The sequence below is a fragment of the Podarcis liolepis genome (genome assembly GCF_965112155.1).
Source record: "Podarcis liolepis genome assembly, chromosome: 5".
Taxonomy (NCBI): Eukaryota; Metazoa; Chordata; class Lepidosauria; order Squamata; family Lacertidae; genus Podarcis; species Podarcis liolepis.
Window position 1 is genome coordinate 46,817,531 of NC_139556.1, and position 72,089 is coordinate 46,889,619.

Here is a 72,089-nt window from a genome sequence, read left to right on the forward strand (position 1 = left end):
AGTGAATGTCCATTTTAAAGACCAGAAAATGGGTGTGTTAGATATCCCCAATAAGACAACTTGTATCTGGAACATCTTTTCAAACCACCCTGTTCCTTCTTGTGACAGCCTTGACCTTTCCTTTGTGTGGAATGTCAGACGGCAAATTTATTCAGCTGAAATGAGTCTTTAAATAGCTAAACAAGTATGAGGAATGCCAAGTGACTGAAGGGGAGGGAGAAAACTTATTAAGATGATTGGAAGCATTGTGCTTGGTAGCTCTCTGTTGAATAGCAAAGAAATGGAGCATAGCAAGGCAATTTATCTTTTTGCCAGAACTCTTTAGCCAAAATATCCATGCATTGGCAATGGAAACCTGTTTTTTTTATGTAAAAAAAACATGCTAAAGAGCTTCTGCTGTATGTGAAACACCTATGTGCCTTGAACTTTATTTTCAGTAGTCTTAAGAGTGCAAGTAACACATCTCATACTTTTCACTGTGTGTTTGTAGTGTGATGGTTAAAAAGTATTATTTAGGGGACTTTGTGCTTAAAATGACCTCATGAATTAAATATATTTTTATTTTATTTTTTCAAACAGGGGAGTCACCCAATTCATTGCCTCTGTTTTTTCCTTGCGGGGCTCTCAAAAGGGAAACACTTCCAACAATGCTCAGCGGGAAAGGTTTGATTTAAATCGTTTAAAGTATTTTTGAAGTTTGGTCCTTCAGTTTGAGAAACACAGAGTGCATGAGAGACAGTGCCGATTATCAGACCAATAACCGGCTTTGCATACTTGTGGACTCCATCAAACATTGCCATCTCAGTGGTGCTACTGGGTAGTTTATGTTGATGCTCTTTCTGTGACAACCTGGATCAGTCCAAGGGGCAAGTTCATCCTAATGCAGCCTGCAAAGTCTCAGTGTGTGCCCAATGTTTGCCTTTGTTGAAGTCAGAAGAGTGGTGCGTAAGTGAACCTATACATCATCCCCATATACAATAAGTCATCCTCACCCATTTCTCTGGGAAGCACAACAAGGCAGGTCACTGCCATTTAAATAATCAATTAAGATGGTTCCTGGGGTTGGTGGTGATGACTCAGCATGCTATTTTGGCATAGCATATTCAGTTACAGTGCCTGCATTTTTTAGCCCTTGAAAAATATTCAGGTAGAAGAGGAGGAGGAGCTTGGATTTGATATCCCGCTTTATCACTACCCTAAGGAGTCTCAAAGCGGCTAACAATCTCCTTTCCCTTCCTCCCCCACAACAAACACTCTGTGAGGTGAGTGGGGCTGAGAGACTTCAGAGAAGTGTGACTAGCCCAAGGTCACCCAGCAGCTGCATGTGGAGGAGCGGGGAAGCGAACCCGGTTCACCAGATTACGAGTCCACCGCTTCTAACCACTACACCACACTGGTACATAGTGTTGTGTGGGATTTTTGTTCAGTTTATCTCATATGCTTTGATTAGCAAGTCTTTGCATGTTTATTGTAAATGACAATAAACCCTTAAAATATTTTTCCCCTAAATAATTTTGTTTTCAAAACAAAGAGGTGGGTTTTTTTATAGATTTGGGGCAGCATCTGCTAGATACCCATCCATGTTAGTATTAATGCTTAGTGTGACATCAGTTTAAATGTTTGTGTTTTGATTTAACTGAAACCGATAAGCTTAATCACTAATATATTTCACTGTTTTTGTTGCAGGCATTGCACTAGAGGGTCTTACTGTTTACCAAACTACTCAACATCTTAATCTTCAAGACTCCTTGAGGAATTATTTCTCACAACAGGTATCTCACTTCCCAAGTGAGCATTTATCTACATTATGATAAATTTTATTACGTTCTCTTGGTTGTCTGTTAAGTTACTATTGCCGAGGACAACCAGCAAGCTGCTTAAGCAATTTCTCCAGCCCCCTCCTCTAGCTGTGGAGGCAGAATTCCTCTGGCTGTGCTTTTAGTCATCTTAGATATAATGCATTTGTTTGATAAAAATGGAAGTGGTCCCCAGACATTTTTGTGATATGAAACACAATAGCTCTTAAACCTATTGATGGTTCTATGTTATATAATCCTTGAACATTTCTTACCACACTAATGGTATAGACATATATCTTTTTTCCTCCTGCAATTGAGATGTTCAACCTATTTTAGATACACTCACAGAAAGAAATGAAATAATCTCACCTTCCAGCTAACTTGTGTGTTTTGTTCCCAGCTTCATGGGGGTTTTTTAGGGGTTATCGCAGCGATCTAGAATTAGAAGGGTCCTACTAAAGTAAAGTGGTCATGCTGGCCACATGACCCGGAAGCTGCACGCCGGCTCCCTCGGCCAGTAAAGCGAGATGAGCACCACAACCCCAAAGTCGGCCACGACTGGACCTAATGGTCAGGGGTCCCTTTACCTTTACTAAAGTAAATGGGGCTGCTGCCAATTAGGTGGACTTGAGGTTATATCTTACTGGCTTCTTCTTGTACTTCCTAAAACTTTTTATTTTTGTAGAAAAATCTTTTCCCCCCCTTTCTGCAGTAAAGCATTTATTGTTCTAAGGGAATTCACACTGTTGAATGTAAAGGATTAACACAGGTTGTTCATTTGCACCATCTCCGCCCGTGCCCCTCAGTGGGAAGTAGGAATTTTGAAGGGATGCTGTTTTTTCCATGCTGAATACTTTTAGGAGAGATCTTCCTCTAATGCCATTGTTGAGATTAGTTCTCTAGCTCACGTATATTTTTTATGCCACAGCAGTTGTCTTACACACAACTGAATGCTTAACTCTGCATGGTCATTTGTGGAGCATACATCAAGAGATTCAACCAGGAAGAAATATCAGCTCTCCTTGTCTTTTATTTTACCACAGGGTATTCCTGCTAGTATCACGTTTTTCAGTCCATCTGGTGTCAAATATTGTATGAAGCAGATTCAGGAGTTGGCTGGTGATCTCTTTCCCCAAATTAAGGTACAAATCTGTTGGAGAGGCAATATTGCATTTGGTTCAAACAGAATTCTAATTCAAGGGTCTTGGATTCCTGATTATCATTTTGTTCTAAGCTTTTCTGTCTCTTAACTTTGTGCTGTGGGTGGCAACTGTTCACTGTCAATTGCCTTAATATCCTTTGTAGAAAGACACTTTATGAATTGGGAGACATGTTTTTCCTATAGTGTCGAGGGATACAGAACTTATTTACTGACTCAGAATCACATTAATCTATGGATGTTTCATTGTGTTAGCAACCAAACAGTAATGAGAGTTTGATATACAACCATTATGGAATAACTGCAGGGAAAAGAAGAAGCAAAGGCATGCACGCCATTGGAAGCCAACACCATTTCACTTGATTTATTTCTTCACTTCACTATTTGCAGAATATGAATTATCAACCACTTGTGACATTGATTGCATATTCGCTTGTGTTTATATTTTACCACCCGGGTGGGGGTGGAGATTTGTATTGAAGCCACAACACAAAGAGGGAAGGAGATCATATTTTTCACCCAGGTTGCAGTTCTGATGAAAGTCACCATCCTGAAAACGTTATTGGCATCAATAACTGCTTTCACCCTGGGATAAATAGTGGGGGCAGGGTGCAAAGAGTTGTCCAGCTGCACCACAATCCCAATCTAGTAATGGTTTACACTTTGAGCAGGACAAACCATGATATCTGGTCTGGATGTAATGCTAAACCAAGTGGGTCCAACAAGGAGGAGCAAAACAGGAGAGACCAGCATGTTCACACTAAACCATTACAGATGGGTAATACGACATGTGAGCAAAGCCATTCTCTAGTTTGAGCATGAACACAGCAAATATTAAGATGGGGCTTAATTTCCTGCCCTACTTGAATTTTGAATTAGTAGCGCGAACTTGCTTGGTATGTAATTTCAATGCTGGCTATTGGTACCAGACATAAGTTAAAGAGGGTAGGTTGACATTTATTAGTCCAAACTTCATTGGTATGAAAAAATAAGTTCAATAGATCTTTATTACAACTTGAAGACCAATGAAAAGGGATGCATTTTAGCCCTTGATCCAAAGCCACATACATACATGAGTTTGGAATACATTTCTGAAAGGCTAGAATGTTGATCTACGGGGGGAAATGTTATCAGGCAGCTGGCTGACATAGCAAGAGCTGAAGTCAATACTGTATCGGTCTCTATTGTGTTAACTCAAGTGTCATTTCAGTTTGCTGCTATAGGTCCAACAACAGCTGAAGCTATAACTGCTCAAGGCGTCTCAGTGAGCTGCATTGCCAGTAGCCCAACTCCAGAGGATCTCACTGCTTGTATTAAAAGGAGTCTCCAGCTGTAGAACTGACGGATTTTAAGGCTATGTGTATTTGATATTATGCTATTTTGCAGAAATGACATCTCTAAAATGAAAACTTATTGTCAGTGGGTGTAACATTCATTGGGATTAGAAGTCACATTCAGCTCTGGCCTGTAAGACGCTTAATGTATGCCTTTATACTGTATTAACAGTGGTGCTAAATACAAATTAAAATGGACAGTAATAGTAGCTGTCTAGCACAGTTAATGCCTTGTCTAATCTTACCCTGATAAATGTGAGCTTCTATTTTTTGTTTAAGTTTTAGAAATAGTAATAATGAAGCATTAGGTGTTCTGTTGCCTTCTAATTAAGTCTCATATTTAATGTAAGCAATGTTGCTATAATCCAAATGCAATTTTCATTGCACCTAAGTTCCCTTCAGAAATCCAGGGTAGATTTCAATGTCGGGTTATGGTCAGTGCAAGCATTGCAACCTGCCAGACAGATTAATCCCCTATGTGCTGTTCTGGGAATTCTTCTGACTCCCCTGAGCCAATTTCAGGTGGGGGGGGGGCAGAGGGAAGAGAAAAGAGAAAGCTCAATTGCATGATTGAAAACCCTTGTGCTGATTGGACACTTTACATGAAATCTGCCCATTGACTAAAAGCAGATTTCCAGAGACACTCCACCATACACTTGGGGTAGGGTATTGGTTGCCTCCTATGTACTTTACACCTTATGCATATTTTCGTAATTGTACGTTCTCTGCTACTGTGAATAATATCATATAAATGGGACATTTGCTCGTAGGCTGTGAATATGTTCATTTCAAATTAGTCACTTCTGATATATCTCTGTTTATACAAGCACATTGTGTGCTCCTGTTTAAATCATGTTTTGCATCATCCATGGAAAGAGGGAAAGAATGATTTCCAAGTCACAATTCCAATAAACAAGTTACAAAATATTATTGATGTTCTGGTTATACCTTGAAAACATAGGCACCTAACCTTGTGAACTCAGACCGTTTGTATGTTTTATTGAAGAAGGCCAGGGTGGCAAACCCTTCCACAATTTAAAAACAAACAATTCAAAAGTCTAGAATTGTTAAAAACATTAATTTCCTAAAGTGATCTCAGGATTGCCAAGAACAGTAGTCTTCAGAGGTTCTGCTGCTGTAAAAGAAGTTAATAGAGGTTTTTCCTTTCCTCACTTGCAATGCTAGAACTGGTCATCCAGTTAAATTTATTTTGCAATAGGGGCCACAGCTTGAGTTTGGCCGGAATCTATCTGGTGAAATGAGACCTTGCCATAGTGACTCATGCACTGATTACATCCACACTGAATTAGAATGATGCTCTCCACGTGTGGTTACCTTTCAGTTAAGAAAATTTCATTGGTACAGAATGCAGCAGCAATAATGCTTGTGGGAGCCAATTCTGTACTTCCTGCCAGTTTCGTTTCCAGGTCCATTTAAAGTTTCAGTTTTGAACTTTTAAAGCCCTCAGAGTTCTGAGATCATGTTATCTGAAGGACCAACTACACCCCTATGAGACTGCCAGGCATTCAGATCAACCTACAAAGTCCTGCTGTGTGACCTGTCAAAATGTTAAGACAGGTAGCAGGGAAACCTTCCCTGTAAACTTTGCATTTCTCTCTCCATTTTATTTTCTGTTGTACTTAGACCAGTTCAGAATCATGGACAATATCTCTCGCTGGTTCTTGGTCATGATGGCGATACAGAATAGCAGTGGAATCTTGTTCACTGGGGCAAATGGCGCACTGCCATACCAACCTGTCTGCCTTCCTCCATAACAAGCAGTCCACTGGATGGCGGTGACTGTCCCCTCCTCTTGATTCTCATGTTGCTATTGTGGAATTCAGAACAGAAGATGGAGACAAGACTAGAATTAGTTGGCTTTGGCTTCACCTGCCTTCATTCTTCCCTAGCAATCCCAATGAGCATCAGCCACCACTGTGGAATAATATTTTGCACAAAATTGCCTCCAAATTTGCCACAGATGTAGGATAATATAGCAAGAGAGGATTATCAACTCTAAGCCATGTTTGTAAACTGTACTGTGCAAAGTACAGGTGGACCTCTGGTCTGATGCAACTAGGGTATTTTTGTTTTCATAAATCATAGGGAGAACTTGGGACAACTGCTGCACCACCACTGGGGAAGGGAGTTGTAACAAACTACTCCATTTACTGCCTTACTAACATATTCATGTAGATGGAAAAGAATGAAAGCATGGATGTCCCTTTCAAAGCCACTTCAGATGCCTGAAGAAAGGGAAAGGGACCTCCATCTACTTTGCAGCCATTTATTGTTCAGTTCTGTGTTGGAACTACAACATTTTGTCTGTGGTTCATGGTGAAATGTTATTAGTAGAAGGCTGCTACAGCATTCTAAAACCTTGTCCTGTCTAACATGATCAGCTCTCTACCAAAGGCAACAGTACTAGATAATCTGTGTACTTGAATATTGTGGATTTTATTATGCCTCTGGGATTGTTGCCTATATGCTGGATAGCAAAATGTAGAGCCATCATTACTAATTAAAAGAGATTTAACAGGGCTCATCTAACAGAAAGAAAAGTTAAAAGAAAATGCACTGATTCATTTAGGCTAGCTCACATAATGGCTCTTAATAAATAATGCTTAGAATATAAAGGAGAAACAAATGCTGTCTTACAACACAGAATGAGGCCATAGAAGAGCATCGAGCCTACACATCAGTATCACCTCCTAATTTGCTTAGACAGAAGGCATGATGCCTGACTACCCCAGTACAGAGCAAAAGAAAAGGTACATTACACCGGTTATTTAGTACTCTGGCTTGGGTAATGACAGTTCCTGCTGTGTAATTTCTCTCTGATGCCAAAGTGCATTAACTGAGACTAGAGGGGAGAGAATTGCTGCTTATAAAACATAAGGGACAGAGTTTATAGGCACTAAAGCAATTCAACTGTTTTGCAGTCAGTGGTCAGCATAACTCTATGATCCAGACTGCTAGAGTCAGGCTAGGTAGAATGAATTCAATCCCTGTTATCTGCCCAATTGTTAAAGTGTTTGATTTTTTATATATATATAAAAATATAATGTCAAAAAATCCTTAGCTCCTCTTCACATGGGAGCCCCAAAGCAATAAGCTGCAGCCTTAAATCTACAGTAGGGAGTAGGAAAGAAGAGATGCAGACCTGCCAATTTCCCCCTTAGCAAGAAACTCAGTTTTACAGCAAGCTGTTTGCCTAGCATTTGGAAAACCTATCTCTGTTCTGGACAGTTTTGCCTTCATTCAACTTTTCTAAACACTATTTTTAGGAAGCAATGCAAACTTTTAAAGTACTACATTCAGAGTGGGGGGGTAAAGTGTTTTGCAAGACAGATTCCCTGCAAATTGGTCAAATATAAGGCCTGGGGGAAAATGAGCTACAATATTTATCAGCATCTTTTGCAAGTTAAAATGGCTTATTGAACAAGTTACGTATATATGCCATTGTTACTCTAAACACCACCTGGATCCAGCTGACTGGAAATGGTTAATACGGTATGTAGGTTTACTTTGGTTCTCTTTAACCTTTAAATAGGTGAAGCACAAAATGATATAGGCGATGGTTGTTATGTAGATAGCACAAGTTAAACCAAACAGTTGGCTTCCTCATAAAAGGAAAATGTCAGCATGCAACAAAACATCCAGTAGCTATGTGGCAGTTGCTTAATTCACTCTAAAAACTCCAGCAGAATCTCTTTCTAGACAATAGCCAAAATAATAAAGTTATCTATAATAGTTGGAAGATATTTCATACATATAAACAATCACTATTACTCTGCTTGACATAAAATGCTGAATATCAAAAATATCACTCTCATTAAGATGATAATGTAGGCAAGACGCCACCAACAGAATTGTAAAGTACTTTTATTTGTTGGCGGCAAAAAATAAAATAGGCATATAGGAAAGAGAATTCCTGAATGCTAACATCCAGGTTTGGGGCAAAAACCCCAGCAGAGGTTTTAAAATCGCCACATATGCAGAATATTAAAGTGTGGAAATACAGGCTGCTAGACCTTTAAAATATATCCTTGCGAGTTTCAAAACTTCCCTCTTCCCTTAGCATAGAAAAGACACACATTTGGTTAAGTTAAAAATGGTTTACTTACAAACTCCCCACGGGTCAGGTTCGTGTGCTTTTCCATACAGCAGTCAGAAAAGGTTGCAGACAGTAAAACTTGGTTTAGTTACATTGGCGAAAGTTCCTAAATTATTGATATATGAACTCAAGAAAGTTAGAGCCATGAAATCTGAGCTTGGAACAACCAGCTTGGATCTCTTTACATCCTGAGCATCTTGGGTAGAGTGATGGAACAAAGGCTTGATAAGCTAGTCCCTCCCAAGTTTCAAGAAGCATGGCAGGAGAGCTTACTCTGGTTTTAACCCCTTCATGCATTAATTAGACTTAAGCATATTGGTTATACAAAGCTGGTTATCTCACATTATTTACATTGGTGGTAATACAATCTATTGGTACTACTTATGAAGTGGCCTTTCATTTAACATCTTTTTAAAAAAGGTAAATTCCAATTATTAGAGGAAAATCCACAAGTGTTCTCCAAGCTTACCTGTAGCAAAGTTCTTGTGCTCATGAGATGTATTGAACATTGCACAAGCACAAGTTAAGGTAGCTCATTTGATCTCCCTTTCCTTCTCCCCACCCCAACCCCCCACAAAAAGTCTCTCTAGATACTCAGCAGGACCTACCAAACATTGTGGGCTGTGTTATCCAGAACAGGATGGAGGTGAATCACCAGGTATTGGGCAGAAGAATCTTGTGCAAGATTTCCCTACCTGCTTTGGGACAATTATGCCCTCCCACTGCAGGCCCAGACAATTTAGCCCACAGCATATCCCATGGGTATATGGGGGACAAAAGAAAGGAAGAGAACTGTCCCATTGCACAAAATGTTCTCTGCAGCTGGAAACAACTCCGTATCAAACTGCCAAAGGAAGTGATGCTTAAAATGCACTCCAGGTGGTCCAGATAAGGACTATACATCTTTTTGGAGCTGCAAATTTAAAAAAATATAATTCACTGAAATATCTATATAGCTACTATGTAGAAAATGCTTACAGAATCAGGTTGCTAATAACCAACATAGTGTAGCCTTTATAGAAGAAACCATGTTCCCTTGGCTGCCTGCAGCTCTCCACACCGCTCAAGGGTTCCCCAAACCCCAAGAGCAAAATAAAAGTTTGGATCCAAGCCAATGAGTCAAAATGACTCAGAATAAGATGAGAGAACTATTGGTTGGTAGCTCAGTCATATCATGCAGTGAGTATCTGAGCCGAATTAGAACATGCAAAGACACCATAGGGTCACAATTTTGAACATTGCATATGACGCCTAATAAATAATACAAGATAATATAGCCTGTCGGTCATACACAAGAGAAGACACAGCAGGCAACAGAAAGTGATTCTGTGGAAAAGCAAGAATGAGCAATCTTTCAAGTTACTCGGAATATTTGGTTAGGCAAAATGGTAGCCATTTGCGGAATGAGATTATTGTGCAATGCAACAATATTCCTTTTTAAAAGAAACTTGTGTTCCCTGATGGTGTTACAAACCTCTACAAAAGAACAAACAAAAGAACCAACACAGCAACCTTTGTATGCACTGATACCTTTGAGGTTTTCTGGGAGGAAAATGAGACAACAGAAATGAAATGCTGACCACTGGGATAAATTTTTAATAAAATTTCTTCAATATACAACTGTTTATTCACATTTCTGAAAAAGTGACAGTGAGGTACAAACAAGCCCATTTCATTTCTCAGAGTAATGTCTATTTAAAGTGTTTGCATTGGAGTGCAAAAGGCACATTTTTGGAGGAATCTGTAATTGTAATGTTATGGTTTTAATTAATACTGCTGGCATGTGCCTTTCACGGACGTTTTGCTTAGCAGAGAATGCATAGTGGAAAGTAACAGCAAAGGGGACTTTTGCTGTAACACAAGGGTGGGGAATCTGTGGCCTTTGAGATGTGACAGGACTCCAGTTCCCATCAGGCCCAGCCAATGCAGCCAGTGGTCACAAATGCTGAGGGTTGGGAGTCCAACAACAGCTGTAGGGGCCCATGTTCCCCACCCCTGGTGAAACAGAGTAGAGTGTTAGCAAAACCATTCTGCTTTGCAACAATACAAAGCCCATTACAGTTCAGATTAAATAAACTAACTGTACATTTCTCTTTGAGCATTTCAAAACAAAACCAGAAGTGTAAAAACAAAAATATATGCTAATTCATAACAGCATTCAAAGGGTAACAATAGTTTTATTTTCCAACTGTACAAACTTATAAATATGGAACAATATAAATAAAGCAGGCAATCTATGGAAGAGAACCACAAATCCCTTTTTGAGCAAGGCACTGATTCAATGGTTGCAACATGTACAAGCATTAAGGTGGGTCACTGAATTCCCAGATTATTGCCTTCATTACCCTGAGTCAGCTTTTCCAATAAGCTTAAAACAACTTCCGTTCTTTCTAGCAGAGTCAGGTTTTTATTTGCTGCTGATCGCAAGAGAAGTGAATAAACATTCTTATTGGTCTTAAGAATTTCTTCTTCTTCACTGTTACCTCTGGAAGAAAGGGGGGAACTAGGTTAATCTAGTACTTGATGCATAAACAAAGTCTGCAGATAATGGCTTGGCTCCAACAGAGCAATAATGTGTGTGAGATGCACGTTTATTTGTGCAAAGAGAAGATCCCCTGATTTACACATATTCGCCCTGCCAAATGAAGCCTCTTGTGTCACATCCTTTACCCCAGGAGCAGCTTTCTTTGGGGTGGCAGAACTCTGCTTGCAGTATGTTGGATCAAAACCTATCCACTTAGACTTTTACCACTACCACATCCTCCTTAATCATGCGGACACAAGGGGCCTATTAGCATATTCTTTCCCTTACCTCTATCATAGGAAAATAGGTTTAAGTGCAAGGGAAGATCCTGTACTGTGAGCAAATAGAGGGGAATTTAGCTGAGCAGTAACCCTTGGGAGACAGCAGGACCACAATTCATCCTCCTTCCACCTGGAGCAAATACCATTTATCCTGTTTTTCATGTTCTCATCAGTGCAACTCAAAAGTGTGCAACACTTACACTTTCCGAGTGCTAATGGAATCTCACTTTTGTCACGGTTGAATCTTTCCATTTATTACATTCTCCTTTAATGGCAACTTATTTTTCAATTACTTGGGTTCACCACAATAGCTCATTGTATGCACCAGCCTCTGTGTACCTCTACATTAATACTTTTTAGAAAAACCTTTCTCTTTCATCATGCTTCATCACAATGCTAATTGTCAGAGGAACTCAGGTGTGTTGAATAAGCTTAGATCTTTTGCTTTTGTTAGTGCAAGTTCTCCATCTCTTTTTAGACACTAATAAAATGTGCTCAAAAATGAACAACTGCCACAGCTGGCATTATCCAGAACTATACAGAGAAAGCATTGCCACTGGAAATACTTTGATCCAAGAAAGCAAGAAGCAATTAAATTCCTAACATTTGGCAAATAGAATTGACAGCTTTATTTATTATGCAGACAAACCAGTTAGTAAATTTAAAATTCCAATGAATTCTATTAGAATATCCAGAACTAAGTATTTATTTTAATAAGTCTTTTAAAACTGTTTCATTGCCAAACAGCAAAGTTATTTTATAATTGAGAGAGCAGCTATTTTATCCATGCATTGCTCTATTATAGATGGTTTATGCATTGATATTCCACTGATGATGCATATGCATTCCAAATGATACATAAAGCTGGTTAGTAGTTCCCAATATCTAAGCCTCCTAGCTAAACACCCCATTCTGGAGATACCACTCTCCCCCCACCCCAATTTGTCTGCAGTTACATTCTCATAGTTAAAAGCTTCAGGTGTTCCAAACATTTAGCAGCAGGGGAGAAAACACAATCAAATGTCTGACGAGGCTTACCTCTTTACACCCCTGATCTTTCACTACAGAATTATTAACTCAAAGGGTCCATTAGAAGCCTCACAATGGAGTTGAAAGTGACCTTAGCTCTCTAAGCCAATTTAACTTTCTGAGCACACATTCAACATGGCACAGTGACTATATATACCAATGTGCTTTGTCCTTTATAGCAATTCTGTTCTACTTCCCTTTGTGTCCTCTTTTCTATTAGGGATGCCTCTCTTTTATCAACTGACTAAAAACAAGCTGTAATGATCACATCGTGACTTTTTGATTCAACTGTGGAGGAGCATACAATCACACACAGCACTTTAGAATTATGCTTTAAACAGTGTCTGTTCATACATTCAGCTGCAAATCAGTAACTCCTGAGTAACAGTGTGCATGTGTGAACTGGATCACCACATTCAATATTAAGCTGATTCCCCTACAAAATGCCTAACAACTCAAGCTTACGAGGCCACAGTATTACTAGCTGGTAATATCCCAGCACCGACACATAGGTAAAAGGTAAAGGACCCCTGGACGGTTAAGTCCTCTCAAAGGCGACTCTGGGGTTGCAGCGCTTCATCTTACTTTCAGGCTGAGGCAGCGTTTGTCTGCAGACAGTTGTTCCAGGTCATGTGGCCAGCATGACTAAGCTGCCTCTGGCGCAATGGAACACTGAAACCAGAGCAGCGCATGGAAACGCTGTTTACCTTCCCACCAGAGCGGTATTTATTTACGCACTGGCATGCTTTCGAACTGCTAGGTTGGCAGGAGCTGGGACTGCGCAACAGGAGCTCACCCCGTTGCATGGATTCGAACCACTGACCTTCCAATCGGCAAGCCCAAGAGGCTCGGTGGTTTAGACCACAATGCCACCCGCGTCCGACACATAACCACAAGTGGTGACCATACACTCAGATCCAACCATAGTCCCCGGGAGCAGCAGTCCCTGGCAGCCGTAATATTACTACAGTGGCCCTTGCTCTTGTTGATATATAGGGGTACTATACAACAGCATCATTTATCATTACTTATTGAACTTTAATTAGTTCTTTTTTTACAAGAAGTAAGCATAAACAAACATAAAACTAAAATAGAGTAAGATCTAAAAACTCATTTGTATTTATAAAAAGGCAGGAATATGACATCATACCCACTAAGGAGACTGAAGATGATAAAATGTCAGTTAATAAAGGATAATTATAACATGCAGGCAAAACCTATCCTTTGAGCAGTATTCTCTGTGGCTACTTTTGGATGAGACTTAATTGTCCGGCTCTATTTCAATCAGGGTTTAGACATGAGTTCTGCACTAAAACTGGCTTGGTTGCCCTGCATGACAAGCTTTGCCAGGAAAAAACGGGTGTGACCCTGTTGAAAATTGTGCTAGTGATCATGCTGTTGTTGTATATTTGTGTGTGTGTGAGAGAGAGAGAGAGGGAGGGAGGGAGGGAGGGAGGGAGGTTTAATACTGGATCACTGGGTTTTGTTTCTTTTGTTTTAATTATAATTATGTTGCTTTCTACTTGTTTTATACTCCTGCAATCACCATGAAACCATTTTTGTCTATAAATAAATACATGGTAATAATAAATGACAACATTATGAGGTTGAGAAAACTGAGCACGGATATGGCAGAAGTACAATTCTGATGCGGCTCCAGCTACAATGAAATGGCTACAGCACCCTTCTGCTGTCATTTTTGGGAAGCTTGAAAAATTAAGATTTAAAAATGATGTAGCTGGGATTGATGTGCCCATGCTTTAGAAAAAGCTAAAGAGAATTACTAGTAATTCAAAGAGTAGAATACACAAAAATCTAAATATTTTTCCATGACATTATTAGCCTTTCCAAATCTGCACAATATACTACACCATGAACAATTACAAGTGCTAACATATTATATAGTAAATGAGTTATTCTGGGGGGGAAAACCCCCTACGTTTTGGCCTTCTGTATTTATACTGCCACCTTGTGGAGACTCAGAATTCTAATACAAAAACTGAAAAAAGAGAAGCACAGCAAACACTCTGCTATTACTCTGTCCTATCGTGTATTGATCATCTTGCCCCATGAAGCTTCTTTACACTTGGAATACTGTAGTTGCTATACTATATTTAGCACACATGCCAACACAACTTCAGAGCTTTCTAAGTTAACAATTCCATGTGGATAGATTTGTAAGTGACTGGCACTCCAAGTTACTCTTGCAATTTCCTTGCACAAATAAAAATCAAAACCCAATTTTCTTTTTGCCTAGCTCTATGAACATAATATAATCTTAAAGCTGGGAAAAACAACAGATATTTTGTACTATCTACCAGGGCTTACATACAGAGTGAGCTTTACCTCACAGCAACAGCATGTGTTTTATTTACTCTCTTTTCCTCCCTCCTCCTCCTGAGCTGCAGGCTTATTGTAAGTGCAGGTAAACAGAGATTGCTTGATCCTTGTAGGCACCATAAGCAATGGTAATGCCTTTCCTACAGAAACATCAATGCCAATTCTTCTCTATTCCCAACTGAATACATGGTATCATCACGAAAGGCCGATACACAAAACATTTTCCCAAATACGCCAAACATAAAATTAATACAATACACCAGGCGTGTCCTACACGTCAATCACGATATACTAGATGATTGTGGAATGTCTGAGTTAGCTCCTGGTCTGCCTTTGGACCCTCACTAATGTAGCAAAGGGGGGCGGAGCTCAACAGCTTTGGCTCCCTAAAAAACAACTTTGGTCAATCCATTGGGTAGATCGCTGGCAGTTTTTTTATAGTGGGAATAGATTGCAGTCTCTTGGAAGTTGGACAGCCCTGCAATACACAATAGGCTTAAAAGGCAAAACAAAGTTCTTGGCTAGATGTCAATATGCTCTTCAAGGAACGAATCTTTTACACATCATTCTACAGGGTTGTGCAAGAAATGCACAAAAAACTAAATCCCCAAATGGCTCTGTTTATGTAGTACTACTACAAACCTCATCTGCTATAGCACTGAGTGAACTCTGCAGAACAATGCTATTGCTACTCTCTTTCTGTAAATGATATAGTTTGGATCCAAAGCGCAATAAAAAACAATTCATGCAAAGCAAAGGAGTTAAGATAAATAGTACCATATACTGACTTACCCAACTTTCCTTTTAGTTGATGTAAGCAGTTTGATGGACTGAAGAAGGAGGAAAGACAATCGAGACTCAAATATACCAAGGAGTTTTACAATTTCCTCCTTATTGAGGCTAGTGGATGAGTCTTCAGCAGGCACACTTTCCACATTGCTTTTGTTATCCTCAAGTCTCTAAACAGAAAGGACAAAAAAACCACTGTGAGCTGCTTTGGGGAGCATCTTTGGTTTTGAAAAGTAGTATACAGATTTACTCAAACAAACAAACAAACAAAGAGTTATGTATCAGCACACGTATGTAATTATGTAATTATAGGGAAATTTTAAAAAAGCTGCTGGGGGGTATTTAAAAATACAGACATTAAGTATAACACAACCATTCAAACACATATATTTTACTCAATTCTAAACCAGTGTAAATAATCATGTAACATGACAGAACCACAAACATCTAAATAATAATAATACAGTGGTGCCTCGCAAGACGAAATTAATTCGTTCCGCGAGTTTTTTCGTCTAGCGAATTTTTTGTCTTGCGAAGCACGGTGTCGGAAAAGTTTTGGAAAAGCTTCAAAAATCAACAAAAACCTCAAAAAAGGCTACCACACCGTGTTCTATGAGTTGCTCCTCGAAGTCAAGTCACAACTGTATTAACGGTGTTAAGAAAAAGGAAACAAACTTGCAAAACGTTTTCGTCTTGCGAAGCAAGCCCATAGGGAAATTTGTCTTGCGAAGCAGCTCAAAAACCACAAAACCCTTTCGTCTAGCGAGTTTTCCGTCTTGCGAGGCATTCGTCTTGCGGGGCACCACAAGTAGTTTACCTGTTCAAATTCAACAACAAGTTCCTTTCTGATGAGCTGAAACACAGACTGGGTCTTTATCATTATATCCAAAGCCCCAGACAAAGTCTTTAGTTTTCCAGCACTGCTATTTTGACCTAGAAGTAGATAAGAATGATATTAATATACTAAGTACTTGTCAATTACCAAATTCTTTGTCTAATAATATTTTGAGTTTAAGACAAGTCCAGTGAACCAATTAGCAAATTCTGTTTCATCCCAGGGAACTGCTGTTCATTAGTTATTTTTGAAAAAAAAGTTTGGATAATATTTATTCAGAATAGAGCAACTGTTCAACTTACTTGCCATCTGAAATTCTGCAAATGCTACTCTTTCCAGCTGTACGCGAAGAAGCTCACATGGCACATCCTTCAGGAGGTGAAAAAACTTCACAGCTTTACTGTAATGAAGATCTACTAGTACTCTATGCTGTTTCCGCTGATGTTCATCACCAACCTTTAACAAAAAAATATTGTTTAAAATTTGTTCAGGTGAATAAAAAGCATAGTTTTATGTATTATGGTAAAGCATATCCCCCCTTTAACAATGCTCACTACATAACTGCTTAAATATTTACAGAAAATACATATTTAGCAGGAAGCATATGAAATCAATTTCTCCTTTTGACTATTTTACAAGATTCTTTTTATAAAAATATACATGCTATTAGATATGCTTAGAAACCTACTGGATGTAGTAACATCTTCCTGCCAGAGTACCACACAATGAGGCTACTGCTGATGTATCAAGGCTAGCATAAATTCTGAGAATAAAAGAAGTTTACCAACTACTAGAAAAACCAATATTGTCATGCAGACATTGATGTGGCCATAAATCAATCATAAATCAACAAGTCAGAAATTCACACTTTAAAAAATGTAACAAACCTATGCTTAAAAAATAAAACACTATGCCCCTCTGTTTACATGAGAGATATCTACTAACCAATATATATTAAGTGTGCACCATCAGAGGCACATTATTATAGGTTCTCTTTGGACAAATACCTGGTTTCTCAAACAGCTGTGATACATGGAAGCCAGCCTGTGATGAACTGTAGCTGCCCGGTACTGGCAAAGGGGCTGCCGTGCAGACACTGTGTCAACATCACAATATTTCAAGGATTTCATCATTGACTCGCTAACTTCTTTTTCTATCTAACACACAAAGAAAAAGCTTTCAAAATTTGTAATTTGTAATACCTTGCAATACATGAATTTCTCAAAATAGAGTATTTGGCATTATTTATTTTCATGAATAAGAAAAATTAAGAAATACTGCTCCTACGCCCATAACATTTATACAGGGAAGACAGGTGAACTAATGTCAGTGTACTGGAAGAAGCAAAGATCACCAGTGTAGAAACAATGATTCTTCAACATTAACTTCACTGGACTGATCATGCTGTTCAGATGCCTGATTATCATTTTCCAAAGCAACTACTCCATTCCCAACTTAAGAATGGAAAACAAAATGCCGGTAGACAACAAAAGAAGTTTAAAGATGCTCTCAAGGCAAATCTTTAAAAATGCAGTATAAGCACAGATAATTGGGAAACACTGGCCTGCGAGTGCTCCAATTGGAGAATAGCCTTTACCAAAGGCATCATGGACTTTGAAGAAGCACAAACTCAGGACGAAAGGGAAAAACATGCTAAGAGGAAGGCAAATCTTCGCAGTGATCAACTCCTGTCTGGGAACCTATGTCTCCACTGTGGAAGGACGCGTGGATCCAGAATTGGCCTCTACAGTCACGGACACACTGTTAAGACCAAATTCATGGTAGACAATCTTACTCGGCTACGAGAGATCATCAAAGAATAATTAACATTTGTACAACACTATGCAGGATGCCACAATCTACCATTGATCTGTCATCATAGATACATATGGCTGCTACCAGAGTGTGGGCTTCAGAAAGGACAGGGATGCATGCAATAGTATTTGCTCAAGGTAAGTAAAAAGCCTATATAGCTAAGAAAGAAACCATTCTTGCAGCAATCATCATCATGAACACCTAATTTTTCTATTGATGGTTCAAATGCTATGCAGTGGTACCTTGGGTTACATACACTTCAGGTTACAGACTCCGCTAACTGAGAAATAGTACCTTGGGTTCAGAACTTTGCTTCAGGATGAGAACAGAAATCGTGCTCCGGGAGCAGGAGGCCCCATTAGCTAAAGTGGTGCTTCAGGTTAAGAACAGTTTCAGGTTAAGAACAGACCTCCAGAACGAATTAAGTATTTAACCCGAGGTACCACTGTATTCAACATGAATCTGAGTCATTCTTCCTTTTTTCTATTTTAACTGCTACAGGAATGGTTAGTTCTTAACACACACACACACACACACACACACACACACACACACACACACAGTTACCTGTTCTTGAGCCTTTCTGGATAAGGGAGCATAATCTTGCAGCAGAGTTGCCATAGTAAAGTAGGTGGTAGACAGCTCCCAGTTGACAGAATCCCAAACAGCAGGATGAACTTCCCTTTCACCCAGGGACCTCAAGGCCTTCAGATAGTAGTCAACAGCCTACAGAATTCAATCATTGCATAGTAAAATAAGTTGTTGGCAGGCTTGTATTCATTACTAATATTTACGTCAAGACGCATAGTAGGTACTGAATACTTATTGATTCTGAATACAGGGTGTCTGCAATAATTGAACAGCATATGACCTATTATTAAACATAATTATCACTTTAGTATTTTAGCCCCTCTGGCAGCATGTACACTGATAAGTGAACATTTTCACTGCTAATTTAAATATTCTCCATACATTATCCAATGAACTCAATTGCAATCTGAACCTCCTATACTCGTCCCCCCAATGCTGTACCTTTTATAAAAGTAGAAACAGGCTGAACAACTCTGTGAGAAGTACATGTCCACTAACCATGGTCTCTATTGTTCCCCTCAGTATCAAGGGTTTGATTCTAAACAAGAAAGTTTTGATTAACTTGGTGAGACCATGTCGGTTCAGAATATTTACTTGCCTATTTACACTAGCAGATTACTCAAATAAGTATTAAGTAACATCAGATAAGAGTACCCACAGATGTTTTAGCTGCATCTTTCATGAGGAAGGCTACAGGGCATGCAAAAAAGCACAACCAAAAAAGCTAAGAATGTGCGAGCCTTGCTGGATTAGACCCCAAAGTCTCATCTAGTCCAACAATGCATTCTCATGGATGCCTTAGGAAAGCAGGGCATGAACACAATAGCCGCCTCTCATTACAACTGAGCTGCCACTGAGAGTTCTGTAAGATCCTTAACTGACATCACATTATTCTCATGAGTAGACCGATTAGACAAGCAGTAACTTGTAGAAATGAGCCAGTGGAAAAGGAATATGAAATGGATCTTCAGAGTGAAGATATTTAAAAGCTTATTTCATCCCTATTCTAGTACAGTGGTACCTCGGGTTACATACGCTTCAGGTTACATACACTTCAGGTTACAGACTCCGCTAACCCAGAAATAGTACTTTAAGAACTTTGCTTCAGGATGAGAACAGAAATCGTGCTCCGGCGGCGTGGCAGCAGCAGGAGGCCCCATCAGCTAAAGTGGTGCTTCAGGTTAAGAACAGTTTCAGGTTAAAGTATATTTAGAAGTTGCTAAAAAATACTTTGGTCATTGGGATGCAGAAAGGGGGGGTACGGGGGAGTCCCGGAAAAGAAGTTTATGAAAAAATGCTATGAAATTATACGTGTTTGTATGTCTTTTTATGTGTTTGTTTGTGTTTAAAAAATCTGTAAAACCAATAAAAAATTTTATATATATATAAAAAAAGAACAGTTTCAGGTTAAGAACGGACCTCCAGAACAAATTAAGTACTTAACCTGAGGTACCACTGTAAAAATTTCTTATATTTTTGGAACTAAACTTACATAGACATATAATCTAAATCCAAGACAGAAATACTCAATAAATATTCATTTCAAAAAGGCAACATAGGATTTCTGTATGTCTGAGCATCCACTAATCACAGTAGAGACCTACTCTTCTATCTAGGAATTGCAATCAGCTTAAGATGATTGGGGTGGTTGTTACCTTATTATAATAAAGAGCCTCTTCATGGGAAAATTCTCTTTTGAAGTCTACTGCAGCAGCACAGTGAGCATGAGCACAAATCCGCATTAATCTTCCCATATTACACAAGAGAAGAGCAGCATTGGTTGCATCATCAATGGATTCAAAGTTTTGAATCCCTTTTTCGAAACAAGAGAAGCTTTTCTTCCAAAGTTGCTGTTCTGCTGCAGATACAGTTTTGTTCTCTAGAACAGCAGAAAGAGAAAGAGGTACATTTTAAGAAATCAGTAGTATGTGTACTTCCATGGATTAGCTATTTTAATGCCATTCTGAAATTTAAGTACAGTCTTTCTTCTCAGAAATATGGCTTCCAAGATGGCTGCCAGCGAGAACTGTATTATCTTATTTATAGTGGCTCAAAAAGTGCTACATTAAAGGACCTAAATGTAATTTTATAGAACCCATAAGGACAATTACCTCCAGAAAGGGAAGATGTCTCCAAAGAGAATATTTCACCAACTACTCCAGCATTGAAAAACATTGAAAAACAAAGTGATCTTAGTCCCCCCCACTATAAATAATTATATTCAAATTTAGCAAAATCCTGTTGAAGAAACTAGTGTTCAACAGGGAAACCAATTTTAAATCTTCTTCTTTATTAAATTTGTATACTGACCTTTATCCAAAGGTTCACAGCATACAAATACAAAATGAGAATACAAAATACATAATAAAACAAAAGCAAACCAATAACCCCACTTCCCACAAACACACCAAAACGCCTACAGAATGCTTAATCAGCCAAAGGCCTGGTTATAAAGAAACATTTAGCCTATATGATTTTCTAAAAGAATCTTCCCTTTGGTACATATTCTCTTCTACCTTTTCTGCACAATAGACCTGAAAACACTATTGGTCATATTTATGGCATACAGACTGGAAAAAAACAAAACAAAATCTAGGCCTCTAGCTTATATGTCAGCACTAATTTAGAGAGAAAAAATGTTTCAAATCCTTATCTTCAATTAATTCCAAGTGTTAGTGCCAAGCAATTGTACAGGCCAGAGCAGATGTAATGCAGCCTGTCCCTTACCTATGAAGGGATGGCACAAGGCTGCAGGGCCACACACTGCATCTGTTTACCCCACCCCACAGCAAAAAAGTTCAAATTTGTCAGTTTTTAAATAAATTACTATGAGTAACCTAAACATTAGTAATGATTACCACTAATGCAAGTTCTGTATTAAGCTAGATTTGAACACAGCTTGGCATTCAAGGAAAGTGTCAGGGGAGGAGGGGGAGGAGATTCAATCCCCTGTTCCCAATCATTTTGCTGTGGTTGGCAATGGTTATGTTAAGTCTGTACCAGTCCCTTGTGATGGAAGTGGTTCCATCTCCACTGCAGGGCTTTTGTTTCAATTAACTTTAGGATATATAGGGCAGTTTCCAAAAACTGAATTTACTTTGTACTGCACAATAAACCATGATCTTCACCGTATCTTCCAATTCTAGTCTTCTTTCAGATCATTAAAAATCCTACATCTAACAAAAATTAAAACACCAGTAGAAAACTCTCTCTCTCTCTCTCTCTCTCTCTCTCTGTGTGTGTGTGTGTGTGTGTGTGTGTAGTTAAATAGAAAGAGATAAATATACTTGCCCCCTCTTTCACTCTGTAAAGCAGCAGCTTGGTTCATGTAAAATACTCCAATTTCATTTCGGATGTTACCCATTCTCTTCAGCACTTGTGTATATTGTTCTGGATTCTGCCCTTTTAAATTACTAAAAAGCAAAATTTCATTAGCTGCCTCATAGCATTTGCAGCTAATTGAAAGCTGGCATTCCAAATCTGTAGACAAGTCAGTAGCCCAAGAAAATACTAGAAGAGAAAATTAACACACCACTGTAAATTTTTGCTATATCGCTATTTCTAAAGAACCATAAAAGTGTATTCGAAACAATTGACAACAGCCACTCAAGAGATTATATCTGTGTATAAAGAACTTTACAGCTTTTAAAAGCTCTGCAAAATGAATGGTTTTGTTATAAAAATACTTTATATTGATTTAATTTTATGAATGCGAAAAAAACCTTTCGGTGGCCGTTTTCATTTTGAGTACTGTCTGGAACATTGCTATATGGTTAGAAATAAGAAAATTCTCTCTATGCCCTATTCTGGGTGAGTAGGTGTTCAGTTGTGGGGCCACACAGTTAAGCACTGCCCTTGTACAGAGGATTGCTACCCACTTCTTTACATGCAGAAAATGGGGCATGGTGACAAGGGCAGGACTAGCTCACCTGGCCCCTTAACCCCCATTCCTCAAAGGAGTGGAGCAATTGTCTGAACCCTGCAGCTGCGAAGCCAACACCTGTACTCAGTAGTTTAAGCAGGGGACATCCAGAGAGTGAAAACTATCATTCCACAGGGACTTCAGCACTGTCTATATTTGTCTCGTATAGTCTTATCACCACTGTCTGCATTTAGATGCCATGGTAACTTACAGACCTTCAGCAAAAACTGCTGCCAATGGATGAAACCAACAAGGGTCTCCATCCTCTGCCAAGTGTGATACATTTTAAAGTTTATGCAAATATTATTTTGGTCCAGGGCATTTGTCATGTCTTTTAAGAAGACAGAGCAAGGGGAGAAGAAAGGATGGGATCAGCAGCATCTTGACCAAGAATGTTGACTCCACCTGCAAATACCTCTCTCCTATTTTGAACAGGACCTTCCAAAAGCTATGCTACAAATATATACAACCCAACCTTACAACTGCGTTGATGCCCCTTATGCTTTTACCTTTACCTTTTTGGTTCCACCTGTAGCCTTTGGTTTTAAACATAGCATTATTTTATGTATTGCTTTACAGATTGTTGTAGACCACTTTGTAATCCTGTACAGTGAAATATGGTGTATAAACATCAGGAGTAAATAAAGAACCAATTAGCTGAATACACTGTAATTCAGACGCTAAATCATTACCTTGGCAACTGGATTCTCTGTGAAGACTATGTAGTATTTCCTGATCTTCTTTTGTTTGATAGTTATACTCTTCAAGATATGCAGCTCTGTTGTTTGCATTCTGGGCCAGCATTAGTTGGATATCACCACAAAGAGTTAAACTCTGACAAAGAAACAGGAGTACTTCAGAAAGCATGTTGGTGCAGAGGCAGCAATATGTATCTAGTTGGAGGGAAGTAAGAAAGGAAGCCAGTGAACAGGATGCCTTTTTGATATGAAGCCACACAAAGAAACTGTGCACATGTACAATCTTTTCTGTGAACTCCCCTGAGACCTCCAGATATAGGATGGTATATAAATTCCATAAATCCTCCTCCTCCTCATCTTCTGGAAGCATTAATGTATGCATGCTTATTTATACAAGTTCAAACTTGTCAACTTAGATTGCCAGTACCAAGCACAGCTGTGTTCTCAAATATTATGATAATGGCAACTGTACATTGGCTAGAGCAGGGGTTGTCAACCTGGTCCTTACCACCCACTAGTGGGTGTTTCAGGATTCTAGGTGGGCGGTAGGGGGTTCTACGGCACAAGCTGAATCCTCCTTCCATCGAGCACTGGTGGGAGTTAAGGAAATTTTACCATCAAGAAAGATGCATTAGTGGGCAGTAGGTATAAAAAAGTTGACTACCCCTGGGCTAGAGCAACATTACACACCCAGGTTCTGGGGCTATATCACCTCTTCTTTTCAGCTTTTTATTCAATGTGGTAAAATGCATCACATGTTCCCTGCAATTTCTCTAAGGACATATGAATTCAAAATACCGGAGTGTGAGGGAATGTGCTGGAAGTGTGCTTTTAAAAAAGGCTTTTTAAAATTTCTTTTTATTGAATTTCACTTAAATAACCAAAAGAAAAAACAAAACAACAGTTACAGAAAAAAGAAAAGTAAAAAAAAGAATATATCCATACATAACACAAAAATAACATCAATTTCCGTTACAGTTCCTTGTCTTACTCCTTGAATCTTTATATCTTTAGATATTTAGATCTTTCCTCTACACACCTATTGACCTCCTTCCCTCCCGATTTCGGGCTTCTTGATAAAAATTCTTTCTTTTTTCTGCAGCTAAGAGTTGTTAATGGTTTGCGCATCATAAGATTTATATCAGACCTGCTGTAGTTTTTAAGTTTCTATAGTTTCCTTCAATATATACCATAAATTTATTCCAATCGCTAATAAACTTTGTATTTTTTTGGTTTCTAATTTTTTGCGTCATTTTTGCTAATTCAACATATTCAAATAATTTTGTTTGCCAATCTCTGACCGTTGGGGTATTTGGACTTTTCCAATTTTGTGCAATTAATATTCTAGCCGCTACTGTCGAATATTGGAATAGTGTTTTATCTTCTTTTTTAATTTCATCCCCAATTATTCCTAATAGGAAGGCCTCTGGTCTTTTAGGGAAAGTGTATTTAAATTTTTTTTTTAACTCGTTATAAATCAGATCCCAAAATTTCTTCATTTCCTCTCAAGTCCACCACACATATGGTAGAAATTGCCTTCTTTAATTTTACACTTCCAGCAGGCCTTATTTCCTGTTTTGTACATTTGTACCACCTATACATTTTCTTTTGTACATTTTGTACCACCTATACATCATCTTTTCTAAATTTTCTCTAAGCGTGACGCATGCCGTGAATTTCATTCCACAACTCCATAATTTCGACCACTTTTCATATTCTATATTGTACCCCAAGTCCATTGCCCATTTTGTCATAACCTCCTTTATTTCTTCATCTTTAGTGTCCCATTCCAATAATATATCATACATTTTGGATAATAACTTGGTTTTGCCTTCAATTATTTCTATCTGAAATTTAGATTTTTTTCTCACTTATCCCTACTTTTTTGTCTTCCATCCATATTGCTTTTAAAGAAGGCTTTAAAACAGTGCTGGGAAATCTCCAGTCTGTAGGCCTTATTAGGTCTGACCATCTAAAACAAACTCTGGTCAGTTTCTAAATACGTCAACTACAAACCGTGGATTATATAGCTGACTTCTGTAACTAACCAGTGTTTAATACACAATATTTTGTCTGTATGTAACAAGTCATGCGTCATGGATGGTGAATCTAAACTCCACCAAAGTTCTTTTCCCAGCTACAGGAGGAGGAGAGGAGGGAAACATGGAAGTCCATAGCAGCTCCTTCTTGTTCATGAATGTAGAGTGCAGACATAGGCTGAGTATTATAACCAATTGCCATTTTATATCTAGAACCTACAATAAAAATATTCCGACTTACCATGGCACTGTAAAGCTAGTTTTATGTACCGTAATGCTCTCCCATATTTCTGAAGACTCACAGCAGCATCAGAGAGAACATAGTAAGCCTTTGAGGATTTCAAGATCAGCTGAAGCTTCATTTTGTACTGCCAAGATCCAGGGATCATTCCTGACTGACTAGAATGTTTAACTTCCCGAAATGAGCCCACTATAATTAAAAAATAAAGCAATTCATTCTTAGGGATCTTTGAATTAAAATTTAGAATATGAACTGGTAAAGGTTAATTATAGGAACTTATATATCTATATCAAAAAGCTTTTTTTTTTAACCATTCTACTAAATTTGAGAAAAGGGAGTGAGACACACTTACTTTTGTCTAAAAACAAGGCCATCTGCTTTTCAAGACACTCAGGTCCAACACTTGTTGATTCATCTTCATACTTTAATGGAATGGGAGTGCTGGGATCTGCAGCAGGAAGATCACTTTCCTTCTTGATGCTGCTGTCCACAGATTTTAAGCCCTGTTTTAAACAAAAATAAAAAGACTTTTAGTTATTATTTGCACTTTCAAAGGATGTTAGGATACAATGCATTAAAACAATTAGTAAAACAAAACTTACTTCAAGAACATAGTTGAGCACTAGTCTGCACCTTTCTTCAGTGTCGTGGCAAACTGGAAATGCACAACTAGGCTGCACAGAAAAGACAAAAGAAAACACTCCATTGAATCAGAAGAATTCAACAGAAATTCCTCTCATCAGAAGCCATTAGAGGAATAATCAATGATTATGTTCTCAATAAAGTTAAATCTTTAACAAGGGCTATGGACTCAGGCTTTCAATATTCTTATTATGATATAATGAAGCTAAGCTAATGACGACTGACTAAAACATTTAAATGAGCCCCATACTGCAGCCACATCTATTTTCCCAAGACCTACTGCCCTAGTTTGACCCTGGCTATTTTCCTCAAAAACATCACTCAGAAAACCCCGGATCTTCAGAAATAAACTATTAAGAAAAATTATTCACTTTCCACACATTATTCTATGGAAGACAAATACATATATACGGTGAAAATGTCCTACGCCTTCCTCTATGCCTTTTTTGTATTGTGGTGATAGCTGGCATTTGAGGGAAGGCTTTACCTCCCTGGCAAAGGTATGCTAATTAACACGATTATGTCTTATTACAAAATATAATCTCAATCTCAATTGAGCCAGTTAACACTTACACGTATTTGATGAGTAGATTTGTATTTTTCAGGTACAGACAGTTCTCCAACTGATTTTATTACAGCAACTGCTTTGTTGTCATCAGGAGGATCTGAACTGGTACTATAGGAACCATTTTCATCACTATCAGGCATTTCCTCTTCCTCCTCACTGTAGCTTTCATCAGAATTACCATTTAAGGGGAACTCACCACCCTCTTCTTTTTTTGGCTCATCAAGCTGGAACAGTTCTGAGAGCATGTAGTTTGCTGAAGCAATAATCTTGATTCAGAAAAGGGGAAAGATCAATACAAGTGGTTTCTCAAAGTTATAGAGACCAACATTTTTATGCCTTTAAAAGTTTTATGCCTTTAAAAGTTAAGGGAAGGTATATAATGTGAGGAAGAAAAAAATGAAGCCTGAGGGGCTAGGAAAGGAAGAAAAAAATGGAACTATCAGTTTTGGCTGGAGTGTGGGAGGGGAATAAAGAACAACCAGGCCTTTTGGGGAGAGAAACACCAGTTCCCAGATTCAGTCGTTGGCATCTGCACTTAGGGCTCCCCTGTTGGAGAGTCACTGGCAAGCAATATAGGCAATACTGAATGAGATGGACATGACTTTTTAAGAAACTGAGTACAAGGCAGAGATTAAGCCACTTTTTTGATGACCCAGTTTTCTGCTCCAACAGAAGGCAAACCACCATGTTTATAAGAAGCCAAATTTCCCTTCTCTCTTGGCCATTCAACTCACCCCTCCCCTAGATCGTCACCCATACCCAAATACACACCCTACTGAACTACCTAAAACAGGAGTGCTTGAGCCCAAGGTTTGCTTCTGATCATTCACATAATGCTAAATGCACATGGTTTGGGATTTCTCCTGAAACTGAATAGAGCAAGAGAGAGGAGTGAATATAATGATTTTTCCAGATGCTTTGCTTAGGGCATATGGAGCCTATACTTGTACATTGGAATAAAATGATTAATACGTAATTCATTTAACTATTCTGATGGGGTTAGTTGTGACCTCTCTCTCTCCATGAAGTGTTTTCCCTTTAGGTGTCACTGGTATCAGGAATATTTGCCTCAGAATACAATTCTTACCTGAGGATGTCTACCCTTGTCCAACAACTTCACACAGTTAAGGAGTAATGTTCTGATAGTACCATAATGCTTCCTGTTTTGGTTTTTCTTCAACATCATATTGCAAGCAACTCTAAGAGAACGTAAAATGAACAGAAAGCAAACTATAAAGGCTCTCTCATACTGACCGTGCAACATCTACTGAAACAACGGTTATCAATTTTGTATTTATTATTTCCAAATTAGCTAGTTTCATATATGGTGTGTTGTATTAAAGATTATTTCAAAGCACATTCCCAGAAAAAAATCAATTTTGCCTTAGTTGCAACAAAGGCTACATCATACAATTAAATACTGCATCTGGTTCTGGATATAACTATACAGAAATGGTAATATCTGGAGGCTATAATGACCTTACTTGACATTGGTCCAATCAAATACTTTTTTCTTGCACTTTCTGCTTCTGTCCTTCCAACTCAAAACCCCTCGAAGGAATGCATTTAAATATATTGAAAGGTTAAGAACTTCATCATCATGAACACCACCCTTATATTAAAAATCCTCAAATTTAATAATGCTAAGAGAAACACGAAACCAGAACTTACCCTCTAGTGTTAAAGAATTGTGGAATACAACAGATGAGTAGAAAATGAGGCTTATATATTTTGTACCCCTTTAAGATCAGCTTTACCCTGACATTTGCAGGAGGGTAAAAAATCACTCTGATCCCAACACTCTGAAAATTTTCCTGGGACAAATTTTCATCAGCATGGAGGGACACTGAATTGCTCTGGCTGGCCTTACAGTGAAGTTAAGAAACCACTTTCAGCCCCACTTCACTTTTTCTCTCTCAGGACAGCTTCATAATAGTTCTCTATCAATATCATGCAGTTCTCCTTAGCATCCCCATAGTGACTTCTGCCACCATCCTGCTACAACGGCAAAGTACGCCAGTACGGAAGCAGAGAAATGCTAGCTTTCTTGACTTCCTGCAGTGGGGCTACAAGCCTAGCATGTGTTCTACAGATTGCATAGATTTGGGTTGTAATCCTCAAGCTGAACAGTATCATTCAGACCTTTTCCTGTGTTTATAGTACTAACCATACAAGGCAAACTTACTTGTAAAGAAGAATTGCCACTGGCATCGTGAAGGGGTTTTGGTATTTATCTTCTGTCTCTTCACAGAGAGTGGTCAGGTCATACAGCTTTACGATATCACTTCCACTTGCTGAAAGAATTTTTTCCCCCCCATAAGTGTATGCTTGAAAAAGTATGGGTCCCACAATAAAATAAGGGAAAACTAGAATTTTTGGTCGCACTTGATCAAACAAGGAAAGAACAACACGAGACAGAATAGCTAGAGTGATCTCAGTTTAGACTCCTTATTCCTTGCTTAGCTTCCAAGCCCCTCCCTCCTAGCATCACAAATGTAGGAATGAAGGAAGCACAAAAACAAGAGGGAGCTACCTTCTGTTCCTGTCTGTTGATACATTGTGCATGTACAGTGGTACCTCGGGTTACAAACACCTTGGGTTACAAACACTTTGGGTTACAGACTTCGCTAACCCGGAAGTAGTACATCAGGTTAAGAACTTTACCTCAGGATGAGAACAGAAATTGTGTGGTGGTGGCGCGGCAGCAGCGGGAGGCCCCATTAGCTAAAGCGGTATCTCAGGTTAAGAAGGTTCCAGGTTAAGAACAGACCTCCGGAACGTATTAAGTTCGTAACCAGAAGTACCACTGTAATAAGATGTTGCTCTTTTCCTGAGCTACCAGAGCAGCCCAAGTTGCTGCCCCTAGTCTAACAGAGCATAGGTCTGTGGCAGGAGTACCCTACTCTGTGTACACAGCATGCTGCCACCACATGCTATGGGGAGGGAGGGAGGAAAGAAAGAAAGAAGGGAGGGAGGGAGCACCATCTACATTGCCAGGTGCCCAGCAGAGACCCTCAGGAAAGAGGCAAAAATACTGACACCATATATTGTGCAATTGTCTGTGAACCTAGGAATCTTCCCTACCCTAAATCATGGTAATTCTGCAAGTTACCTTTAAAAAAAATGGAAAAATGCTCACCTTTAAACAGCCAATAAGTATGCCCTTCTTTGGTACAGTTAGCTTTCAGAAATGATAAAATATTTTGAGCAATATCTTTTATTACTTTGGTAGAGAAATTTGAGTTTTCCAAGTTGGGTATATCCTCTGTCTTAATCATTTCGTATTTCTAAAACAAACAAAAAACCCATTAGAAGCATTGTTTATGCTACAAGGAAGTCCTTGCCTTCCATGCATTCTTAGAATCAGAAAACTGTAGAGTTGGAACATTCCCCTGAGGGTCATCTAGTCCAACCCCCTGCAGTGCAGTAATCTGGCCCACAACCCTATCTGGGTGGGTTTGAACCACCAACCTTCTGGTTAACAGTCATACACACTAACCCAATGCACCTTTCGTATTTTTGTTGTGGTTTAAGAATTTCATTATTAACATGCCCACTAAAATCTCTTGCCAAGTCTGAATGGGCTTATGAAGTTGTATCAACAAAATATTCCTTTTCAATACACCAATGCAATGATGCCCTAAACCGGTTGCCATCTAAGTGAAAAAAAACCTGCTTGAAAACTGTGACTTAACAATTGTGCAATCATATTTTACTGACCAAGAACAAATACAGTAATCAGAGCAACAGAACTCAAAGCTTACCTGAACAATTCCATTTACATGGAAACACATCACAAGTTCTGGCACATTGCAGATCAAATTGTCCAGCCAATAGTCAATGCCAGTTAGCACATTAATTGGTTTATTGTTATCCCTACAAACAGAAATATATGTAGTGTTATTTCAGTAAAATGAACCAGACTCATTAAAATCTACAAATAGAAACTTTGTTCCCCTTCAGTTAGGTCCAAAATTCATAGAGTATCTGTAATACATTTTAGTCAGTAGGGTACATACAAAGGCTGAGAAAGGCACAAAACACATGGTTTTTAAACAAGAACTGCTTTTTTACTTTCTGGTATTTGCTACAGCACTGTGTTAAAAGCTTGAGACTGTGAATAAAAAAAGTTTATGAGAAGCATTTCTAAGGCAACACTTTAAGAACCAGTAAGTTAGGGAATCACCTGTAGGGAGAAAGAGTAGTCTCCAGGTGAGGTATAGAGGCCAGAAGTGAGAAAAGCATAAGCCACCACAGTCCAATTGTGCAGAAGAAAGAACTGTGATTACATGTTTACACACACACCCTATGTGGCACACAGCTCTATTTCTCCTTTAAGAACTACAGGTGTGACAGCTGATGTCTGGACTGGTGTCTTGCCTAAGTTATGGACTGGATGAGAGCCAATAAACTGAGGCTTAATCCAAATAAGGTAGAGGCACTGTTACTGGGTGGTTCCCTAGACTGGATAGATGGGAGACTGCCTGTTCTTGATGGGGTTATGCTCCTTCTTAAGGAGCAGATACATAGCTTGGGAGTGCTCTGGATCCATTGTTGTCACTTGGGGCCCAGGTGGCCTTGGCACAGAGTGCCTTCTGTCAGCTTTGGCTGGTGGCCCAGCTACACCCCTATCTGGACAGGGATAGCCTAGCTTTTGTTGCCTATGCTCTGGTAACTTCTAGGTTACATTATTTGCAATGTGTTCTATATTGAGCTGCCTCTGAAGACGGGTGGGAAACTTCAGCTGGTGCAGAATTCGGCAGTCAGGGCAAGATGGTTTGAGCATATTAACACCATTCCTGGCCTGACTGCACTGGCTGCCCATCAGTTTCCAGGCCCAATTCAAAGTGCTGGACTGCCTCATATGAACTGACTCAGACCCTGCAATCATCATCTGGAGCGCTTCTTCATGTGAATGCTCCATAAGAGATCTAGAGGGTGATAATGCAAGAACAGGCCTTTTCTGTGGGGGCTCCTCGTCTGTGGAATGCTCTCCCCAGAGAGGCTTGCCTGGCGCCATCATTACATGTCTTTAGGAGCCAGGCAAAACATTCCTCTTTACCCAGGCCTTTGGCCATTAAATAATCTATGGCCTGTTAAATCTGGGGGAATGCTATTATGAGTATTTTTTAAATTATACTGTGTATTATTATGTCATGTATTATGTCTTTATTATGAAGATGTGTAAATTATGTTTTTAATGTTGTACACCAACCTGGGATCTTTGGATAAAGAGTAGTATATAAACTGAATAAATAATAATAATAAATATTTGGGGAAAATACATGGGAAAGAATACAAAACAACAGGAGCAGGGAGTGTCATCAAATACAGGAAATAAATCTATCAAGGCTTTTTAAACAGGCAATATTTTGATTTCCACCCTAGTCTCTCTCAAAATCTCAAGACAGATTGCAAATGTGAGATTAATTAAAATATTGTATTTCCAGGTAAGCATGCATAGGACTGTGGCCTTATAAAGTCTTTATAACACTTTACAGATGAAGGTTTGTTTAAAGGTTTCAAAATAACTCTGATAACTTCTCAAGTCAAATAAAGATTAAATGTATGGGGCTATAGCCATACTCAAAGTAGGCCCACTGAAATCAATGGGTCTACTCTGAGTATGGCCACTCTGAGTAGACTCTGGCCCTCAAGTTAGTGGGAACTCAGAATCAGAACGATTGCCAGAGACGGAATGGTGGTGATAGGTACCCCATAGTATAAACAGTATCCCAGCTCACAAAACCACGATTAATCATCATGCTAGACACACAGAATGAACCAAACAGCAAAATTAGCCTGCTTTATAGATATGTTGCCCTGATTTTAAGTGTTTAGTAATTCACCTGAGACGCAAGCTCACAGCTGGGTATCTTCCTCCTCCAAATATAGGCATATTTGATCCAACCAACATGTGAATATCTTCAAATGTCCACAAGATGTTCCGAACAAAGTCATTTTTAAGACCCTTTAAATGTGCAGAGGAAATAGTGAAGCATTTGAAACCATTCTCTTTACACAAAGAAAAATACAACACAGCCTGCATATATGCAATAAAGCAAATTTCAAGGAAAGAAAATTAAGTACAGCACATAATGACTACGCTGGTCATTCACAATAAAGATCAAGATCACAGATGTCACAAAACAATTGGTACAAGTGAAATTTCTCTCTCAGCTACCCTGTAGATCAAACTGAGTAAGGGGATTGTACTTTTTAGATCAGATGCCACATAAAACCATACCTGACTGTTTCCCCCGTCACTGAACAAAGTAGATAGGTTTTGTTCTTTGGGGACTGAGGACACATCCCCCACTACATATGAGGGTTCAAGAGGCACACTTCCCTGTGAAAAGCACAAGGATATAAGTGATTCTACTGCTGAGAGTAAGTAAGCTTGGTTTAAGTAACGTATGTAGCAGATGATCAAACTGTCAAAGGTTTTGTTCATTGGGCAACCACCCTGCGCTGGAGCAAATTATTGAAGTGAATTGGAGTGATTTTACCCCTCCCCAAGTCAGACCACCACTTACAAATCAGATCAGGGCCCCCACAAAACCACTCAGTATTTCTGTTTGTTATATTTCTATGCCTTCCTATTTCTCTATGATTTTCTCCTCTAGGACAATGAGCTTTGCAAGAAAATGCTGCCTGTAGAGCACTGAAGATTTCTGAATTTTTAATTTTTTATTTGTTAAAGAAGAGAAGTGGTTGATTTTTTTTTTTAAAAAAAAGATTAAAGCTTCATTTAACTTTTTTTCTTTAAATCATACGCTACTCTGCTTGAGGGGGGAAATCCTCCAGAGCTATTCAGCAGACAGCATAAGGACAGCTTGATCCTGTAAATACATTTGGGAGGATGTGCCCTCCCAACACAAACAAGTACTGGAAAGACTTCTGGCTAGTTTGAAGATGCAAAGTTTTCTAAAGGGTACACACAACACTTAGCCAGCTTTCAATTATTTAAAGATAACAAACAAACAAACAACTGCTCTCCCCCTCCAAAAAACAACAACAACCATGAAACTAATATGGATCTTACACTTTTAGTGGGCTTGATAAAGGTATTTCCCTAATAAGAGTTATGGAGGAATTTCTTTTATCTCTCCCACAGAAGCTCCCAGACCTGCAGTTTGGCAAGCTCAATCCATTCTGAAGAAGTTCCTGTGCCTGCAAATTACATTTGCTTCTGGCAAAAGGAAAAAGTTGTATAAAACTCTCATATAGCTCTGGTAGAAGTATTACTCAAAATCTAGTTTGAGCCAGTTCTGCCAAATAAACAAACAAACAAAAAAGCAACAAGCATCAACTCCAACTGCACCACAACAGAAAGCAGAGTCCATCGTTCTCAAATCTTCTCTCACAACTTTTTTTCGATGTGAGAAAACTGATCAACAAGCTTTGTCATCTGTACTGAAACGCATTCGAACCAAAGCATAAGCAGTACAATCCAAAGCATGCTAACTGAGAAGTACGTCACAGTGACTTCAACAGGACTTTCCCACAACTATGTGTGCATTCAGGACTAGCACCAGGGTTTGTTGTGTTCCCTCTCCCCATGGACAGAGGCAGGCAGCTACAACTGTTGCTTGCCACCAAAGTGGAGGGTGAAAATATCTCCTGCAAGGAGGAACCATTACCATCAACAGAGGAAGACAGTAGGAAATCACTAGCTTACTTTGGCAAACACGTAACCAGCAATAGTGACTAGCAGCAGCCATCCATGCTCCCTCTCAAGTGATAGCTGCTTCTGCTTCTAACAGCCAACACGACTCATTCAGTGGCAGATGAACTAATGGTGGCAGCAGCAGCTACTACTACTGCTTACCCTCTACTGCTCAGGAAGATGTACAGGGGGAAGAAGTGGAGGAGCCACTGTCACCACCATGGGCAATACATACATTGATGGGAGCAGAGGACAGAAGTTAGGCCCAAACACAATTACCACAAAGGCAGGAGCAGGCAGCAGTGGCAGCTAAGACAGTAGAGTCACGGGCTCGCAATAAAGCCTCCATAGGTGCACAGCAATGCTGAACCCTGGTAAACTGTATATGCAAGATTGCACTCTAAATATTCGCTCTCAGTTTCGTACCACCTGACCCCTTCCGAATAGTAACTGTTTATGTAAAGTAAACTAAGATTTCATGGGAAACTATTTTACAGTATTTGGGCACTGCAAAATAATTTTTTACTCTTCCGTTTAGTATATTGCCACCATCTTTACAAGCACGCCTATGAAGCATCAAGACTGCTTTTCTAAGTAAGGCACCTGCCAAATTAACCTGATTAGAAGCACTTGCATCTTCAGAAAGTGAGGAAGGCATTTCAAAAGGGGCTGGCCAAGAAACCCTTCCTGCTTCGGCAGTTTGATCTTCAGTTGTTTCTTCCTGATGTTGCTCTTCAGGAGGAACAGGCTGAGCAGCTCCATCACCATTGATGCTAACAAAACAGACATTATAATTTTAATCAGAAACTTCTCAACCCGTACCATTTAACATTGAGTATTTGTTTATTGTTACTATAAATATGATATCAAAATCAAACACATCTGGGACTCTTTTCGCATCTTATTATTTGCTATCATCTATTTTGATTTCCAGAAGCAGATAATAGCAACATTGGGGCTTTTGGCCACCCAATGTGTCTGCCAGCACAGTATTTGTTTTCCCCCCTATGTAGTATTTTCTTAAATTTAAATTTTACAAAAAAGGAAATAAAAGAAAACAACTGTAGTATAATGCAATGATTCATGATACAGGTAAGCCCAAATATAGTAGTGTATCTTTTCAGTGCAAAAAATTCTGAAAAAAAGCTAAGAGATGTCAAATATTGAGTTTCTTATTTGATTTCTTTTATGTGTTATTAAAATAATGGCCAACACTAAAGATCCTGATCTGTTTCCTACAACCTTTCCTTATTTATACTAAACATTTCCTGACCTGACCCTCCTTTTTTTAATTGCTGTTTTAACAGATTTAATTGCTGTGCTGTTTTTCTGCACATTTTACTTGTGACGTTCATTTTAATGTTGTGATAAAATTGTTTTATCTTGTGTTTAAATTATGTGCATACCTTTTTTTATAATTGATTTTATTCTGTAAACTGCATGGAAGCCACCTTGGTAATTAAGCAGTATATAAATTAACCACCACCAACAATATGGACTTTGCTATTTTCATAGTTGTCACATGTGATTCAATCTTTTTACTGAGCTTTCTACCACAACTGCTGCTAGCTCAGACCCCTTCAGGGTATATGTGAATTGGGGACGGAGGTTACCCAAATATATATCACTTTACACTCACTGACAATGAACACATTTTCCTCTTGATGCCTATTGATATCCTTTGGAGCTCCTTACAATCCCCTTTTGGTCTTTACCATCCTGAATAATGTGGCATCAGCAGCAAACCTGGCCATCTCACTGCTCAGCCCTAACTCAAGATCATTTAATTCCCTTAGCTCTTATAGTGGTCCCTTAGGGAAAAAATGGAATTAAAAATAAATCATGTTCAAACCCCACATTTTAAAGCCCCCCATTTTTTACCACGCAGTTTCAAACAGCTGCACATTCATGGGCGTTTTAAGCTCTCCCTTTTGCAGCAGGCCCTTGCACTTCTCCAATATTCTTTTAAATGTTTATATTCTGCTCCCCCCCCAAAAAAAGAAATCCACAGCAGCCTACAACAATAAAATATACATTGTGAAAGACAAAAATGAAGCCCCCCTTGAGGATGGGGAATGGTCTCTAGTGGCAAACCGCGAGGAATGAGTCAAGAAGATCAATTTGCACTTGCTTTTGTCTGCATTTCAGCTAATGTTCAAGAACAATGAACTGGTTGCTAAATTCCAAAGGGCCAGCCATATTAGTCTTCTGTAGCAAAAAGACTTGTGGCACAAGTTTTGAAAAACTTGTTTTTACTTCAGGCGTAGACACATACCAGGAAAAACACAAAGCAGATCAATTAATTTTGATAAAACAGCACAGAGTTTATGGGGAAAAATTACAAAAGATACCTGTAGTATAAAAATTTGGAAAGTATAGCTTTCTGGTACCAGTGTTCTTTGCTCTTCTTCTTTCGTTGCCACTTCTGATCTATTAATCTCTGGTAGAATTCCTTTAACCATGTCCAATCTCCAGTCTAAGTAATATAAATAACAAAGCATACAATTAATATTGTAAAGTGTTTTAGTTACCTGACTAAAGATATTCAATGAATAGGATATTGTATAAAATAAAGCATTTCATATCTATTTTAAAGAGTTACATTTTTACAACTTCAACATCTAAGTTCTTAAATAATTGTTTTAGTGTATATTTCAAAGAACACGATACTTGCATTCCATTTTAAGAAACAGTACTAAATGTAAAACAACGTGGCTCTATGAAGATCAAGCACTGATGGACATTTTCTGGGTCATAATCCAATATGTATCAAACCAGGGGTGTCAAACTCAAATTCATTGGGGGCCGCATCAGCAGTTTGGTCACCCTCAAAGGGCCGGTTGTATCTGTAGGACTATGTGTAAAGTGGACGTTTCCTGTGTAGAACGGCCGGTGCCGCAAGAGGGCAGACGTTCTCTGGCTTATAGGCTGCCGCGCATGCGCTGAAGAGGCGGCTTTCTTGTGTCAAAAAAAAAAAACGAGAATAAAAGGTGAAGGCTGGCAGCCGGCGGCGGCTGCACGGACTACATGACGAGGTCTGGCGGGCTGGATTCGGCCCGTGGGCCTTGTGTTTGACACCCGTGTATCAAACTCTCCAGAATAGCTATTGTATTGCTATGCAGATAGCTACACATCCATAATTCCTATAATGTCCTTGAGGGAAAAGGAAACATTAAACAAGAAATAGAACCACTACATGGCCAAAGAAATAACTACGACAAAGTTTATCACCTGTGATGATCTCATAAAGAGCTCTTGAATATCTAGATCATCTAGTAAGAGAGTCCTCCCAATCCGATGCACTGCCATACTGACATGAGATTTGCTGTATGGTATCTTAAGAAGCTTTTTAATATTCTGCAGAGTGAAAGATAGACAAACCTTTCCGTTCATTTTCAAACAGTAAAGTACATTTTCTACATGGGTCAAAATGACAGTAATACATTTAATAAAAGCATCAACTTTAGACCACAGTTACCACATCCTATACAGTGGTACCTTGATACTCGAACGGCTTGGCTCCCAAACAAATTGTCTCCTGAATGTCGCAAACCTGGAAGTGTTTCGGTTTTGCAAACGTTTTTCGGAAACTGAACTTCTGATATGGCTTCCGTTTGAGTGCAGGAAGTTACTGCAGCCAATCAGAAGCCGTGCCTTGGTTTTTGAATGGTTTCGGGAGTCGAACGGACTCTCAGAGTGGATTAAGTTCGAGAACCAAGGTACCACTGTATCTCAGGGTGGTTCAATGTGTGGCTGAAGGGCCACATGCCTTTTTGGCGGCCCTCAAGGTTTTTCTTGGCAACCCTCAGCAACATTTCTCTCTCTCTCTCTCTCTCTCTCTCTCTCTCTCTCTCACACACACACACACACACACACACAGCCTGGGGGTGGGGTGTCAAATCTGCCCTTGCAATATGCTCATCCATGCACAACAAGGTAGTGTGTGGCCTGCGGGCTCTATGTCAGAGTACTCTAGCGGCCCACCTGGTATGAAAAGTTGGGCTGCTCTGCTTGGCAAACCAGAATCAGACAGTAGAAGACCTCCAATGTCCAATGAGTGGACTTCTGCTCATGCAACAGAACTTACTTTTCTCTGTCCCACCCGCCCTATCCAAATATACTCCAATTAACTATGGTTTGACAGGATGTCTGAGTTGACAGATGACAGTTATGTGTCCTTGCTGTACCTAGAGACTGGAGTGCTGATCAAATTAAAAATGAAGCAAAAAAGCAGCCATGAAACATAGCTTGCCTGAATATGAGAAAGGTCAAATCATGGTTTGGGGTGAGTTAATGTCAGAGTTGAAAAAGTGATGCATCAACTTTTGATGGGTGGGGAAAGGAGAGTTTCTAATCCTCCTGCTTGTAATCTTTTAATCCTCACCTGGTAAAAGGGAATTTCTTATGTGAAGCAGCAGTCATGGATACTCAAAGTAAAGTTACAGCCTCTCTTACTTGTGTAATATAGATATCTGAACTGGCACAACAGCAACTGGATACTTTCAACTCTTATTTGATCTTTCAGTGGTACCTTTACAAAAGTCAATAATACTAAAAGTAGGATTTAATTAATATTTTAGCCACTAACGGTACCATTATAATGTGTAAATATATGAGAAAATTCAAGGAGCCTGTGACAGCTCCATGAGGGAGAGTTCTAATTTCAGAAATGATGACACAAACTGCTTAAAACAATTATTACTATATGATGCCCATCCCTGCTCTTCAGCAGTTTATAAAAACTTTAATTGTGCAAACAGTTTATTCTTAATTTATACTTTGAAGTGGATCAGAATTTCGGCTGCTCTGCTTTGTAGCTCCCTGTCCATATACACATACCAGAAGTGTTGAAAGTGATATGGGAGAATGCAGACAGGAGGAGGAATCACAAACATCACCAACACGTACACTTCTATTTACAGAAGCTCTGCTTGATGCAAGCCCCTTGAATGAACAGAATGGCACTTTTGTATCCCACCCATTATATAATAGATGACACTTACACATTCTTAAATTAGATGCCATGCACTAAGCCACTATTCTTCTAAAAAGCAATATAAAATCTCAATACTGACAGAAGTACACCTTTCATGCTGTCAACACATTGTGAGATTGCTGATACATGATACATTAATGCAGGTAAAATTGTTGAATAAAAGTAAAGCATATAATTATCAAAATCACAACCTAGTTCATTATGACTATTCATCAAAAGGCTCTCTTTTCCAAGGGTAAGAGCTTTAAAAAACTTAATTTCATTAATAACAACTTTGAGTTAAGTCTTTGTTTGCAATGTATACATACCTCAGAATCAGATACAACATCCACATCATTTCCAATTGAGTCAATAAAATCGTACGCCATGCCAAAGCTATTTTTAAAAATAAAAAATATAAAGTGTAACATTAAAAGTAACTAGAATTACATTCTATTGAAGCAGAATTGTATTAGTTAAAGTACTGTATAAATAAATAAATATATTTATAGGTATATGTCAAATCATCATTACAAATCTATTACATAGCAAGATTTCTCTCTCTCTTAGATCAAGGATCCAGATATCCTTGAGTGGAACTCAACTCATGAAAGGGTAAAATGATATTTTTGCCAAAATCACTTGGGTCAGAGGACCTGAGGACTTTCTGGAACAATGTGTGATGCCACAGGAAGCAGTAAAAATAGCTTCTCCATAATTCTGTAAGCAAAAGCATCTGCTGTATTCACAGACTCTTTCGTAAATGAAAAGAAAAGCTCCCCTTGCCAAATAGTTGATAGGAAATAGGATACACAAATACTACCTAACTAGCTTCATTTTTTTTAAAAAAAGAAAATTAAAATGTTTGATATTTTTGTAACCTTTTGATTTTATGAAAGTATGTATGTTATTTTTTTTAATAGTTAAGTATTCTGACTAACTTGTCACATTTCTTTAAGTAGTATTTCATTATTTGCTTTTAATCAAACTTGGGCAACTTTTCTATAGGTTGAGTGGGGAGAAATAATATTTCCAATATTTACCTTGAAAACGGCTTGCCCTTCTTGCTATTACCAAGAATAGTTGCCCCTGCTGGTCCCAGTTTGGCACTTTCGCGTAACCAATTCGCTGGCGGAAGTTTCAGATCAGTCTTCTCTTGAAGGCGGGCAAATGCTGCTTGTGGTGGAGCAGATGAATACTTCACCACAGCACTGCTCTTCACTTCATTGCCCCCAAGAAACAGCACAGAACCCTAATTTGCACAAACAATAAATAGTTTGGTTAGAATAAGGAGATCAGAGTACAATTACAGGTATTATTACATCCTGCTTGTATTATATTTTTCCATTCAATAAAAAGTCCTGCACGCCCAAACTCTGCCCAGACAATCTGCCAACTATATTTATAATGGCTTGTTTTTTAAAGTTTAGATCAGGGGTCAGCAAACTTTTTCAGCAGGGGGCTGGTCCAATGTCCCTCAGACCTTGTGGGGGGGCTATATTTGGGGGTTGGGAATGAACATATTCCTATGCCCCACAAATAACCCAGAGATGCATTTTAAATAAAAACACACATTCTACTCATGTAAAAACATGCTGATTCCCGGACTGTCCACGGGGCAGATTTAGAAGGTGATTGGGCCAGATCTTGCCCCCAGGCCTTAGTTTGCCTACCCATGGTTTAGATGCAGCTTTGTATGAATGTATCATGTTTTCCTACAACTACATTTGAGAAATGGTGCACACCAAATTTTCTCATGATCTCCTTTCTTGTGTACTCTGCACCTAAAGAGGCAGTAATTTATAGTATGTGGGTGGAACAAGAGTGACCCACTGCAGCCATTCAAAGTCTATGAGAAACCCACACAAATCACTCTCACTCCAAGGTTCAGAGAAAACTCTTCCCCTGTAGGAATGCCTTTAACCCTTGTCTGGTGAGTGCTGAACTAAGGCAATGACACCCCAACACATAATAATTTAGTGTCTCCATTTCACAGCACTTCCTTCTTTTGTAAAAAGATCCCCCACAAAATACAAAGTAGAAAGGTCCTCATCAAACCAGTAATGAAGAGAGTGGTTGTTATTTGTGCAACCTCAGAAAGATTTCATGCATTCACCACTGTACAGTGGTGAAGAAATGCTACGTAGGTATTCCAATCGTATTGTTCAGCTAAGTGATGCGAGTCACAACCTTCAATAAAGAAGTTAACCCATGAGCCTAACTCCTTGGCAAGGCTGCCCTGCACCTCCAGCTGCTATGGGCCTGTATGGCACCAAACTTCCCTAAGGAAGTAAGACCTTTCAGGGGTGGGGAGAGGACAAACATGGCAAAACCATCTAGGGCTCCCCAACATGAGGTGCCCCACATAGTGCATAGCTGTCAACTTTCAGATTTGAACATAAGGGATCAGCAGCCTCACCTGTCCCGGGGACAGTCTACGGGATATCTAACAATCCGGGATAGCAACGGGAACCAGCGGGAAGCGGCGCTGGAATAAGGGAATTTCCCGCAAAAAAAGGGAAGGTTGACAGCTATGACATAATGCTATGGCCACTGTGCCGTGTGTCTACTAACCACAGTGCAAGATTACAATGAGCAAAGCAGGGACAACCACCAAGACGCACCTAAAGCCATTTCAGGAATGCCATTTAGTACACTCACAGGGCTACAGAACAAAAATAGCTCCGTCTTTAAAAGAAATAGTTTTGTTACACAATCGCTGTGTATTCTTTTGACCTTTCGGTATCGGTCCTTGCACAGCATCCCCCTTCCTACTCTTACCCACTTAGCAGTTGCCAGAAGTGAACACAAAAACGGTACAAGGAGAACCATGACAGAGAAAGGGGGGGGGGGCACGACAGGGGTGGCAGGGAGAGACGACATTAGAAATTCGTCACTTCGCTTATTTGGACGCACAGCTGAAAGTGAACTCTGACTTCAACTCTCTCTCTCTCTCCCAGGAGGGTCCCAACCTTGAACTCGAAGCGTGTGAGGAGAAACCGGGCGCTCATTCACGCATTGCCCCCTCTCCTTTCCTTTAAGACGGCGACGTGGGGGGGGGGGAGGGTCCGACACGCGGGTTCCACGTTAATTTGGCAACGTGGGTAAGTGACTATGGCGGGGAGACACCGAAAGCCCAGAGGCCAGGGAGGGTGCGCTGTGTGGGAGCGCGCGCGCGCGCGTAAAGGTCAACAGCCGCCTACGCGGAGTGAGGGTACCTGATTCGGCTCTTCTCGCTCCCCCTTCAGCGACGCCGGGCCAGGCGCGGGTGCCCCCGGGTCGCTTTTCCCCGCTAGGCCCGACTCGGCCCCTGCTCCCCGGGGGTCCCCCATTCGCTTCGCTCCTCCGGCAGCGGCGACCGCGGTGACAACCGGAAGTTCACTGGCTTCCCTGAGAGGAGATTCCGGCGACCTAGGAAGAAAACCGGAAAGAGCTCGACGCTACCACGCACACCTAGGCTCCGCCCCCTCTCTTCCGTCGCTGCGCTAACTTCGTTTCCTCGCTAGGCTACTCACTAAACAACAGAGGGCAGGCTCGCGTGAAAGACAGGAGAACTCTCGCGAGATCTCTTAGGGAGCGGTTCAACTCTCAGTCTGGTTCGGAGAGAGAGGATTGGTTAAGACGTGGAGGCGGAGCCAAAAGCTCAATTGTAGTAGACTCAAAATTGGAGCCTCGCCAATTGACAGTGGTTACTTCTTTGTGATTTTTTCAAGAACTCAAACCCAAGACACTCCTATGAATCCTGGGAAATGAAGATTTAGAGTGGAAACTGTAAAAGCCACTATGGGTTGAAAAGCAGGGAGGTTGATTCCACCTGTGTCTTCTGCCCACAGAGCTTGTGTGTGTTCAAATTTTAAGTGGAAATAATTAATGCCCGCTCTCTATATCATTTCTCGTTAGGGGGTTCTTCTGTGAAATGGGGCGAATGGAAGAAGTGCCCCCTTGTGTTGAGGCAGAGTGCATGGTGGATTCTCAACCACTCACCCCCAAACATGTAATATCCCAGGTCACTCCAAACAGTGGCTAGTTAGGAGTATCAGAAGGGTAGGCCATTGGTCTTCCCAGCTTTGTACTGTCTGCACACAGTCTCCAGGGTTTACTGTCTCCGAGCGCTGCAAAGCAGGTGATCTACCACAGGTCCTTCCCTTACAAATGAAGTGAGGGTCCAATCATTATGCTTCTGAGTAAAGGGCTGGGCTAGCTGCACTTCTCTGTGGTTTCAATGAGCTCTAAACATGGATATTTCACATGCAAAGCAGGATTGCATGCGTGAAAACTTTCACAGCAGTTGGGTCTACTCCCCAGTCCATCTGTCAACAAACTGCAATTCATATGCGTGCGGTTAGCCCTCGTGGTGCTTTGCATTCAACTGTGTAAAGAGATGCTTAAAGATGTGGCTAATGCATTGAATGCGAGGTTCGCCCGCTCCCCTATTAAGATGAATGAAGGAGAGCCTTCCCCCGGGCTCTCACCCACCCCTCCGCTAAATCCACCCGCGTCGGTGTGGCAATAAATTATAAATCTGCTGCCGCGTGTTTCAACTTCCCGTGTGCCTAGTCGAAGTCAGTGCTGCCTCTTAAAAGCCGGGAAACTAACAGAGAGAAGAGGCGCTAGCCTTTCTTGAAATAATGAGGGTTTTCTCCGCCTTTTTCATTCATTGCTGGGCGAGCTACGGAGGGCGCTTCTCCACCCGGCCGCTTGTAGTGTCGGTGGGTGATGGACGGAGTCCCGGGCGCAGAAGACGTGAGCTAGACAGTAGTGACCATGGCAACGACAGCCGCCTCAGCCTCCTGGAGGGGCCGCTCTCCCTTCCGGCTCCCTTGCGGAGCTGAACCCCGCCAGACTACAGCAGGACTCGGGGCGCGCTGGGTCGTGGGGAGGCCATGCCCAAGGGGAGGCGGGCCAACCCCAGCACCGCGCGGGATGGCGCCTGGGTAAGGCGAAGCCCTTAGAGAAGGAGCCTCTGATCAGCTCTGCCGGCGTTGGCTGCTCCCTTTCTCTCACCGGTCGGCGGCGGGTGTTTGTGTGTGAAGGGAAGGGAGAGAAAGGCATAGCCCAACGTCTCAGGTTGCAGCCTGTTGCTTACTTCGTCTTAGTGCTAAATTCCACTACGAAACAAGGATGGAGTAGTGCAACTAAGTACTTAGACCTTCACCTATAGGTCTTGGGGGGCGGGGTGTGTGTGGTGGTTTTATAAGGCCATGTGTATTACTTAAAGGTGTGAAATTTAAGCACACAAAATTTATTTTCAAACAAATACGCTAATCCACGGACGTCTACATTCCTGTTAAGTTAGAGCAAAATTCTTGTGCAAACCCTGATCTAAAAAAACCCCAATGATACTATGAACTTGTGCAGTTTTGCATTTTGAACTCGCTTTGTAGCACCAGCTTGGCTGACAGTTCTTTGAACAGCCCTGAGACTTCTGGGTATAGGGCAGTATATAAATTCAATTTGCTCTGATGCTGAACACACTTTCTTGGAAACAAGCACCCTTTTGTTGCAGAAAGGGATACTATAACGTTAAAGTAAAAGTACAGTGGTACCTCGGGTTAAGTACTTAATTCGTTCTGGAGGTCCGTTCAAAACCTGAAACTGTTCTTAACCTGAAGCACCACTTTAGCTAACGGGGCCTCCCGCTGCCGCCACGCTGCTGGAGCACAATTTGTGTTCTCATCCTGAAGCAAAGTTCTACCTGTAGCACTATTTTTGGGTTAGCGGAGTCTGTAACCTAAAGCGTATGTAACCTGAAGCGTACAGTGGTGCCTCGCAAGACGAAAATAATCCATTCCGCGAGTCTCTTCGTCTAGCGGTTTTTTCGTCTTGCGAAGCAACCCTACTAGCGGATTAGCGCTATTAGCGGTTTAGCGGCTATTAAAGGCTTAGCGGCTATTAGCGGCTTAGCGGCTTAGAAAAGGGGGGGGAGCAAAAAAAATCGCAAGACTCGCAAGACTTTTTCGTTTTGCGAAGCAAGCCCATAGGGAAATTCGTCTTGCGAAGCGCATCGAAAAACGGAAAACCCTTTCGTCTAGCGGGATTTTTGTCTTGCGAGGCATTCGTCTTGCGGGGCACCACTGTATGTAACCTGAGGTACCATTGTAATGAAATGAGAATATGTAACCATGCATATAACTGGCTACCTCTGACTGGATGGGGCGCCACCTGCAGCTATGAGTATCGGCTTTGCTGTGCCCTGATACCCACATGCTCACCCAGGGGTTGATGTGGGGCCTGTTTGCCATTATCCTCATCATTCTGCCATTCTCTGGATTGTCATTCAGAGCCTCCTGGACTGTGGGGCCCTAGACTTTGGGGCCCCAAAGTCCAGCCTTAGCTTCACCAATATAAGGAACCATTCCTTTAAATAAGGGACAGGTAATAACAATACAGGATAAATGGAAGTGTGGACAAATCCTGTAAGAAATCAAGTGTTGGCGGTTGCTTTGGATTTGTTGTCATCATGAAAGTCAAGAATTTCTTAGACTGGTTTCTACAGCTGTATTTTCTACAATAATTTTATCAAAGGTGCACCCTTTCCCCTAATAATAACACCATACACAAAGCAATTCTCTCCCCCCCCGCCCCCTTTTGGGTGCATTTCTATTATTTCTCTTCCCCCGCTAACACCCAGGTTTACTTGTCTAAATATTTGCCTTCTCGAAAATTTTACTGCCCAGTTAGTATGCTGCTCTTTTTTCCCCATTTGCTGAGAAAACACCTCATTACCTTTGTCACTGCTGGCAGTCATATAATGGGCAGAAGCATAACAGCATCTGAAGTGTGCTATAGTCCATGACAACTTCTACCATAATAAATTCGTTAGTCTTTAAGGTGCCATAAGAGTCTTTGATTTTTTTGTTGTTGCTGCAAGTTATTAACATGGCTACCCTTTGGGAAAATATTTTGAAGTTCTAAACTGAAGTGACAGTACAAGGAAGTGTTCACAGCTCTCGTATCGATTCTTCAGTTCATCCTGAAGCGGTTAATAATATTCAGAGCAGGTTTATGACATGACTGTCAGGATCTCTCCTGAAACATGTGAACACTGCAATAACATTGAAAAACCCTGTTCCTACTTAAGGTCACTCTTCCACTAGAGTGGACCAGAATTGCAGCCCTGCCAATTGAATAGGCTTGCCATTTATTATGAAATTTATGTGCATTCTACTGCTTTCATCCATATATTTAAATTACCTACCCAAGCTTTGAAAACAGAAATTATATTTTATTTTGCATTTGATATTTGGTTTGTTAAGTGAAAGTAGAGTGGGATTCTTGCTTCTTAATGGAGCCTCTAGGTGTTGCTGCAATACAAATAATACAAACTTGCTTCTACTTTTTATATTTTGTTATGTTTTTATGTTTTCTTTATATTTTTGTTTCTTTTTTATGTTTCACAGTTTGCACAGTCTGGAAAACTGCAAATATTTCCTGAATCGCTTACAGCCTCTATGCAAAAACAGATACTAAATTTAGAAGCTACTAATCAAATCAACAATAGATTGCCACAGATGTACAAAGTTCGGGAGAAGGTCAGTAAACATTCTTGCATTCATGAGTGTCAATTTGATGTATGAATGTTTGTGACTACTTGCTAGACTGATTATTTATTAGGTAAAAAACTAAATTAGCTTCAGTTTTAAAAACTGTAAACGTAACTTTCTACCCATATTATTAATCCTGTAATATTCTGGGCATATGTTGAATGTTATTAATTGCACACTGTACAGTATTACAGAAGTTTTAATTTACAATTTCACTTTTGACTGCACGAATGTAGTTTTGTCCAGTTTATATGCTATAGTATTATACATGTTGATAGTAAAATGTAATAAAATGACTTATTTCATATAGGGCCATCTTAATTTTGTTTTTTATGTCCTTAAGACTTAACGATGAGGAACCTGTGGCCCTCCAGATATTGTTGGACTAAATTTTTCAACATCCCTGACCTTTGGCCATCTGCTTGGGGCTGATGGGAGTTGGGAGTCTTAACAACAGCTAGAGCAGGCATAGGCAAACTTGGCCCTCCAGATGATGTTTTGGGACTACAACTCCCATCATCCCTAGCCAACAGGACCAGTGGTCAGGGATGATGGGAGTTGTAGTCCCAAAAACATCTGGAGGGCCGAGTTTGCCTATGCCTGCGCTAGAGGGCCACAAGTCTTCCATCCCTGCTCTAAGTAGCCCTTATTCAGTACGTTATATAAGCCCATCAGAATCTAGCTTCTAATGTATCATACTGGCATGACAGTCTGGATGTAAAGAAAAAAATATATATTAATAAAATCATCTATTATAAATTAAAACATCTTGCTTAAATATATGAATATTTTAGAGATGGTACAGGCAATATTTTTTGTCATGGGAACTGGTCTGTATTTTCTCAGGCATAGGTTCATGTGAATAAAAATAGCATCTGAACTGGGCAATCACTGATATAATTTTCATGACCATGATGTTATGTCCACCTCAACTTTCCTGAGCAGTGGAAGTTCTAGGGCACAGTGCTTATGTGGGTTCTGTTTCCTTTGAAAAGAAATCACTGGAGGCTTATGGAGTTTTGTAATATTTGAGTTCATGTACAAATATAGATGTTAAAAGTTGGTAGAGGCACAGATTAAACATGCAAATAGACAGTCAAATCCACTGCTCCATATAGACCTCCAGAGAGAGGCAACCCTGATGCTGTTAGCAGAGCTAAATCCCGAGAGCTCCATAAGCTATCTATTTCAATGCATGTTCTCCTCTCAGGGTGTATATTATAAGGTGCATTCAATGCTAGATGCAGGTGCCTTTTTGTGGTGCTGTACACCTGTCGTCCCCATGTCATCCTCATTTTGTTGTTGTTGTTAATGATTTCATAAAAACTAAATGGAGAGATGTATCACTCCTTCCAACAGAACAGAAAAGAAAAATAGAGAGAAAGCACTATTGATAAAACAACTTTGTTTGTAGATCTGGAATAATTAAAAAAAAACAATAACAGTCATACTGCACAAAAACCAATGAACCTCTTGACCTATGATTGCTTTCCAGTATATCCATTTTGTATGCTTTACATGAATATAAAAATTGTTCAGATTACTGAACAAATATCAAGAATTAGACAGTTAAAGGGTATCTTTCTTATTTAACTGCATATAATTAAAAACATTTACAAATTATTTGAATAATTGCAGCAAATTGCAAGACACAGATGGCAGACAGGATAAACTATTTTTCAAATATTATTAATTTCCTTTTTTTAAAAAAAGCAACCACCTATAATTGCAAACAAATGGACCAGGAAATAATGTCATTTGATGAAGGAAAAAGCACATAAATATGGGCTTCCTTAAATATGAGCTGCGCAGATTGCCTTGCATTCTGAATGTGTGTATGCATGCATGTATACTATTTATTAGCTGATCTTCTGCTTAAACTCTCACAGTGCCTTACAGAATAAAACAATGAAAGCAATAGAATAACATGCAATAAAACATCTACAGATTAGAAGTTGAGGCAGAGAATAATAAAATACCAGCATAAACATATAACACAATTTTAGACACATCTACTCTGAAGTAAGTCCCATTTATTGCAATATATATTCAATTCAATAGAGCATTTCTTCCTGGAAAGTATTGCAGGCGAAGAGGCTTAAAAGTCCCCAGCGAGTCCTGGGTTTTCACCTGGGGCTTAAAAGAAAAAAAAAATGCCTGTCTTCCATCACTACCTACCATGTTGAGATGCAGAGAGAGAGAGAGAGAGAGAGAGAGAGAGATTGGTGTATTTAAGACAATTTGGATTATAGATACAGATACCCACCTCTGAGAACATTAGGTATATCAAGATTTTGCAGAAGGGTTTGAATCTGAAGAAATTCAGAATTCAGCGAGATTGAGGGGAAAGCCAAGGAGTATGAGGCAGAGTGTGCAGAGAGCTTTCCAATCCCATCACCAAAGCCTGAAAGATCAAAGGGGCTTCTCTCCTCATGGGTCTGAAGGCTGTTTGGGCACTACAGCTACAATGGCTACCATGTTTACAACTTCCCTCACAACCATTCTAAGCCCTAGCTAACTAGGCTGAGCCAAGAGGAGCTAGAGTAGGGTGTGCTCATGACTAGCAATCCCTCTGCTCAGGACCCAAAGCAGAACCTCAAATATCAGCGGGTTCATGTGGGAAAAGATGGTTCTTTAGTTATGTGACCAATTTCCCTCTCTCTGTTCATTCTTGTTGTAGATTGTATAATGTAGAGGAAGGGAAATAGATGGATTTCACAACTAACTTTCAGCAGTCCAAGTTTTTAAGCATAAGAATACATGGCTGTACCATTCTATTTTATTAAGCTGGCTAACTCTTTTCTGAATGCACAAGAAAATACATACGAAATGAGTCTCATTATTTCTATATGTAATATTAATTTAGGAGGCATGCCTTCTGTGTTTTTCAAACGTATTTTAAGGATGGGGTTAAATATCACTGTTTCCTTCCCAGTAGAGTGATTTAGTGAAGCTATGAGGGTACATCCCAGAGGTTTTGGTTTTATTTCCTACAGTTCAAGCAGCTGCACACTTTGTAATCAACAGTGGTATCCTTCAAAAGGGAAAAATTAGCAACTTGAAGGGAACTTGTTCAACTGAAGTAAAACTTGAATGGAATATGCTCTTGCTGAACATCAAACCCAAGTAATGCAACCTTTCACAGGATAGTTCTCTTTGAGAATAAAAAAACTGTTTTTTGTTTTGTTTCCAACCTACTACATGTTAAGTTTAATTGGATTCTTTCTTAGTCTGGTGTTTGCTGAGCTCACGGTAATAGCAACCATGTTTTAGAAACCGGAATAGAGCAAAAGGCTAAAGATCTGTGTCTGAGGGTGGAGGGGGATTTATATTCCTAAACCATCTGTCATTTTGGCCACTGATTAAAAGAGGCTATTAAGCCATTGGTCTATTATGTTCTGATCTGGCTTTAATTAGTGTGACATCTATTTATTTATGTTGTTTGTTTGTTTTTTCCACTGTTTAGGAATATTCTGAGAAGTATGTATGATCCTTTTATGATGAACTAAAATAGACATGTCAGAATGAGCAGATTGCCATTAGGTGGTATATGATGTCACAAAAACACAGTGTGAGAGACTTGACTTTACTTGAACAATTTTTGAATAACTGCTGGAGAAGGCTTTTCTCCAGTTTTAAAGAAACTGGAAGCTAACTGTGGGCAACAGCTGACTGTCTAATCTCTCCCTGTGAGGCACCACTCTAGCTGTGAGATTAATTAACTTGCTTAGAGGGAGCACTACAGCATTTCCTTAGTTGTATCACATTGTTCTTACTTTTGTTGCAGTCTTGCAAATGGTTTCAAGTATAGCTGAATTATTCAATCATTAAGATTAAGTGAATTCATTTACTACATACATAAACTGGGGTCCAAAGGTGGAACTAGTTCCATGTACCCAAGGGGCATTTATACTTGTATTTTCCCCAAAACAAAATAAAACAGCCTGCATAGCAAGCAGCTTTTAAAACTGAGGAGACTTTCAAAAGCCGTTTGTGATATAACATGGGGATCTGTTCAAAGAAAAAGCAAAAGTCAAAAATTCCCCAGGGTATACCCAAGTCCTTGGGGATGCCTAAAGTAGCTCTTTGAATCCTGGTATTTCCCATAGTACATTTTAAATAAGTCCTTTAGTTATGTGTTAGCGGGCCTAGAAATGTTCATGGATATAACTGCACTCGGTGGATCTTAAAAAAAAAAAAAAAGGATCTCTGAAATTTTTGACATCTATCAGTTAATTCTGGTCATCAATTACAGTGGTATTAGGTTAGATATCTAGGCTGGCAGAGCAGATCTTGAGATCTTGTTAATTTTTTCCGGTTTACCTAGATCCTTCTTTGAAAATTGTAAAACCAGACTCATGGTCTAAAATAGAGAATATGCTGAGAAGTGTCAGGTGGGGCCTGAAAAAAAGCTTTCTCAGTTAAATGTGTTATCTGATCTTTGCTTTCCAATGCATGTTAGAAAACAGAAACTCTTTATTTCTGGAATTCTGTCAATCTGGCAGGCTGAAATAGGTGAAGCCGGCAATATTCAGATAAATAATTTTTTGTGTGCACAATATTTGCAATTATAAGCAAACATTTTTGCAGTTGAAACAATCAAAATATAATGTTGGAATGCTATTGACTTCTTAGAAAATTTTAAGAATTGTTATTAGACTGACCCTACAGCAAAGCCAACATGCTGCCTTTGCAGTTTTGTTGCTCTCCCAGCAGTAAAGTAAAAAACAAAATAATATCTGAATAAGCAAGAGATAACATGGCAGCACCAGAAGCCATTGCCACAGGGCCCCCAGAAATTACCATAGGCCCCCCCCGAAATGCTACTATTGTGCACCAACCATAGCCACATTAGATGGGCACAGAAGGCACAAGTCACTGCATGTTGATGGTCCACACACCTTCACATGTAAAAACAAAATCCCATACACGAATCATCCAGGAAGAGCTGACAATGCAATGCCCAGTTCAGCTTCCATAGGTCAAGATCAGGGTACCTCCAATGCCACAATCAAGTGAAACCTCATTAGATGCAGCACATACCAGAGGGGTCAGGGCCTCCTGTAGGAAACCTCAACACTTCCCTGAAGGAAAACACTAGTTCAGGAAATCTGCAAAATCAGGGGACCTGATGCATCCCAATTAAATTTACCACCTGGCTCTGGACCCTTCACAGTCTTCTCTGGGATCTCAAGAACAGAAATGGGAATGAATAAAGGTGAAAGCTCAAGCTAAACAGTGCAGGAATTCATTGTTAAGATATGCTTAGAATCAAGACCTTGTTAGTACGCCAGTCTTACTAGCAGTGTTAGAAACTAGGAGCTAAATGGTACCTTAAACCTAGGTTGTGGGCACCACAACGGAATGTCTAGGTGTGCTTTTTCATAACAAGAATACAAATCTGAAAGTGAATGAACTGCAGCCAAAAATCTTATGTTCATTTTTCACATGGTCTAGTCCTCATCTGAACACAGAAAAAAACATAGCCATGCTTCCCTGGTGCCCCCCCCCCAATATCCTTATGAAGGTCTCACAAAATGCTGCCTTTCTGTAAGGCCAGGTGAGAGGCAAAACCTATCAGCTTGCCTGATGCCAGTGGCGTAGCGTGGGTTGTCAGCACCCGGGGCAAGGCAAGTAATTTGCGCCCCCTAGCCCGTGGATTTGCACCCCCTAACCCGTGGATTTGCACCCCCTAACCTTAACCCCCAGATGTTGCGCCCGGAGCGGCCGGCCCCCCCTGCACCCCCACGCTACGCCACTGCCTGATGCTGAAGTGATCTTGGAAGTCGAGCTGGCAGGAATTTCTTCTCTAGTGCCCCCAGTGCCAGCAGTGGCAGCTGTAATCTGAAATCTTAGGTGCAGTACTGCACCCAGAGCTCAGAAATTGCTCACACTAATTCAATTCCCAGTAACAAAATGCGCCTACAACAATGGGAGTTTCGAATGCTGCTTACAACAAAAACCCTCAGTTGCTGCCTGTAAGCTGTTTGTGGAACAACTGTAAGGGTTTGTTCCTTATCAATCATCTAGACAGGCTGCTGTTCAACACTTGGTTCTCTTATGTATTAATCTTTCCAGTAGCACTGGAGAACTTCCCTGCTGGTCAGTAATCTAGTTGTCAGTCATCTTTCTTGCTTGCTGCCTTGCTCCCATGCCTATGCTGAAAGTCCATGGATTGCAATGGATAGAAGAGCAATAATTGATTTTTCATGCTACAATATTTCCTGCAGACTACAGTTTGAATTCTGTAGCTTTCCAAACACTGATGGCACTAGCTTAATTTGCTACATCCCTTTTGCCAGGACCACAGAGGGAAGGAGAGAGTTCTAACCTAATCATAGCAGTCAGTTCTATAGAACAGGACCATAGAACATGGGGAGCACATAGGCAACAAGCCTCCTAGGAAAAACCAAGTCTCACACAGAACTATCAGTGATTCCACACAGGCATCAATGCACCAACTCTGTACCAATGTCTGTGTCATGGAAGTGTACATTTTGCAAGGGAGAGGACTACATACACATACTACAAGATACATATATACTACAACAGCAAGCTCACAGTCCAGTCAATCTCAGTGGGAAAGAAATGGAATGGGAATAAGTAGGTTTTGGAGATACATTGCATAGTATCTTGTATAGTATAGTACATTGAATAAGTAGGTTTTGGAGATACATTTTTTTTTAAGAAGGCAAAACTTACTTTTGGGGGGTCCTGCTAGCAAGAAATAGCAAACAGCTAGAAACAGCAATTTTAAAAGTTATTTTGAAACATAAAAGTGCAAACTTTCATCTCGTGATAAATTATGGGAGAGGCTGTGAGCTGGATAAATTGTCTCGTTTGTTCTTTTCCTCCCCCAAATTAAGGATTTTGTAGCAGGGTGCTGCACTACTTGGCTATTTGGTTCCCTCTAACTTTATAGTTCTGAATTAAGACTCTTAAAACTGTTTTGTTCTTTATTTGCATTTTGTTGAGTCTGCAGGAGGCAGTTGGCTTTCACTTCACTAGATCACAGAAAATCTTTAGAGACTAGCTTTCCTGGCTGTCGCTTAATATGAGATGCCAGAACTTGGAAACTAACTGTAATAAAATTTAACATGTGTACTTGTGCTTGCTATATTTGAGACTTAGCCATTTTCAATATATAGTCGGTAATTTGATATAATATATAGCATATAATATATAGCATCTTCTCAGTGGGTGGCACTGAGCTCATAAATCTCAAGTTGATTCAATTACGAGTTTCCTTTTGAAGTCCAGCTTTTATTAGCTGTAGACTCAGCAATAAAAGAAATCTTGGTATTTGTCTAAAAATTTGTGCCTCTATAAATAAAACTGATCTAATTCAAAAGTTTGGGTACTTATGTAAGTGTTTAGATGACTAGGAGAGATTAAATTATCTTATAAATTTAGTGTATAATGTAATCAATCTGTATTCTTTTCTAACAGACTACCTACAAAGAAACACATAACATATAGGCATGTTTACATGAATGTAATCTTGGGTTCTGTTGAATATGAAAGCTACAGCAATACTGCACAGGCGTAATAATTACTATATTTTTCTTGTTTCTATTTTTAGAAACCAGTAAACACATTTCCATTTTCAATCCATGATAATAGACATTGTTTATTGAATGTCGGAGAGTACTTGGATTCTGTAAGTATTGTGTCTTTTGCTTGGGGCAAGGGGTTCTTTCTTTTAAGAGTTGCTGTCTCTTTTCCAAGCGACCTGATTCATTCTCCCTTTTGTAGTATCCCACTTCCAAATGATAGTAGAATTGATGTAAAAAAGAGTGAAAGGCAGAACTGATGACAAACAGATAAAAATACATAGATAAGACATAGCAATGTAAACAAAACCATTAAAGCAACATAAAATCAATCAGAATAACCTCTGCTGCTCTTTACTAAAAAAATAATTTGTCTAATGCATCAAGATCCTACTTAATTAGAAGCTGGGCTAAAAAGTTTTTAGCTGGTACCTACAACCAGTAGTAGCACCATCTAGCTTTCCAGATATAGGACATTTCATAGTTTGGTAGGTACCACTGGGAAGGCCTTTTCATTAGTTGTAGAGGTATGACCTTCACTCAAAGATGGTTTGACAAGTAGCCACCCCCAGCAAATCTTAATGGCTAGGTGCAATTTACAGGGAGATGAACCTAGGTCCTAAGTAATTTAGAGCTTTATTAAGTGGCTTCAGAACTTTGGCTCAGTATAAGACAGGCAGCCAATATAGGTTCTTCAGAATGGGCTTTATAAGAGTACAACTAAACAAGCGAGTCAATACTATTGTCACAGGATTCTGTACCAGCTACAGTTCACAAATCATTTTCACAGACAGCTCCAGGTAGAGCACATTAAGTATTCTGGAAGTTACCAGGTCACTGTGGCTGAGCTATCTGTCCAGGAATGGCCTTAGAGAGTAGATCAGCCAGACACTAGCTTCCACTAACAAATATGAGGCCAAGAACACCCACATATTGTGCACAAGTTCCATCAGAAGGAATGCAGCTCTGGCCATAACAGGCCATCTACCAAATTCCTGGCTTTAAGGACAACCTACCCACAAGACACCTGTCTTTTGGGGATTCAGCTTCAGTTTATTGGTCCCATCACTTCCTCCAGAGAGCAGTCTGATGCAATGCTAAAGTGTGATAAATTTTAAAGGGTTTGCTTGTTTATTTATGTTTATTTCTCTGCTAAAGTTATATCTTGTCTCATTGCAAGATTTAAGACAGATTGCTTGCCCTTAACATAGCTCTTCGAAGTGCACAAAAATTGTCCTTAGTCAGAAGAATGGAAATAAATGCTTGCTGTCCAGCCTAACCTTGATCAAAATGTCAGACTCAATGGTGTCAGTAAGGGCTGCCTCACACATTGCTGTAGAAGCAGGTCAGCATTAAAATGTAGGGTGGAGTTCAATGCTAGGCCTACTTAGAGTAAACTCATCACAATTAATGAGTATGACTAAGTTTGGTCTATTCATTTCAGTAGGTTTACTCTGCATAAAAGTTAGTTTAACTCCACCCACAGTGTATACTTGTGTCTACTCCACACTGAGTGAGGCAACTCTACATCTTTTTTCACTATGGAAAATTAGCCTTGGTTCCCTGATGTGTTATTCGATGATGTACACAACTGTGCTTAAGTTTGTTGACGTGTATTCACTTCTCCTGTATATCAGATGAGAATGATATCTTTAGAAATTAATTGTTTATCTGCAGTTATCAAGATCCGCTCCCAAATATGTTAATAAAACATTCTGTGATGGTTCTGTAATTAGGGTATATTGTTAGCTACCTTAAACAGTGAGAAAAACCTGAAGTATATGTGTTTTCTTTCATCTCTTTTAGGGACTAGGACTAAGGAAATTTCAACGCGAGACATGCCAACACCATTCAGAAAGCTACCTTTTTTTGGCCCATGAACCCATTCCAAGCAGTACTGACAAGCATACCATTTATCAGACTTCATTTGTCGAGTATCCAAATACCAAGCGGTCCATTCTGGGGCGATTTCCCAAAAGCCATGCAGATAGGTCCTTTGCTTTAAATTCTTCAGCTGCAAACGATTATCTGTGGTTTTCAAAAGGCCATGCCAGTCCTAATATTTCAGCTCCTGTCAGGCCTGAGAGAAGCTCTCTCTCTGAGCCTCAGCAACTTTTACCTGCTGAACATTCAACAGAATAAATTTTCCATGTGAAGACGCTACTAAACCACATTCCAGTGTGGATTTACAATAGGCTTTTAAAGATTAGCAAACACCACCTTTATCATTCTACTCCCCCCCCCCCCCCCGGATCTGAAATTATTTTAAGAAGCTAAGTGGCATTAAAGCAACAGGAATTGGATGAGTGGTTGCATTTATACAGCTGGGTGTTGTTTTTTAAAAAAGGATCAGTGTATTTGGAAAAGGGAAACACATTTTATGTTTGCCTTGAATATAAAATAACTTTAGTTTTCGCTCTAAAACATCAAGATTTTTCACTGTGTCTCTGGAGGCTTGAGCTATCTCTACCTCCATCTGGCAATCGGTTTAACAACCTGTGTGGATACATGGGATGTTGCCCATGCCTCTGTCATGTCCCTGCCAGGATGAGATGTGTTGGTAAAGATAGCATCTGATCAATCATCTTTAAAGCTGTTTAGAGCTTTGAGGAAAGTGAGAGGCATATCAGTGTAACTCTTGCTATACTCCTTCCCCATTTGCTTACATGCGAAGTTGTAAAGGATACTTTGCGTAGTTGGGAGTTTTCAGATGTTTTAACTGAGGAGTCCTACGAATGAAATGTATATTTTTCTGTATTCAGGATGACAACTCATCCTAAGATTGGCCTGATGCCACTTATTTTGTGGCAATATTATTTATTCTGGAACACAAGAGCTCTCTCTACATGGATGCCATACTGCAAAATATCATGGCACTGTAACAGTTTATAATATATCTACCACATCTCCATGGTGTCATTTATTTTTTGAAAATATTGGCCTGGCAGTTTCACATTAGCTGGTTCTGCAGCATAGCTGCCAACACCTACTGGGTGTTACTCACCCTCAAGGTTCCATAAATGATTTGTGGGTTGTATATTACTATATGAAAATCATTGCTGTGCATGCAAGCATCCTGGTCACACTCAAGGTTAAGGATTTCACACCTTTAGCCAAAAATCCTACCATGGCATGCAACAGAAGCCATAAAATGTCAAAATAGCAAGCAGGTACACAAGCATGACGAGTCCATTATGTTGGCATCACATGCATATCTCTTTATAAACTAAATGCCAGTTGATACATTTTGCCCTTACTTTATTTTGTAAAGGTGGAGCACAATACGTATACTGAAAACAGTACAACATTAGCTTCTTCCCAATCCATATAAAAATTCCCTCCATCAATACACAGTGCAAATTTCATGTCAAGATAAGTTATTGTGGAAGTTTTCCAAAATAATTTAGTACATTTCCTCAGTAGCTACTGAAATAATGATGATGATGGTTTTATTTGTAAAGGGGCCCCCTATCGAGATGCTTGGGGTGCTGTTGCACAACATTTTGAAACAAAAAACAATTAATGACATCATTAAAACAGTGGCAAAGCCAAGAGCGCGGCATCATTAAAAGAAAGTGATTTCTTGTTTCAAGGCAGATAAAAGCAGCCTGTCTATTGCAGAATCAAAATTTCCACAGCATTAGCCAACAATTTCATCCCCAAGCAGATTCCAAAGTAAAGTGCACGCCAATCACATAATATGTGAAGTACCCCATGCTGTTTGGCACACTCAGGAGGGCAATCTTGGTCCTCCTACAGAAGGAAGAAATGCATTCTTGCTACATTTGTAATGTTTATCTGGGGTTTAGAGTTACAAGTGAATAAAGCAAAATTCATGTTTTGCAACAGCAAGAAAAGAGTCTAGCTTTGTTAACTCTATCTACTTCTCCATAATCTAGATTTCTTAAACATTTTCCAATTCTAATATATTTAAAGAGTAATTGTGGGTTCCTGTTTATCATATAAATGTATACATAATGGTAAACCCCTTTGTACATTTAGTAAACTGAGTTTTGGTCTTGTGGGATCCAACAAGTTCAGCATGTTGAATGGTAATGTTGGAACTTACCAAGGAGTAGCAGGAGAACCACCTATATTAGCATGGTGGGAAATGAAACACCCATGTTAATTTCTAAAAGGAGAGCTTATTGAGTTGGCATTGCACCATCATTGCTGTTATAATTAATCATACTAATAATACTGAGTTGATATACAATGATCCCCAAGCATTTTTCTAAGGGAACTCACCAGTGGAATTAGGCTACTGCTCATGACTTACCTGTTGCCCCTCTTGACTCGAGATGTGGCATGCAGAGGTAACTATTTGAAATCAAACTCTATGTCCATCACTTTTTCAACCAACACAAAATATTTCTGCACCCTGATGATGAGGTTGCCCCATAATTTGTGTAACAATATGACCATTCCAATAATCTGAGTTTGTTTTCATATGGAAGCAGAGGGAATGATTTAGTCATAGTTCTGAAAAAGTGGTGTGGGAAATGGAGCTGGGTTCCAGTTTCACAGTCTTCAAGCTGAAATTGTTTAGAACTCGGTCTGTAAAGAAAAATGGCAGAAGAGACTTCTCTCTGTTTACTACATGGGCTAAGCAACCCTATGCACACATATTCGGGAGTAAATCCACAAACACAGTAGGACTTCTAAGTGTAGATATGCATTAGATTGCACTGTAATTCTAGGTTTATTTACCTTTGTTTTAATTTGAGCCAGGGCAACATGGGTTCTGTTTTCAGCTATAGCTCATCTCTAAAAAGGAAAATGGTTCTAAGCATGTGCAGAGCCCCTTTTCCTCATGTTGAGTCATAATAAACTCTCACATATCTGGAATTAGGGGAAAGGCTTGGAAGCCAAATGGTGCAACTTCCAGGCTAGTTTAAATGGTTTTTTATTTTAAAAAATAATAATCTTAAGCCACCAGAGTTTATTCTCTAAATTCTTGAATATCTCACGTATGTAATTTATGTTAAATATGTGTACCATGTCATCAGCACAAGGTCTGTATATAATGTGCTTGCAAAAAAGCTTTTTCTGATGAAAACGTCCAGCCTATTTTCTTAAAGTGCTTTACTATGGGAATAATGTGCTGATCCATTATAAAAACGCAATAACTTCTGAAGCAGTTTTATTTTGCCATTTCCTCCCCTGTAGATTTTTTGCAATATATTTCTAGAAATACTTTATGCACTCTAACACAAAACAATATCTACAGCAGTAATAATAAATTACATGCGGTGGGAATTCAAGCTTGTTCTCGTGTCCAAGGTGATATAGTGGAAATCATTCATAATGAAGAAGAAAGTAATTGTTATGCAGCATTTTTGTATTAAGCATAGCCCCCAAATTATCCTGAGTATACAGCACAATGTTCTTGGGGCTTTGATACAACTAAAGTCTAATAAAATGCATGTGTATATCCCCTTATTTGCATAACTGAAATGCCTATAAATTCAAACTTCTTCGATTTTAAAGGGATGCCAAATCTCAGTCCACTCTCTGAATATGTCCTAGACTCATAATTAATCAAAAAACACCCAAATCAATAAGCATGCAAAATCAATCCCCTTCTGATTCCAGTATGCAAATAAACCACACTGATGGATTTTTCCCAGAATCTAACATTGCTGTGTTCCTTTCCTCTCAGCAGTCACTATGACTTTTAATGTTCATATTTTATGCACCACTGCACAAGCAGTCTAAATCTGAGCTCAACACAACTAGTTTAAAATTGTTTGGTGTTTGCCACTCAGGGCAATCTTACACATGTTTACTCAGAAATAAGCTACCTTGAGTTCAAAGGGACTTACTCCCATGTAAGTGTGTATTCTATTGTAACATTTTATGCACAACTATAAGTAATGGAACAAAGTCTCAGTAATGTGATTGAAAATGAACACTTCTGCCATTACAAGCCCGTTTTTATGGCCAGCAGGAGGCCAGCACTGTGCAATCGCCCATGAGGTAATGTGGCCACAATTCTTCTGTGCCATGTTGCTCTACTTCCAAGACATAGTCAAAGTGGAGTGCAGTTCAAAAAACTAGGAATAACATCGATTATACCACCCCCCCTCCAAAAACGGCCACCAGAAGGGTGCAAGGTAAGCACCTAGATATGCTTCAGTCTCATGGCGCTCCCCTCCCCACCCGAAACTTGAGGAGGTCCCCAGAGTGGGTTATGATGCAGCACAAGAGGTTACAACTAGAATGGGAAATTAGCTACTCACAAAAAAACAGACTATGCATGCATGGAAGTGCTTTTCATTTGTGCACAGGGCTTTATGGATCCCAGCCAATCAGTTTAACCTTATCCAAATTATTCCTATAACCTCTTTTGAAAGTATTACGGAATGAAAACTTTCTTCACATTCTCTCCCTCATATTACACAGTGTGACTTGTTTTTAAATAAATGCAACCAGTGAAGTCATTTAGAAAAAAAATCAAGTTCTTTTATCCCAACACTGTTTCCAGCATTTGCATGTGAATATGAGCTACCCTGCTGTTTGATTAAACTAGAAGCTTTTTTTAAAGCCTATAAGAATCCAGATTCATGTGCAGTAGAGTCCTTTCCACTTGTATCGCAAAGGTTGTTGGAGGAAAAATGATAATATCCTTGGAAGTACATGACTAATGAGAATATATATAGCACTTCTGAGACAGCTCAAATGTATAATTATTGTGAGGATTTCACAGACACATAAATATAATGATCTTCGGGTAAGTAAATTGCTAGCTACCAATGAAATAAATATGGTCCCTTCAGAATTTGAAATCATTTGGTACTGTAGGTGGTGGGAAATGATTCACCTTAGCTGTTATCTCTGGAACAGTAATGTAGAAATATATCTGCCAGGGCTGGAGCATTTACATTGTTCTTCATATCCTGTGGAGTTTGTCAGAAGATCTCTGGTCCCTGCTGGTTTCTAACCTCTTATTTTGATAAGCCAGAACCCAGCATGAGTCAACAATGGGTTGGAGCAGCTAATATTGTTTACTGTGGTAGGCATCCTGCCCATAATAATTTTCCAAGAAATACTGATGTGTTCAAAGGTCAGGTTGATGTTGAGTGCTAAATATGATTTCATGTTTTTTAAGAGTAACATGGATATAGAAGTCTTGGGGTAAAGGTTAGATTGTTTTTGCCAGCACTGGTCAGGTCATAATAATCTGTGCAGCCTAGATCAAGGAAATCTGATACTTTACACATTGAATAGGAACTGAAGTATTTTGGAATTTTCATCAGCATTTTCTTGGAACATGATTAGGTGTTGGAAAACATTTCTGCTCATATGCAGTGCTATACCCAGTAGGAAATACATGGTGTAGGGGGGCACTGGCTTCAAGAATCATCACTGGCATTATAAAATATAGAACCGGTAGAAAGTCCTGATCCAGTTGGCAAAGAAATATAGACAACCTATACCCCACACTTCCTGTAAACATTATTCTCATGACAGCATTACAATCCCTTCAAATTATAGAAAGGTAGAACCACCACTAGTCAATTAAAAACAAGATAAAACAAATGGCACCAACAGGCAGCAGGGACAGACTAAAACAACCCAACTGCAGTTTATAAAAGCCTTAAAAAAATTAAGGGTCGGTGCTAAGTGAATTACCTGGGATACCAATTCACAAATGAGAAGCCACAACCTAAAAACCATCTCAACGGTTGTCATCCACCGAGCCTCCAAAAGCAGGGGCTCCTAGGAAAGAGCCTTTGATGAAGGGCCTCTTAAGCTAACAGAGAGATAGGTGTGCGTGGGGAAAGGATAACGGTTATATTCAGAAAAGGGGATTGCTGGATCTCAAGGGATTAAAAGTAAAGGGACCCCTGACCATTAGGTCGAGTCGCAGACTACTCTGGGGTTGTGGTCTCATCTCGCTTTATTGGCCAAGGGAGCCGGCGTACAGCTTATGGGTCATGTGGCCAGCATGACTAAGCCATTTCTGGCGAACCAGAGCCGTGAACAGAAATGTCATTTACCTTTCCGCTGGAGTGGTACCTATTTATCTACTTGTACTTTGACGTGCTTTCGAACTGCTAGGTTGGCAGGAGCTGGGACCGAGCAACGGGAGCTCACCCCATCACAGGGATTCGAACCGCTGACCTTCTGATCGGCAAGCCCTGGGATCTGGTTTAGACCACAGCACCACCCGCGTCCCAAGGGATTACTGCTGCCTTATCCTGCCCTCCCTTACCTTGCCAAAGTTAGCACCCTCTTACTCTATGGAAAACCACACTGAAAGCCCTGTGGAAGGATTACAAACCCTCTTCCCTGACGCTTCAACAACAAAGCCTGATTCACCTCCACCAACCTTATTCCATACAGACCATTGTTGTGTTCCTTTGCCACTTGTACCTTAGCAGGATGTGTTCTAGCAGACAGTACAAACCCTTTAATGAAAAGTTAGGTTGCACTATGTATAGAGCTATTTAAACAGAGCAGCAAGTGTGACATCTTCCTTACTTTTTATTGTGGCACTAGCTGATCCTGCTTCAATGCTTGATAGCTTTATGAACATAATGAAGGTGAGTGGGAGCCTTGCTTTAAGGCATGTAGCTTTGATATGGAAAAGAAGCAGAGCACTAATGTCTCTTGCAAAAGTAAGCTATAGAAAATAAAGAGTGTTCAGGCTCCTTTTTATTGAAAAGAAAAGAAAAATATATTCACTGTCCTGCTTGAGGAAAGGAACATATACTGTCCAAAATAAATGTTATTGAAATTGTGGAGTATTGCTATTGGGAGCCTTGCACTTTTTCTTAAGGGCTGCATGAATATGCAGAAAACCAGGTGTCACAGAATGTTTTTTGTTTTTTTAAAAGAAATTTGTATAGCTATCAGTAGGTGCCTTGTCCAATTCCTGATTCCTCTCCCTGATCCTCATTTCTGCCTTAAGCATTTCTGTGCATAATTCTCCTTGTTGCTTTTCTAATTTCTATATGTTGCTCATGAGAAAGCTCTGAGCAGTCTGATTTTAAACAAATCTGCATGGGTTGTTGCTTGTGATAGCAGGGGCAAAATTTCAGTTCTGCCTCTGTTAGGCATTGGGAAGTTAAAAATTTGCATACACTTTAATGAATGTGTTACTGAAATAAACAGTAGTACTATTATTATTATGGGAGAGTTAGCAACCCTTATCAGGATACTTCTCAGCATCTAGCATATCTTTGTTTTACTCCAATTTCCCCCTCAGTTGTGTTATTCTTGCTATTTTCTTTCTTTCGAGATAGCTTCTCCGAGGTTCCATTGATGTGCCTTTCCACCCATTGTTTAAGCTGGGAGAATGCCAGCTGTGTCATTGTATGGTCAGGCTCAGAAGGATTAGATTGTCATAAGTAAATGTTGGTGAATAATGATTTCACTCTTTGCAGCACACAAACTGATGATGAATATTATATCCATTGACAATAATACAAAACTGGCAAATAGCCGCAGCAATGAATGCTCCATAAAGCATATGTTCATGGGACTGATAAGAGAATAAACAATTTAAAAACTGACATGCTTGATTCAAAGATATTTACCATTCACATGGGAGGCTTGTTAAAGCAGCGTTTATTTCAGAGATGGGGAATGCTGCTTCAGCAATTCAGAAGTGTGAGTTGATGAGCCCACAAAAGCCCTCACTTGTCTACCAAGGTGGGAAGAGGGAACGTTCTGGATGGTATGCTATAAGCACTGAACCCAGAACATGAGCAAACAGGCCCTGAGCCACTTACAGTCATGGGCAGCAAGCATACAACATCTAGTTGCAAGCAGCCCTGAGAAATGTTTGTTATAAAGTGGCCTATAAATTAAGTAAGAAGGTAGGTAAATAGTAGTGGCACCTGGTGGTTGACATGTAACCTCATTGAAAGATGAATCCAACCATTTCAGCAGGATATTCAACTACACATTGAGGAGGCTACACATCCATGTCAGTTATGTGTGGCTCTTGCTTGCTGAATTGGCATGACAATCCAGGTAAGCCTTGGAACAGATGGTGTTGACTGCATTGGATTCCAGTAATGCAGCTTTATGTACTTATCATTGAATTTATTGCGCAGCCACCTTCATTTCCCACAATCCTGAAAACCTGAAGAAATTAATCTTTAAAATACATGACTGCCAGCAGGAAAAACTAAAAGCAGCATCCTTGCTCTCTATATAATCAAGCAGGATTGTAGCCTTTAAAAAGAATGTTTAGTATAAATAGCAGAATTAGCTGTCACAATTATTTTCAAAACATTTGGTTGTGTCAAGTTTCCTTTAATTCTGTATGACACTTGGCTGTTTGAGTCCCAGCCCAGATTAGATCTGTCTCAATATAAATCAAAATTAAAAGAGATACATTGGTGTTGTTGTTTTTTCAAGTTTGTCTTTTTCTTGGTTTTTGATGCAGTTTACACAATGAATAATGAACTCCAGATAAATACACATATCATATTCATACTGTCATTAAATAATACAAGAAGTATTTTCATTTTACCCAGTGTTCATTCTTACCACATTCTGAAAAAAAGAAAGAGGAATGTTTTGTATAAAACAGAAAGTAAAAGGAGAGAAAGGATTCCAATAGAGCATCATTGCTAACCCTAAAAATTAAGCACTGCAGAAAAGACATCAGCTCAAACACCTGCTTTCTTATATGAACATTTTTCATTGGCTGCTAAAGCTGATATTTCCAATAACTCCCATTTGTGGCTCAGCAGAAATTTAGCTTGCCAAGCTCTTAAAGCAATCCACTATGCAATCAAGGCAGTTCCAGGAATCCAAGCTTTCTAATATTTACTGAGGGCCCTGATATTTGGAAAATAGCCCGACATTAGATATACTGCTGTCAGACCCAAACAATGACCAAAACCAAGTTGATACGTCTTGCTACTTCAGTCCATTATGGATTAATTATGCTGCATCCCCAATGCATATGCAACAGATCTGCCTCTGGAGCATCACCGTGCCAGCAACAAAATATAGTAATCCCAGTTTTGGCAAAAGCATCAGGGTAGAATAAGCTCTGAAAACATTCTGTTAAATGGGGAGTCTCACATCACTTGTTGAGTAAGTGCAATCTAGCTCAATAAGATCTTCTATGAAGTAGGGTGGTGGTGGCCCAGGCTCCTGGATTTTGATTAAACACAAGCATTCAAAACTAATTGTTGATCTGTTTGAGGTCTTTAAAGATGCTTGTCAAACTTATTTGTGTGTGTGTGTTTTAAAGAACTGCACTGCTAACATTTTAAAATGCTTCATGAAAGATATTGCCAATAATGTCAACCTGTTCCGTTTGGCTGGCCAGTTTTCTTCATTTTTGTGTGTGTGTATTACCCAGACTCTCAAAATTCAGTAAGTGCTATTTAAAATGAAAAATGTGGGAAAAATAATAATAACCCTAATTGTTTTAAACCTTGCTCAGTCGACCCCATTAAATGACCTCTTGAGATTTAGAAATCCACATGCAGGAAACACGTTGCCATTCAAGATCAGGGAAAAATCTTTCATTTTGCAAAGATATGTAGGCTGTCATCCTAATCCTGCCTCCACTGGCCAGCCTGTGGTGCTGAATGGAGCAGTGAGGTCACCACCCCAGCATCTTCTGCTCACAGCATCTAGGGCAGAAAATGAGGGGCAAAGCAATCGTATTGCTGACTGCTGCACTAGCATGGAGCTAGCAACTAGAGTGGGATGGCTGTGAAACTGGCTCAAGATCCAGTGGGTTCCAGTCTACTTATGTCCCAGCCCCCCCCCCCACCTCTGCACCCACTGGCTATCACTGTTGGGGATTCCACCAGTGGCCTGTGCACCTGGATGCTTAGCAGGCAACCAGTTTAGCTGGAAATGCTGGATGGAGGGACACCTCTGCCTGTTTCCCCTTCCAGTTTGGTGTAGGGGTGTGTGTGGATTACTCTTCCTGATTGCAATCCTATCCTTACTTAGGAGTAAGCCCACTGAAATCTATGCAACTTGTGTCTGATTTTAAAATGGTTAGGATTGTCTTATGAAATATCTAATAAATGCTTCTATTTATGTTTGAAAGTCCACCAAATATACACTTGCTCCATATGGACTTATACAAATGTAAAAGTGAAGGTAAAGGACCCCTGGACAGTTAAGTCCAGCCTAATTCAACTATGGGGTGCAGCCTAATTCAACTATGGGGTTTCAGTCCAAGGGAGTTGGCGTTGGTCCGCAGACAGGTTTTTCCGGGTCAGACTAAACTGCTTCTGCCACAACACCATGACGAGTGTCAGAGCTCATGGAACGCCATTTACAAATGTATATGGGGGTAATACGTTAGGATTGTTTATACATTAGGGACATTGTTAGGGGTGACCCATGGTTTCTAAACCACAGGGTTTTTGTGCTGGATCTCCTGTTCCCCCCACAACACACACCCATTTCAGAGTGACTGGACACACTACAAAGTTCACTTACAACCCAGCTACCTGCTATCTTAATTTGCTCAGAGGCACTTGTTTTAGTTATATGTACACAAGTCTTGCCAATAGATTGTAAGTGGGGAAGAGGACCGCTCTCAGAAATTCCTGTTGGCAATTCCTTCCTTCCTTCCCTACTGCACTCTCCAGGAAGATTACATCCCCTCCCAAAAAAATAAAAACAAACAAAAATCACGGGGGGGGGGAACCTACACAATTTTAAAGCCTAAATGCCTTTGAGGAGGTAATGTGTACATCACTGCAAGGTACACAGGAATAGTTGTGGCACATCATGATGTCTATGACGGTTTCTCCGGTTTGTGCCCATAGGGTTAAAAAAGTTGGCAACACCTGCATTAGCTTCTGCACACTTTTGTAAATTTGTGGCATTAGGCTCTGCCCTGTGCTTTTTAAGTACCTAGCTTGGTCCCTGTAGTAATCCACAACCTGATTCTTATGCTGCAGCCACTGTGTGTGACTTCTTGCAGTGAGAACGAGATAGAGTAGAATTTAACACAAGCACATAGACACAAAGAAGCCTATTAAAATATCCCCTATATCTGTTCCAAAGCAGTATCCTCTATGGTTTGTAGAGAAAGATGATACACTATTGAGGCAATAAATGTTAGAGGAAATCAAATCCACCCTACTGAACTGGGCACTGCAGTGTAAGCAAAAATAAATCCCTAAGCCTGCCATTTTAGCCCAAGAGAAACATTCTGAATAATCTATCACGCTTACAAAAAAATATCACTGGAATAAAAAGTGGCAGGCCATGAAAAATATAGAGTAAACAGGGTAATACATTCAACTTAGCAATGTGTTGCCCTCCCCGCACCACTACTTTACACCCCCCTAACTTAAGTAATGCATTGAAAGAGGGCCATTTATCTAAGTCTAAAAAATATTTGGGGAACCATATTGTCCTGGTCTGTTCAGACAATAGATGTAATGGTTTTGAAGATCCACATACCTAGTTCAGTTGTCACCACTGCCAGCAAAATGGAAACTGAAAAATTGGGTGTTGCTGTAGTTATCTATTCATAATGAATTTGCTCTCTTTTCATCCTTAATGTAGATTTCATCTTTATGCTTTTCTTAGCCACTTATGGTGTAATTTTCCCTGGCCACTTTTATTTTAAGGAAAAAGCAGTTGTGATGCCACAACTCAGAACATGCTCCTGATTCATTTTTGGGGCCGTGACCAATTTCCTGTCGAAAAACACTTCCCACTCAAAGGGTGCTGTCTGCAAGTAGCAGCTGTGGGGGGCTGGGGTTCAGCAGAAACCAATGCAAGACCCTCAACCTGGATTGGAAGCGTGTTCCAGTTATGCTGCGTGTTTGTTTTTTTAATAAAAGTGACCAGTTTCAGCATGTTTTTTTTAAAAATGAAAGCGGCCAGTTCCAGCACACTTTTCTAATAACCTAACATGTAGTATGGCCCTGCGTGTGCCCTACAACAGGGTATGCATAATATTAAAAGTTAAGGCTGTCTTTCAGGAAACCTTGTCCTCCATTACTGAACTGGCCTCACTAAGGAACTTTTGATAAGCTTTCAAAAATCCCAGGGTTACTGGAACATAGTTTGAAAACCACTGATTTAAATAATCTGATAGCGATAAGCATGTTGCAAACTGCACGTGGGGGGTGGGGAGTGGGGGGTAAGTACATGGTCACGATCGGGGTTGGCTGAGCAAACCAGTGCTAAGTACAAGGTTAATTTACAACTCTGCTATGCACATGGAGTTCCTTTCTTTGTCAGTCCTGGTAACATAGTGCATGTGACAAATGGGTCATCTTGTCATGGGCACAAACTCCCATCCCCCCCCCACTGTTGCTGCTTAACCCACGTTAGCAACATTTGCAGTGGTGTGCCAAAAAAAAGGCAAAACCAAACGAAATGCTTTGTGCCCATAGCAAATTATTCAGATGTCCCATTTGTCTTGTGCACAGGGCAATCCGGCTGGAAAAAGCGCCCAGCCATGCACAGAGTGGCTGTGTTAATCAGGTCTGACTTTCTGCAGGCACCATGATATTATGTTGGGTTGACAACAATCACAGGGGTGAAGGGAAGGCTAATGGGATCCGAACAGAGTGATCGCTGCAATGAAACATATTTTTTTAAAGCCTGGAATATGGTATTAATTTTTTTAGCAAATCCGAAGTCTGCTTCTACAAAGAGCTGGCACCTAGACTCAGAGAAGCCTTTTGATCCTGACTTGAAGTAGCAAGTTGTCATACCTCAGCTGTCCTGGCATTTGGTTTAGGAACAGATGGAGAATACTATCCATAATAATCTGGTTGGCCGAGAAGCAGAAACAATATCTACTGGAATCCTAAGTGGCTTGCTGGCTGAGTTCTGTAGCACAGGATTATTATTAGCATTGCTTTCAGGGGCACCACTGCCTGGGTTTGAAGAATTTATTCTGCCGTAGTACACTCGAAAGTATCATCCTGATCTTTAAATAGAACATTCTATACAATGTAAACTGCATAAACAAAAAGAACTTGAAACTTCTGCTTTTATGCTCTCCTTATACTCCTCCCCTAAAGTTTTTTACTTTAGATAGGTAAAAAACTGTGAGAATATTTGTTGTAATTAATCTCATGTTTAGGATACTTGCCCAGGATTCACCAAATGTTGCAGTATGAAGGCCAACCCAGAAGTCTCATGGGCTATTCTCTCCCAAGAGCTTTCTCCTTCTTCAGAGGTTTTCCAGCCCATTTACCCCTGTCAAAGCAAACACCCACACCTCAGAGCATGTATGCAAGGAGGAGCTTTTATATCAGCCATTGTTAATAGAACTGTGAATTACCCCCCCTAAAAAAAAATTAAACAAGCCAAAAAAAATTTAAACAAGCCAAATACAATGGTTTTCATCTACAAGGTTTTCCTCTGTGATCCATGCTGGCTTATTAATTTAGTATACGAGCCACCAAGCACAGCTGCTGTAGTTTTACTGAAATGAATTGAAATTGCCAAGCAGCAGTTATAACGGTGGGTTCAGGAAAGCAGAGGTTCGAAGAGTGTGGCATGGCTGTGGTCTCGGGGATCATTCTCAGTAGGCCAATTTATCTGAATTGCAAGACAGCCAAGGAACCAAACTCCATTTCTAAACTATGCGACCTCAGCCCACAAGACAACAACATGCCACATGCTGCAATGTCAAGCCACAAAAGGAGCCCAAGATCCCCACCCTTATGATAAATGACTGGGAAGAGGTTTCTTGATCTTTATTGTCTTTAAGTTATTTATGTGTGGTCTCTTATTCCTAATGTGTAAGTTTATTACCGGAACGCGGGTGGCACTGTGGGTTAAACCACAGAGCCTAGGACTTGTTGAGCAGAAGGTCGGCAGTTCGAATCCCCGCAACAGGGTGAGCTCCCATTGCTTGGTCCCTGCTCCTGTCAACCTAGGAGTTCGAAAGCACCTCAAAGTGCAAGTAGATAAATAGGTACCGCTCTGGCGGGAAGGTAAACGGCGTTTCCATGCGCTGCTCTGGTTCGCCAGAAGTGGCTTACGCATGCTGGCCACATGACCCAGAAGTTGTACACTGGCTCCCTCGGCCAATAAAGCGAGATGAGCTTTATTTCAGTCGGCCATGACTGGACCTAATGGACCTTTACCTTAAGTTTATTACCATTTAATTCCCATTTAAGAAGTCTGTCAGAAGCTGTGGTGGCTAGGACAGGGAACTTTCTGCTCTGTGTGCAACTACCTCATGTGGTGACTTATCAAGACTACACCATGAAGCATTTTTCTGCTGGCAAAGTCTCCAAAAGAGTGACCAATTCTAGATGTGTTGCCTCTTGTAGGAGTTGTGAAGTGTAGGTGGGTTCCCACAAGGCAAGACACAGTGATAACAGCAAGAACCTTTACTGAACTAACAGAACTGGACAACAGGGGCAAAGTAACTGCTTATATACATTTCTGAAGGCCAATGTGATTGGCTGTCCAAACTTCAAGCTGCGAATCATGACTCAGAGTTTTTTTTTTGTATATAAATTTTATTAATTTTCCAATAAAAACAAATTTATAACACAATTAAACATTAGGAATTCATCAGACGTCTTGTTTCTTTTAGACTTCCATCAACATGTCTGATAATTTTCCGTAGTTATTACATATCTTCACATTTCTTCATTTATATTGCACTATGTATATCTTATCTTACCATATTATTTAAACAATATTTCTACCAAACCTTCTTACAGAGCTTCTTGGAAACTTACAAACATTATATCATTATCATAAATATTTTTAATATATTCTGTAAATTTATTCCAGTCCTCAGTGAATCTTTGGTCCCGTCGGTTACGAATCCTCCCTGTTAATCTGTCCAGTTCTGCATAATCCATTAATTTCGTTCTCCATTCTTCAATCGTGGGCATGACTCAGAGTTTAAGGGCCAATAGCAGAGACCCAAATTCTGAAATGTTCTGTGATTGGATATCATGTATCGAATTAGAACACAGGGGCTCAGAATCCTTAGTCCAGACTCAAGCTCAGGCAAACACAGACCACTGAATACATAACAAGTTGTTTCCGACTTTATGAATCAGCTCTGATACACCTACAACCCTTCTGACGCAAGTGGTCTGACGTGAATAGTGACACCTGGCTAGAGTCTTCAACTTGAGGAAGGAGTGTAAATATTTCATTGATTTGTCTCTGTTGGAGTGACTGCTCTTAATAAAGTAAAAGGCCAAGAAAGCTACAAGATGGCTGGGGAAGATTTATCATCCTTGTTCTAGCCAGGGAAGTGCGACAAAATAGCTGTGAGTAGAGAACAACAGACAACAGTTTTCAACTATGAGACAGAGGGAGGGACACAGGGAGGTCTGCAAGATAACAGAGATGTGGGGAAGCCTCTCTCCAGAGATCTGGTATGGATTTAGCTGTCTCTTCTAGTTTTTAAGTTGTGCCTTAGCCTACACTAAACCTACGCATTTGTATGTAAACTGAAACACTACAAAATGTCAACAAATCTCTACAGACCTCTTTCCAAAGGAAACCAAATCCACGTAAGCACCCAGCCGCTGGAACTTCTCACTACTTAGAGAAATAGGGAGAGCAGAGCAATATGAATCAAGAGTAGTAGTCACAAAAGATTGCCCATCTTAATATTACTGTTTGCAAATGGAAGAATGAGACTGGCGGAGACTTGATGAATTCCTTTGTTTTAGA

At 39.8% G+C, this 72,089-nt stretch overlaps 3 protein-coding genes across 9 annotated transcripts in view; 2 read left to right on the forward strand and 1 right to left on the reverse strand.

The window, feature by feature from the left end:
* Window positions 1–5,219, forward strand: part of UROS (uroporphyrinogen III synthase) — a 20,781-nt gene extending 15,562 nt beyond the window's left edge. For all 3 annotated transcript variants that reach the window (XM_083506241.1, XM_083506240.1, XM_083506239.1), the window contains exons 7-10: window positions 580–663; window positions 1,687–1,772; window positions 2,843–2,941; window positions 4,169–5,219. In XM_083506241.1, the coding sequence (XP_083362367.1) occupies window positions 580–663; window positions 1,687–1,772; window positions 2,843–2,941; window positions 4,169–4,294 (395 nt within the window). In that variant the 3' untranslated portion in view covers window positions 4,295–5,219. The remainder of the gene's footprint in view (window positions 1–579; window positions 664–1,686; window positions 1,773–2,842; window positions 2,942–4,168) is intronic.
* Window positions 5,220–9,982: 4,763 nt separating this feature from the next.
* EDRF1 (erythroid differentiation regulatory factor 1) lies at window positions 9,983–42,866 on the reverse strand. 5 transcript variants are annotated; one of them, XR_014526886.1, is made up of 25 exons: window positions 42,586–42,865; window positions 40,411–40,619; window positions 39,697–39,763; window positions 37,624–37,749; window positions 36,744–36,868; window positions 35,009–35,165; window positions 32,971–33,072; window positions 32,573–32,694; window positions 30,488–30,599; window positions 29,863–30,010; window positions 28,909–29,017; window positions 27,811–27,922; window positions 26,729–26,989; window positions 26,116–26,187; window positions 25,866–26,016; window positions 25,514–25,702; window positions 23,228–23,428; window positions 21,905–22,123; window positions 20,269–20,492; window positions 18,590–18,748; window positions 17,215–17,360; window positions 16,510–16,663; window positions 16,190–16,305; window positions 15,376–15,542; window positions 9,983–10,894 (listed from the first exon to the last, which is right to left on the reverse strand). XR_014526886.1 is itself a non-coding variant. In XM_083506104.1 (25 exons), exons 1-25 carry the CDS (start codon window positions 42,697–42,699, stop codon window positions 10,723–10,725), a joined length of 3,699 nt encoding a protein of 1,232 aa, XP_083362230.1. In that variant the 5' UTR covers window positions 42,700–42,856; the 3' UTR covers window positions 9,983–10,722. The 5 variants fall into 5 exon arrangements, 4 of the variants coding, with proteins under 4 accessions (XP_083362230.1, XP_083362229.1, XP_083362232.1 ...); XM_083506104.1 differs by having other exon boundaries at window positions 17,215–17,364; window positions 36,783–36,868; window positions 42,586–42,856; XM_083506103.1 differs by having other exon boundaries at window positions 17,215–17,364; window positions 42,586–42,856.
* Window positions 42,867–44,149: 1,283 nt separating this feature from the next.
* Window positions 44,150–56,767, forward strand: TEX36 (testis expressed 36). Its single transcript, XM_083506247.1, has 4 exons — window positions 44,150–44,301; window positions 46,768–46,899; window positions 54,494–54,571; window positions 56,271–56,767. The coding sequence occupies exons 1-4, from the start codon at window positions 44,251–44,253 to the stop codon at window positions 56,604–56,606; spliced, it is 597 nt and encodes a 198-aa protein (XP_083362373.1). The 5' UTR covers window positions 44,150–44,250; the 3' UTR covers window positions 56,607–56,767.
* Window positions 56,768–72,089: the final 15,322 nt, after the last annotated feature.

Bases quoted from the DNA above. Each gene is read 5' to 3' on its own strand.
- EDRF1 (XM_083506103.1), bottom strand. From the start codon at position 42,699: ATGGGGGACCCCCGGGGAGCAGGGGCCGAGTCGGGCCTAGCGGGGAAA. The intron at 40,620-42,585 runs GTACCCTCACTC...TGTGCAAATTAG, and splicing joins AGCGAGAAGAGCCGAATCAG to GGTTCTGTGCTGTTTCTTGG. The intron at 16,306-16,509 runs GTAAGTTGAACA...ATCTACTTCTAG, and splicing joins TGCAGAATTTCAGATGGCAA to GTCAAAATAGCAGTGCTGGA.
- TEX36 (XM_083506247.1), top strand. From the start codon at position 44,251: ATGCCCAAGGGGAGGCGGGCCAACCCCAGCACCGCGCGGGATGGCGCC. The intron at 46,900-54,493 runs GTCAGTAAACAT...TTCTATTTTTAG, and splicing joins TGTACAAAGTTCGGGAGAAG to AAACCAGTAAACACATTTCC. The intron at 54,572-56,270 runs GTAAGTATTGTG...CATCTCTTTTAG, and splicing joins TCGGAGAGTACTTGGATTCT to GGACTAGGACTAAGGAAATT.